The sequence below is a fragment of the Dasypus novemcinctus genome, chromosome 5 (genome assembly GCF_030445035.2).
Source record: "Dasypus novemcinctus isolate mDasNov1 chromosome 5, mDasNov1.1.hap2, whole genome shotgun sequence".
In the NCBI taxonomy this organism is placed as follows: Eukaryota; Metazoa; Chordata; class Mammalia; order Cingulata; family Dasypodidae; genus Dasypus; species Dasypus novemcinctus.
The window spans coordinates 10734284-10805636 of NC_080677.1; the positions used below are offsets into that span (position 1 = coordinate 10734284).

At 51.3% G+C, this 71353-nt stretch overlaps 1 protein-coding gene across 1 annotated transcript; it reads right to left on the reverse strand.

Annotated features, from left to right (window-relative positions):
• Positions 1–14584: 14584 nt before the first annotated feature.
• On the reverse strand, positions 14585–51342 carry RAMP3 (receptor activity modifying protein 3). Its single transcript, XM_058296661.2, has 3 exons — positions 51238–51342; positions 23131–23263; positions 14585–15579 (listed from the first exon to the last, which is right to left on the reverse strand). The coding sequence occupies exons 1-3, from the start codon at positions 51293–51295 to the stop codon at positions 15324–15326; spliced, it is 447 nt and encodes a 148-aa protein (XP_058152644.1). The 5' UTR covers positions 51296–51342; the 3' UTR covers positions 14585–15323.
• Positions 51343–71353: the final 20011 nt, after the last annotated feature.

Sequence of the window (71353 nt, forward strand, 5' to 3'; positions counted from 1 at the left end):
GATTTAAAACAAAAAACATTGCGCCTACGGGAAAGCAAAATCCTGTCATCGCAAAGAGGCTTCCAGGAACATACAGCAAGCAACTCCACTTGTGAAGCAGTGATCTGATTGTTTCATCTTGTCTCGGTTATTCCTCACCATGAATCAGTGCAGCTGTGCAACACAAAAGTCCCTTTCACATCCTTTAAAACAAGCAAAATATTTAGAAACAAAATTTATGGAGCATAAAAGCTGAAGCCAAAGGAACTCAGCTTCTGTGGCCAGTGCTATGTCTTTCTCCAGTTTCATCCATCCAACATGAACTAGGTAGGGTTCAGAGAGAGGCTGTGGGTGGGATGGGCGCAGAACTGAATCCAGCATGGTCCCAGCTTCAAGTAACGTGACGTGTGTGTAAGCTTACAAACGTTGGCAAGTGCCTAGCAGTGGCTGGCTCTTGGTGGGGGCTCAATAGATTGCTGTGGAACTAGCCTGGATAGGGACATGCGGCACTCACTGAGCAGGCCTGGGGAGCATCCTGGGTAGGAAGTGCAAAGAGCAAGGGCTCCAGTGACCTCAGCATGGTGGAGGGGGCCTCAGCACAGAGCAGGCTGCAGTTGTGTCTGTGCCCCTAGTCCTCCACCTCCATGACCCCGCACCTCAGTTCCCATCTACAGAATGACAGTTGCCCGGGGTTCTCTCCTGCTCTCTGGGGTTCTGGGATTTAGAGAATTCTCCCGACAGCTTCTGTGACCCAGTTGCCCTCCCAGAACTGACTGGAGGGTGTGGTGAGGAAGATGATTTTTTCAAAAAACAGGTGAAAAAAAATAGACAAGTGCTTCCCAAGGGGGAGATCCAGCCGCGGGACAGGAGGCTCAGCCTTGCGAAGTGGGGACAGAGGTTGGGAGGCCCCCAGTGAAGGCATGCAGGTGGGCCCGGGTTGACCAGATGGCCCTGAGAGCCCTCCAATCAGAGCTTTTCAGAAAAGGATTCACAAATGCCTGGAGTCTTGTAGTTCTGCTCTACGCAGCCTCCATAAAACACACACTGCAGGGCTCTGTAAAACACACACTGCAGAGAGCACCCCTCCCCGGCTTGCCTCGCTCTCCTAATACAAGTGTGAAAGGCCAGGTCATGATAACCAGCCTAGAGCTACTTGTGTCTCCCAACTTCACACTCACACACACATTCCCACAGGCACTTATTCCCCACAATAGTAACACCTGCTGCCGACTGACCCTCGGCTCCTGCTTACCACCAAGCAGACAGGTGTTCTGTCTTTGTCTCTGTGCAAAGTGGGAGTCAAGGAAGAGCAGGGCCTCGTTCTGGCCCAGGGCTGGGGAGGACCCCCAGGAGGAAGCGGTGCTTAAGCTGAGAACTGAAAGGTCAGCTGTAATTACCCAGACCAGGAGCCCAGGGGCAGAAGAGTTTCCACGGGGAAGGGGAATGGGGGGTGTGGGCCTGGAAGGAGAGGCTGTCACCACTGTCAGGAACCTACAGCTCCAACAGAGCTGAAGGGAGGCGGAGCGGGGGAGGCGGGGCCGGAGCAGGCGCAGGAGGGTGGGCCTGTTCTTCTGAGAGGGCGTTTCAGCAGGGACCCTCCCGACTTGAATTGCATCTTAGAAAGGAGACCCTCCTTAAAGTGGAGAGAGCTGGAGGGAGGAGAGGGTGGAGCTGGGAGACTGGGGACCTGGAAGACAGACTAAGGGTTGGGGTACAGAGAGAGCAATGCCCTAAAGGGGCAGGAAAGGGAAGCCTTGGGGAAATGTTGGAATGGTCCCGGGGGGACGCTGGTAGACTGAGGCAGGCCTCTCCTCCCTGGTGTCATGATTCCAGGTGAGAAGAATCGCTTCTTGGAGCACCCTCGGTCCCTCATTCTCTTCCTCCCTCCACTCTAGGTGGAAAGACCCATCAGACCTGCGAGTGAAGGAGAAGAACTGGGCACAGCCCGACCGTGCTTCCGCCTCCCAGAACCACCCGCCCTCGGCAACCCCTCCCGGCAGCGGCTTCATGCTCGCACAGCCTTGGAGGTGGCAGGCCGGGCGGCCACCGGAAGCGGTGGGGTCCTTCCAGGGAATTCACTGGGGCGGGTTTGGGGAGTAACTGGCCATGGCAATGGGGCGCCAGGTGCCCTGCAAGAGCTAGTCCTCGGGCACGCCGCGGGCCACAGGTAGACTGTGTTTACACTCCAAGGTGTGCCCTTGTCCAGAACCACCTCGTTAGACAGCATTGGGCGTTGACTTGGGATGGCTTGGGGGGCTGCCCTATCCACACTGAGCAGGAGTTTCCCGCCAGCCTGAGCCCGTCGCCGGTCCCTGGGTCGCAGGCTGCCCTGGACCTCCTGGGTGTGCCTGGGCCTGGGACAGCAGGCAAGGCTGGCTCAAGTGGGCAGCCCTTTTGGGCACTGGCAGGCGGGGGGCGGGGGGGGGGCAGGTACTATTTCTGGCCTCAGCCAGGTATCTCAGCCAGACTGGTACCTGGGGAGCTGCAGCAGCTGAGTTCCCGCGGTCAGGGAGTCCAGGTGAGGCCTCTTCAAGCAGCCGGCCCGAGGCTGGCTGTCCCAGTCCTGTTTCAAGGGCAGGATGGAGGCAGGAGCTCTTAGAGGACCCGCCTGCCTCGCCTTCCCCGGCACAGCCCTGGGCTCCAGGCTCCCCTCCCCGCTCCCGCGGCCTCAGATTGGCTCAGAACTGGCTGGTTTCGTAAACTCTGGTGGAATGTTTCTGAGATCCAAACTGCACCCCATCTTGAGGAGCATGAGGGGCCCCAAGCTTCAGAAGCAATAAAACAGCCTCATTTTGTGGATCCGCGGGGGAGGGCTCTCCATTGGAGAGAAGCACGGGGTCAGGCAGAAGCCCCTTCAGGAGGTGGGCTCTGAAGGCCTCGGCAATTCCGGGGCAAGAGGCGAGAGTGGTGCCAGGGGATGGCCAGGGTCCCTGCAGCAGGAGCTTCTGGACAGTCTCCGAAGTAAGTAAGCAGAAGAGGGCACAGAGAGGTCTCCCGAGTTGCCAGGACGCAGAAGTGAGGAGGGGCTGGGAGCCACCACGCCCTGGAGGAAGGACGCTGGTACTGGAAGGAGCTCCCCACCCGCTTGCCTTCACCTACCCACTGGCAGAGTCTAAAAGAGCCACTGGGGTGTTTTTGCTAAGGGCGGGATCAATGAAAAGCACACAGTCCCGTCCTCACGCGCAGTCAGGCAACCCACTCCCCTGTAGAAAACCTTTCGATGACTCCGTTGCCTTTTCCCACACGCCTGGCCTGGCTGCCCCTGGTGGTCCTGCTCCAGGACCCCTTGGCACCCTTGTCCCTGGCCCTCTGGTCCACTCCTGGCCACCTCAGCCCCCTCCCTCTGACCAGCCGTCTCCCACGGCCACAGCCTGGGTGGCACACCCTCCTGTGAGCCTGCTCCTGCCGCGGGGCCCCTGAGGGCTGGCAGCCTCCTTCCTGGGGAATGTGTGGCTCAGGGGCACCCATCCTCTCCCTGAACACACAGCTGGAGGGAGACGGGAAGCCGCTAGACCTGTGATGACTAACCTGCCAGCACAGGGCAGGGCGGGGCGGGGGTCAACAATGGTCACCAGCAATTCTCAAATTGCCAAATTCAGTGAATTCTTTTCCATCCTCACGGAGTTAGATCCCAGCAGCACCAGACACCTTCGACCACGCCTGCCTACCTGGAATGCATTTCTCTTGGCTCCCAGGAAACTTCCCTCTGCTTTTCTCCAGCCTCTCCAACCATCGACCATCTCTCTTCCTCACACATTAATGTCAGCGCCCTCTGGGGCTTTGTCTTTGCCCCCCTCCCTTTTTTTTTTTTTGTCTTTTATTGTCTATTTATTTTTTTTAGAGAAGTAGCAGGTTTACCAAAAAAACCATGCATAAACAACAGTTCCTATATACCACCCTATTATAAACACCTTGCATGAGTGTGGTACATTTGTTACAATTCATGAAAGAACATTTTCATACTTGTACTATTATTACCTACAGTCCATTGTCACAATAGAGCTCACTGTTTGTGTTGTACACTCCTGTGGTCCATTTCTGTGTTTCATTCTAGTATATACACCTTAACATTTCCTCCTTTTATCACATCCACATCTGTAATCCAGCACTATTGATCACATTCACTGCCCATCACCACCATCCATTACCGAAACTTTACAATCAGTCCAAATAGAAACTGTACAATTTAAGCAGAGCTCTCCTTCTATCCCCACCCTACCCCTGGTAAACTTTATTCTAGATTCTACGCTTTGAGATTGCACGTTCTAATTATTTCACATCATAGCAGTTGGGTCCAAGATCAAGACACAATTGGCTCCCCACGGAGCAGCATCTCCTGAATGAGCTCATCATCAACATCCACGGGGGGATAAGGAGAGGATCCTCCATCCAGACTTGATCCCAGGCTTTCCCCTGAACTGGAAACCACTCAACAATCACAGCGAGCCGTGAGCCCCTACTGGGGTCGAGTTACATGGACTCTCTCGTCCCATCTTCCCAATACCCCACCTTGAAGGACCGGAGCCTAGAGCGCGTGGAGATCACACAACTTGCCAAAGGTCTTCTGGGCAGTGGCGGAGCTGGATTCAAGCCCCCAGGGTGCCCGCAGCCCCCGACACCTTCTCCATGAAGCCCCCAGCTGCCCGCGAGCGTCCCCACCTCAGTGCCCACAACGCCAGCGTGCCTGGGGGCCCAGCGCCCACATCACTCTCGACCATCCTCCCCGAAGGCTCCGCGGGCTCAGGCCCCGGCTGGGCTCCTTCCTATGTTTGCTCATTCATCTTCCCTCTAACACGAGAGCTCGGATTTGTCCCTCACTGAGCGCACGTGTGTGCAGCCACTTTCCCAGGTCCTGACGCAGGGTAAGTAGTTCCATGCCCATCATCCTTCCTTCTTGTCCTGTATCATAGAAAGGAGGCGAGTGAGGCCAAAGAGGAGGGGCCAGCCAAGGTCCACTGCAGGCGAGTGGCAGGTTCTCAGGGAGATCCTCTGGCTAGACACTCCAGAGGGCCCTCACCTGGTGTCAGGTGAGGGGTGAGTGTGGGGGGACCCTCTCTGAGGGGACCCACAGACCTCCTCTTGGGCCTTGCCATGCTCACAGCTCTGCCCAGAAATCAGCGGAGAATGACTGAGCTGTGATGAGTAATCAGGGTGGCCGGTGAGCTCCTCGCCGGGCACTTAACCAGCATTAGCTCTGAGTGTGCTCCAGGCACTCTGGAAATGAGATGGGGGCCAGCGTGCAGGAGGAAGTGGGGAGTGTAAACAAACCCCAAACCCAGGTGTCACCCAGCTCTGCTTCCCTGCTGCAGCCCAAGGCTCTGGCTCAGCAAACACCTCTGGGCTCCCCACTCACAGCACACCAAGCCAAGCAGGTGCAGGGGCTATCAGAGAGCAAGGCCAGCTGCTGGCTTTGAGGAGCCCCCCGCGAGTGCCGGGCATCCACTGAACAGCCACGGCCACGCTTTCAGGTGGGAGGGCTACCTGAGCTGTCTCAGAAGGATGAGTAGTATCAGAGCTGGACCTGATACCAGAGCTCACATGGTGAGCCCCAAAGGACACTGGCAAAGCGACAGAACAAAAAAGAGCCCAAGACTCCAGCCAGGGCCATGTGGTAGCTGTCCAGCCCTCCCCCACCTTGGCCGCACCAGCTCCCAGGCCACCCCCTCCAGGGACTTCCACGTGTCTTTTGGAAAGACTGACTGGCTGTTCTTTAAATGAATGAATAGTTGGAAAGGTCTTATTTGCCTCCTTGCTAGAAGACAAAAATATATATATATCATAGATTTCAGGAAAATAACAAAATGACTAACAGGCATGTCTGCAGCAGAAGCTGTATCTTCCATGTGTCTGTGTTGGTCTATGAATTTGCTAGACCATGATGGACCAGGGAGATGAGAGAGCAAGCTCTCCAAGTTTCTTCACACACAAACAGGAGAGTTTGCAGGAGGCCTTGGAAACTTTGTTCATTTTCTTCTTTCAGCTAAAGCCCAACACCTTATCATGCGGACAAGTGCCACTTAATTATAACATTAACTTTATCTTTTTTAGGTTTTTAGTTATTTAATTGGTTTTTAAATTTATTTATTTATTTTTAAATGTTACATTAAAAAAATGAGGTCCCCATATACCCCCACCCCCCTCACCCCACTCCTCCCATAACCACAACCTCCTAACATTAACTTTAAAATGCACCCATTCCAGTACCTTCAGAGCAGGCAGTGTGGGAGGGGATGGGATGCAAAGAAGCATCGCAGGGTCAACCTTTTATTTAAAAAAACAAAAGAATATTGTTTTGATTTTTTAGCCAATTGAATAAATTTCCTCCTCAAAATAACAATAGCGCATTTATAAGCACCAAGGGTCAAGGCAAAGCTGTGGAACGAGCCCGCCGGTCTGTCTGCTGCTTGGTGCCAGTGGACTCGGCAGAGCCCCCTGGAGAGCGCAGACCTGGATCCTGGCTCTGGAAGGCCACTGAAGGAGACCCTCCCAGCTGCACTGCACATCACCGCTCCACGGCACAGAGCAGGTGCCGGCAGCGCAAAGGCCGTCTCCCATCGGCTTCAGCACTCGAGGACAAGCAGCGAGCAGGAACGACAGAGTTCCGTCAGGAGCCTGGGATGTCACATTGGAGAAGGAGAATTCTGGAGGAGACCCTTTGGCTTTTCCCGCCACCTCCCGCAGTGCCTAGATGTGCAATTGGAGAGACCGAGGCAGAGACGGGTGAGTGATGAACAGATGGATCACGCTGGGCTGAAGTCATGAGACCTGAGGCCGAGGGAGCCTTAAGCAGGGGTCAGGGTGAAGGCTGGTTTCCAGCAGCCTTGGCCCAGCTTTGATTTCAGCCAAAGTCCGGACACGGGTGACCGGGACTCGTGGGCTGTCTCCGGGATGTTGCCCAGCCACGTCTGCACCTTCCCCACCGAGCCACCACCCATCTCCTCTGCCCTGGCCCCAGCCCGTCTCCTGCCCTGGGTAACTGCATGGTCTCAGCGCTGCCTCCCTGCCGCCCTCCCCAGACCACACACTCCAGGTGCTACTGGAATGTTCCACTAAGGCACAGCTCCGCCGTCCCAGATACCATCTCAGGGAAAGCCAGGGCGGAGGAAAACCAGTGTTACAGGGAGGGAGTTTCTAAACGACCAGCACTGGGAATGGGTGCTCCTGACAGCATGGCAAGGAGTATCAGTCCCAGGGGTCGGCTACCCCGTTTCCCATAAGACACTAACACGGAAAATGCAAACACCAAGTCACGCTCAAAGTGCAAACACCAAGCCACGCTCGAAGGGCAAACACCAAGCCACACTCGAAGGGCAAACACCAAACCACATTCAAAGCACAAACTCAACACACAAACACCAAACCACACTCAAAGTGCAAACAACAAATCACAATGAAAGCGCAATGCACGCGGGCTTTGTGGTTTACAGAGATGCCACTTGGTCATCATAGGCAGCTGTTGCCATCCCTCCACACATCCAAGAGAACGCCAACTCCAAAAGCCAAGTGGTGCCCCCACGACCCCAGGGCAGTTACCAGCAGCGCCGGGCTGCACAACCTCCACCCCCACCACAGCTACCTTCCGCAGGATCCTTTTCCAGATTCTCAGGGTGGGGCGTGGGGGCATTCCATCATCAAAATCACCCCCAACCTGGCACCTGCCCACATTCTCCAGTCATCTCTTTCCACTTCCCAAAATGCCCTGGGCTCCACACCACTCAGGTGCCTCCTCCACTCTGGGTTTGCTCCTGATGTTTCTTCTCCTGAAATGGAAAGCCACGCCCCTTTAAAGACCCAACCATCACCTCTCCTGAAAGCCTCCCACTGGACCCACCTTTCAGTCTGCCACTCTCTCTGTGCACTTGGCACCTGGGGTTAGCATATCCATCTCCCCGATAACTGGAGAGATCCCTGGGGGCCAGGGCAGTGCCTTGTACATCTCGCTGTTCCCAGAGCCCTAAGTCCAACATTGGTTGAAAGACATCACTGAAAGATGCAGTCAACCGCAACTTTAAATTCTGGTTCATTCTGCATGAAATGCAGCTATTCACTTTCCCAAAGATGTCACTTACTACCAGCCAGAGTTTCTGTGTAACAAAGACCATGGAACAGTGATAAATTTGGAGTTTTATAAACACCCACTCAGCCACAGTCAACACCTGGCAGCTTCTGCCAACCTGGCTGCATGCTTCGTGTGAGTAATTGTTTTCCCATGAGGTCTAATTGTCATGGGAAAGGATGTTGCTTGGGTTCTGTCCATCAAAGAATGAAGTAACACCATCCTGGGTTCCAGAAGAGAACAGCCGACAGCCACCTCGGCTTTAGCCTGTGAGGTCCCAGGCAGAAAGCCCAGCAAACACAGAATGGAGAGCTACTAACTGGGCATTGTCTTAAGCCACTAAACTTGTGGTGGTGCTCTGTTGTGCAGCAGTAGAAAGCTACTGCTTTCTACTCTCCAACCATACTCACTGGCACCAGCACAAGCCCAGAGGAGGCAAAGAGTGGGGTTGACCATGTTGCTGTTTCGCCAAATGGGGAACCATGAAACAAGAGAGGGCAAGGTAGTGGGTGGGTGCAAAGGACTGTCTATGATGCCTGATGTGGGAATGTGGGCTGGGAAGGGAGGGAAGAGAAGGCAAGGCAGGAGAGAGGCAATGGAAACACAGTTAGATTGATGGATTGCAGATCCTGGTGGGGTCAAAAGATTGTTGAAGGTGGGGAGAAAGAGAAAGTGGGGTGGAAAGGTAAGAGGAGGTGGTCAGGTAGGAGGTCTCTGAACCTCAGATGATGGGAGTCATCACTGTTGGTAATGATGGGGTGCAGAAATTGCCATGGGGGTAGGTAGTCAAGGGGGGCAAGGTCACAGGGGGTGAGGTCACAGGATTGGGAGGGCAAGGAGCAGAAGGGTGCCTTTTATAAAGGTCCTAGATGGATGTTACTTGTGGCAGAGGTTCTAGGCAGAGGTTTCTCATGACAGAGGTTCTAGAGGGATGTTACCTGTGATAGAGGTTCTAGATGGATGTTACTCATGACAGAGGTTCTAGACGGAGGTTTCTTGTGACAGAGGTTCTACATGGATATTACTCAGGATAGAGGTTTTAGATGGGTGTTACTCATGACAGAAGTTTTAGATGATGTTACTCATGACAGAGGTTCTAGAAAGATGTTTCTCATGACAGAGGTTCTAGATGGATGTTACCCATGATAGAGGTTCTAGATAGATGTTACTGGTGACAGAGGTTCTAGAAGGATGTTTCTCATGGTAGAGTTTCTAGAAGAATGTTTCTCATGACAGAGTTACTCATGACAGAGGTACTAGATGAATGGTACCCGTGATAGAGGTTCTAGATGGATGTTACTCATGACAAAGGTTCTAGATGGATGTTACCCATGATAGAGGTTCTAGATGGATGTTACTCATGACAGATGTTCTAGGTGGATGTTGCCCGTGATAGAGGTTCTAGATGGATGTTACTCGTGACAGAGGTTCTAGGTGGATGTTGCCCATGATAGAGGTTCTAGATGGATGTTACCAGTGACAGGTTCTAGATGGGTGTTTCTCATGACAGAGTTTCCAGATGGACATTACTAATGACAGAAGGTCTAGATGTATGTTACCCATGATAGAGGTTCTAGATGGATGTTACTCATGACAGAGGTTCTAGATGGATGTTACCCATGATAGAGGTTCTAGATAGATGTTCCTGGTGACAGAGGTTCTAAATGGCTGTTTCCCATGATAGATGTTCCAAATGGATGTTACTCATAATAGCAGTGGAGTGGGAGAGAAAGGCAGTGAGCCAGAACAAAGAACCTCACAGGATGAGCCAGGCCCCTGGACATTATCAGATGACTCCAACAGGGAGTGGTGAGGGCATGGAATTCCAGACTGAGAGAGTGTGTAGGCTAAAGGGATCAAGTCTTAAATGAATTATCTGGAAGGAAAAAGTGGAGAAATTTATTATCTTATCCACATAGTGTCCAATCCTCACCATCACTTGAATTTTACAGAAAAGCCCCGTCCCTCTGAGGTGGCACTGCTGTCCAAGGACATCCCCCAGGCATGGAGGCCAAAGGTAGCACTTGGGGGTTATGCCTGAGAAGTCTGGACTCAAGACCAGCCTCCTGCTTGCTGCAGGTGGCTAAGAAAGTGGGGGTGTAGCAGCCCTGCATCCCCTGGTGGTTGAAGGGAGACCCCTGGCACAGTGTCTGCCTCTCAATTTATCCCTGGATCTTCCCCTGTGATAGCGTGAGAGAAATGTCCAGAAGGACAATTCTGCATGTGTCTGATCCAGGGCAGCCCACAGCCCAGGGAGGGCCACCACGGCAGGGGATCCTGTGACTCCTACCCAGCCTGCACCCTGCCCAGCTTGGGCCTCTGTGACAGCTCCACCTGAACCATGTCGCAGGGCAGCCATGGCCAGCAGCAGCCTCCCCTCACCATGGGGAGCCGCTTTGTGTTTCTAGGCCACATCTTCCCAGGCAGAACTCATCGCAGCAAACCCCTGGGGCCTGGCTGTGCCCCTGCCATGTGGAGCCAGCCCTCCTGGCCCCTCGGGGGCCTGTGTGGGGTGCCCTCCAGCACTGTCCTGGGAGGGGCCCATCTCCACCCCAGGTCCCCTCCTTGCTGACCTCACACTCCACGGTGGCTCCTGAACCCAACGCCAACCCCCCAACATGACCACCCCACGATCCCTTATCACCAGGATATGCTGGGCATGGGGGTGGGGAGCACACCCTCGAGATGAGGGTTCCCTACTGGCCACCTGGGTGTCTCTGTGTCCCATCACATTGGAGCCCCCAGCCCTCCAGCCCTGCCTGCCCACCCCCCACAGTGCCCCAGCCCTGCTGCTCTGGCCTCTCCTCCCCCTCCCACCTGGCCCCCTCCCTCCCTTCCTGCTTGGGGCAAACCGTCCCCATCACAGAAGGGGGCCCTCGACTCCTACTTGGACTGAGCCACCAGACTTCTCTCCCAGCTCCGTCCAGGGAAGTGGACGCCATGGAGCTGAAGGGGCTGAGTCACACAACAGCAGCACCAAGGAGGAGCAGGGGTCAGGCATCCCGCCCAGCTGACTCCATCCTGGCTCCCAGTCCTCGTCGCCCTGCTCCCTGCGAGTCTACCCCCTCACCCCGTCCCACCTTCCTGTATAGCCATTGGACAAATGCAGCCCAGGACACATTAGGGACCCTGCTCAGAAGGCAACAGCAGGCGTCCTGCGCAAGGATTCCGTTTCACACACGCGCAGGTGTGTAGGCAGGTAAGTCAGGGTGTAAAATGTGTCTTCCTGCAGGTCAAATGTGTAAAATGTCACCCTCCTGCTGAGCCCCTTAGGGGCTCCCCTCTATCTTCACAGGGTCCTCATGGCCTCACGCTGAGGACCCCCCCACACACCCCTGGGGAGTCCCACTCTGGGGCTTTGCTCAGCCCATTCCTGACCCCTGCAATTCCCTTTCCCACCTCCACCTGACGGCTCTCGGGAGGACCACAGGCAGGGCCCCTGCCCGCTCTGCGGGGGTGCCAGGGCGCAGGGGCACCCACTCCTCGATGGGGACTCTGGGTTTGCTGCCTCGGCGCCCAAGGTGCCCCAAAGCAACAGTGCTGGCCTCTTCTGGAACGCCAGCTTCCGGAGCTTTCCCAGACCTCCCTTCTTACACTGCTCCACTGTTTCCCTCACAATCGACACAGAAGGGGCTTAGCAGTCGCCTAAGAAACAGTCTTGAGAATTTAAAACCGGGGACCAGTGGGAAGTAAACGTAGACTAGCCAGGGCTACTGAAACGAAATGAAAGACAACGAAATCCATCTCTTCCTCCTGGGCTTCCTCCCCGTAAAGGGTAAAGGACACAAACGCCACCTTTCAGAGGCATTCCACCGCACATCCTCCTGATGCGAGGAAACGCACGTGGGGGCTGCGCGTGACCCCCTCCCCGCCTTCTAAGAAGCCGCCTTGGCTGCGCTGAGGCTGCGGGGGAGGAGGGGAGAGGATGGAGAGGAAGAGGTCCTTCATGCCCAGCTGGCGCTCTCCACCGGCGCGACCCCGCCCCCCAAGGGACACAGGACAGCGTCTGGAGACATTTTTGTTATCACGACTTAGGGTGGGTGCAGGCAGGGTGGCTGCCGCTGAGTCTCCTGACCGCGCCATGGAATTATTGCCCCCAAATGTCAATAGTGTGCCGAGCGTAAGACGCCCAGAGCTACCTGAAAAGGGTGCAGGGCTCGAGGAACACGGCGGATTTGGGGATTTGGCGGGCGAGGCCGCGGAGCACCAGCAAGGGGCCGGGCGTTTCTTTCTAACCCGGGGCGGGACCTCGGGGAACGGAGAACCCGGCCAGGTCAGCTTGGCAGGAGCCCGAGGCAGAGCCCGCCCAGGGCGACACGGTGCCCGGGGAGCCGCGCTGAGCCCCGGGCAGGAGGCCGGGCGGGGGAGGGCTCGGAGGAAGCCCCCTCCCCGCCCTGCTAGCAGCTCAGTCCAGACCTGGCTTCCAGTGACCAGCGGACAACCAGGGGGTCCTGAATTTATTCCATCACGTCACCCCGTAGCTCCACGTGGAGCCAGCAACTCCTTACGTAGAGCTGAACCTGCTAAAGTGAAGGCAGCCCAGCAAGAACGAGACCAAATGAAAGTGCAGGGGGCCCAGCGGTGCCCAGAGCGCACGCCCACCGCCCACCCCCCAGGGTGATCCGCCGCCTGCTACGCTGCAGCCGAGACTTCCTAAGCGCAGGGGACGCCACACCTGGCCTGCTCTTGGGCTGCCCCCTGCCCCCCTCCCCACCGCGCCCAGCCTCTAGCCCCCAGCCTCACTTCCTTCTGCCAGGTGAGGACCCTGAGGCTCTCGCCAGCCTGCCCGTGGCTGCCCTGACCCACTCACCCCCCCGTGACCCTTCCTGCCGGCACCCCCATCCAGAGGGAATCCCGGGGTGCCTCCACCCTGCAGCCCCGCCCCCATCCTGTTCTCCTGATTTACCTGGGCCGATGCTGGCCCCCCCCCCCCCCAGGAAGGGCCCTCGCCTCGAAGACCCCCCTAGCCTGTGGACTTCCCGGAAGCGGAGCCCTCCCGGCTCTGTTTCTTCTTGTTTCCTCCCAGAGCTGTTCCCGTGAACGTCCTCTTCTCTGCTCTAGCTTCCTGGCTAACAGGCAGGCTAAGGGCTCCACCTGCTCCAGGCGCCCCTCTCGGGCTGAGACCCCTCCTCACCAGCGCCCTCCTCCTCGCGGTCCTCACGCTGGGGGGGGGGGGGTGGCCTGGGGAGGTGCTCTTCCACCCAGACCTGCTCACACTCCCAGCAGCAGAGGTCCCCTGACACCCCCCCCACAGCCAGCCCCCCAAAACGCATGACCACTGACCGCTGCTCAGGCTGGTTTCCTACATCTCTGTGGCGCTCTCCTCGGCCTCACTCCCTCCTGGCCTCCTTGAGCCAAAGCCTCTCACTCACCCAGCAAGGCCCTGGCTGGCACAGGTGGGTGCCGGGCCTTGCTCAGCCTCAGATGCAGCACCACCCACAGCAGTGCCCAGCGAGGCGTGGAAAGTGGCCAGGAGGCAAGGAGAAGGGGGTCCAGGGTTCTCCTGGCCCCGGGGGGCCGGGGAAGGGGGAGCAGCTGTGACAGGGCCAGGCCCAGCCACCTGGGTGCTGGTTTATGACGATGAGGAGCCTGCCTCTCTGGGGAGGGGGCCCAGAGAGGTCACAGCAGCACTCAGTCTGCGCCCTGGGGGCACTCGGGCAGGGTGTGCCCCCAGCCCAGCAGCTCTGCCTTCCCACTCTGCCTGGGGTCCTGAGACCACCCCTTGAGAGGAAAGGCCCAATCCCAAGAGGGGCAGGGGCTCGGACACCTGGGAGGGCTTTGCTGTCCGCGTGACCCCGCACCGAGCAGCTCAGGGGCCGACCTGTTCCCTGTACAGGTGACAGGTGAGCTCCGAGTTTGCACAGCAGGGTGCCCAGAGTCACAGCTGGCTCATGTCAGTGACAGCCTCCCACCCCTGGCCCAGGAAGGTGGAGGAGACAGTCCCCCTGCCTGGCCGCCGCGCCCTGGCCCAGCCCCCGACCCGCGCGCCTGCCTGCCTGCCTGGCCATCAAAGGGCCACAAACCCCCAAGCTCAGGGGGCTTCGCTTCAGCCCCCTCACAGCCAAGGCTCCCTGGAGCTGACATCTCACTCCCAGAGGCTGCAGGGACCACAGAACTAGGAAATGCACAAGGGGACCTCTGGAGAGGAAGCTCCCCCCGCTGGCTCCGGCAGGGCCTCCGAGACCTGTGTCCACCCCATCAGGACCTGGTTAGGGCACCCCCCCCTCCAGAAGACCACCAGGTGGGGGCCTGACAATCCCAAGGAACCCCTCGGAAGGGCTGAAGGAGCTGGGTCCAGACCCAAAGCCTCCCCTCCATGCACAGAGCCCCAGGGCGGGGAGTGGGGGGAGGCTGGGAAGGGCTGTGAGCTGGATTTGGGGGCCCTCTCCTCTCTGGCCCACGGCACTCCTGCTGAGGGCCTCTTCCTCTCTGCCCAACACTCTGGGACTCTGACTTCAAATGCTCCGCATCCTTAAAACGGGCGGGGAGGTCTTGGCAGTGCCACGAGACCCACTGTCTCGTTGAACACCCTGGAAATAAAACAGGATGTCCAGGAAACAAGGATGACTCTTTACTCAGGAAAGCAGACAACACAGACAGAGCGGCCCACAGGGCACAGGCACATGGGATGTCACAGGGGCTGGGGGAGGGGGGTGTTCCCCACACCTGGAGGCTCCTTCAAGGACACAGACACCAGACTGGGGCTGGGCTCCCGCAAACCCCACCCACCGCCACAGTGAGCCCCAGCCATCAGGCCCTCGGCCTCCCACCGAGGGGCTCTGGCCCACCACCCAGCTCCTATCCAAGGGCAAGCCTGCAGCCTCTACACAGGGCTCCTGCGGAAGCTCCGGAGCCCAATTCCTCCGTCTCCTCAGACCTTCCGGCTGGGGATGGGTCTCCGGTGCCCTCCGCAGCAAGAAGGCTCGGGAATTCCATCTCCACGGCCAGGGGCACACCCTGGGGTCTTCACAGGCGCTGGGGGGGCTGGGCCCGGGGGCAGGGCTGGGGTGGGCTGGGCCTGGGGGGCGCCGCCCAGCCCTAGGGAGCTCAGGGTGGGGGCAGGTGGCTGCTGTGCCCAGAACACAGCTCTGGCCCTGGCCCCGTTTTCTTCCACTGGCTAGAAAAGGAGCATGAAGGGCTAGCGAGGGCACAAAGCTCGAGTCCCACCGTGCGGCCGACCGGTCATCGGGAACCCCGACGGCCCTGGGGCTCTGGGCACCATCTGCCCAGGAGCTTCCCTCCGGCTGGCAAGGCGTGGCTCCCGCTGTCCTGCCAAGGGCCTGCGCCCTCACCCCAGCTGGTCCCCGCGCTGGCTGCACCACACCACCAAGCCGGCCATGGCGACGGTCAGCAGGACGGGGAGGGCCACCAGGGGGATGAGGATCGCGTCGGGGGGGTCTTCCCAGTGGGTCTGGTCCATGGTGCAGTTGGAGAAGAACCGCCTGTGGACGCTGGTGATGAAGCCCTCGGCCAGGGGGTTGGGCCAGTAGCACCCCACCACGTTGGTCTCCGCCTCCGTGCAGGTGGTGAAGGTCTCATAGTATCTGCAAAGCAGAGAGGGCTCCTGAGGCCGGCTCCCCAGCACCCCCTCCAGGCTGATGGGAACAAGAAAAGGGCTCGAGAGGGCAACGGGATGGGGGTAGGGGGTCTGGCCTGGACGCCCACTGGTGGGAAAGTCACTTCGCCCTCTCTGGGCCGCGTGCGAGGAGGCTGCTGGCGCACGGGTCGGGAGCTGCCCTCACGCACTGTCATCCCTTGGGGTCCACCCGCCTACCGAGGTCTCCTGGCCGGGGAGAACACTGGGCAGGGCTCAATGCCCCGCTCGCTGCCCCTTCCCTGCATACAGCTGCCCACGCCCCCGCCTCTGCCTTGACCTCCTCCCCTCACCCCTGCAACAACCCTGTTCTACTCGGCCTTCCAATGATGACTTGCTCCCAGAACTTCGGCTTTCCCGTGTGCCCCCAATTTGGGCTGACAAGGGTCTCGCACAGAGCCGCACACCCTCTGCCACGTCACTTAGTCCGTGACTCGCTCAGGTGCCCAGGGTCTGCCCAGCGGGGACCCCCACCCCTCCCCCAGCTGACTGCTCAGGGGCATGCGAAGTCACCGCTGCCGGGGGATGCCAGAGAAGCAGCCTTCCGCGCTCAGAGGTCTCCCCGCCTGTCCTTGGAGAAGTCAAGTCAGTCCACCTCGTGCACCAGCAGCTGGCAGAGGGGGCTGGGAGCCCCTGCTGTTTGGAAGTCGCCCTCCCCAGCCCCACTTTTGGCTGCACACACACTTAACCAGCACAGAGCCTAGTCCTTGTCCTCCAGGGGTCTCCCTGTCCACACGAAACAAATGCCGACCATGCTGCGTCCAGGCTTCGACCAAGAGCCAAAACACAGGGATGCAGACCTCAGCGCAACGTGAAGAACTTAAGAGCCCACTGTCCTGGGGAGCAGAGCTGCTGCAGGACGGGGAGCCCTCGCCACCAGTGGGGTCTGCAAGGCAGAAACTGGCAACCACCTGCCAGGGTGCTCTGCAGAGAGGCTGAGGGACAGCCGCCAGGACCTTCCAGCCACCTAGCTGGCGGTACCACCCCACCCAGCCGCTATCCATGGACACAGCCCACAGCCTGCCAGGCAGGCAAGTCTGCAGCCCCCCGGGCTCCTTGGGGGGCTCCAAGACGCTCCTGGGGTACCTGTTTCCTTCCTCTCCCCTAACTTTCTGGCTGCAGGATGGGACTCCAGCGGCCTCCTCACCAGGTCCTGCCCTGCCCTCTTCTGCAGCCAGAAGCGTGCCATCCAGGCCTTCACAGGTGGCCGGCCCTTCCTGCCTCGGTGTCCCCTCCTCCTCCTTCCTGAGCTTTGGCCGTCCAGGAAGGGAGTGACCTGGCCTGACCACACACAGGAAGGAGGCCCTTCCTCCAACAAGCTTCCTGCGCAGAACACTGTCTCTGTCTGGCTATTACCCAGAAATGTCAGAAGGGATGCAGGAAGCAGGGAGTGGCTGATCCCATGGCCAGGGCCCTGCGGAGGCTCTTCCCTCTCTTGGGAGGACCTGGGCAGAGCACGGGCTGAGCCTCCCAGCCTCTGAGGTTGGGAAGGCAGGGTGGACGTTCCCCTCTGCTTTTCCAGCTCACCTGAGAAGGAAGAGCCAAGGTGGGCGGAAAGGAGCAGGAGGGCAAGGTGGTGGCCCTAAGCCTGTGTCCACAGCAATTGGGTTGCCCACGCCCTAAACATGAGCCCAGCCTGTGGATGTTGCCCAGGCTCCTGAGGCACCTCGACACCATGTGTCCCCAGACAAACCCTCATCTTCCCCAAACTTGATCCTCCTATAGGGCCCCCAGCTCTGGAATCCACAGTCCACAGCCAGCTGGCCTGGAGGCAGGGCGCCATCTAACCCACCATTGTGCCTCGATAGCCACTGGCCTCAGAAAGTCTTCAACATCCTCTTGTGTCCTGGCAATCACCAGTGACTCCTGTATAATTCCCATGCTGCCCGCAAAGCTCTTTCAAAAACCCAGGAACACCACCGATGACAATCACCCCCAGGTCTCAGGTATGGCTGAGACAAGCCAGGGCAACTCCAAGTTCAGAGGCAGGCAGACCCGTGAATCTAGGGAGGGAAGTGGGAGAGGGTGCAGCCCGTGAGGCCTCACCACCCAAGAACTGCCAATGACTGAGGGCAGGGCTGGAGGTCACCTCTGTTCCCCACACCCGACTCCCAGCCAGAGCTGGGGAAACCCGAGGCAGGGCTTATCCAAGGCTTTGGGGCACCCACCAGAGAAGGTAGTGTGGACCACGGTTTAGGGCTTGGGGGGCAGAGCCAGTGTGACTGGGTCCTCCAAGCCCAGCCTGGCCATTTGCCACCCTTGTGACTAGGTATGTTCCTTGACTCTGGAGCCTCCGTTTCTTCATCTGTGAATGGAGCTGATAATACCTGCCCAATGAGGTGGTTAGAGAGCCAATGAGTTTACATATATACATATATATATGTATACACCTAGCAAGCACCTGGCACGGGGTAGGTGCTCATTGAGGGCTCAGAGACCCCCACCTTCCCTGCTGGGTGTTTAGGGTGGTGCTAGCACAAGCACCTGGTCAGGGAGTGGCTGCACTCCCTGGGGCTACATGTAAGCATCCACATAGCTGGTGCTTCTTGAGAAGGGTGGGCACAGGATATATTAATATATTATAATAGCAGATGCTCTGGTGAGTAGACACCAAAAATTCAGGCTATTACATACATGACCAAAGAGTTGCAGAAGGCCAGAACTGAAAAAAAGGTCTTCGATTGACTCTTCATAAAAGTACATTGCAGATTTCCCATATACCAGGGCATTCTGCAATGTCCTGGGCTGGCAGGGCTGAGGGGTGCAGTTTAAAATGTATTAAAACTGCCTGGTACTCACAAAAAACTCACAAACTAGTAGTAGATTATTCATCCCAACTCCTACTACCCTTCCATTTTAAGGAGGCAACTGAGGCCCAGGAAGGAAAAGCTTGAGGTGGCAGGCCACCGATGGCTCCCTGGTCTACCCCTCATGGCTCCTGGTCCAGCCGTAACAGCTTTCTGGTCTACCCATCATGGCTTTCCAGTCTACACCTCATGGCTTTCTGGCTTCCCCAGGGAGCTGCAGAGCAGAAGGATGGAATTCCAATCCCTATTGACTCATCAACTCATTTCAGTCCTGAAGAAAAAATTAAGGCATTAATAAGGACACACTGCTACTTGCATCAAGGAAAATGATTCTGATAGGTAGTGTTTTCCATTCTCTGTTTTTCCCAAATGTCCCCTGGATTATCCAGGGCCTCCCCATGGGTTCCCATGTCCTCAGTCTGGATCCCCAGAGCCACATATATACACAAACACCCTCAGCTCCTGGGATGCTCGACACACCATTTAAACAATATGTACCCACAACTCAGGCTTGGAAATGGACAAGTATCAGCAGTCTCTTGGAAGCTGGACCAACCCCGTCCAACTGGATGCCCTCTCTCTCCAACCCACGTAAACACTTACCTGATTTTTACGTTAATCATCCCCTTGCTTTTCTTTAAGTTTTACCACCTGTGTATGTATCCCTAGGCAATATCATGTCTCATTGGGAAACCCAGTAGCAACCACCCCCTTAACTGGACAAAGAAGTCGGGCTGCAGCAGTTGGGTGAAACTCCCAGGGAAGAACACACTGGGCTGCCCAACAGGTGATGGGAGCTTCTCCGGGAAGCTCTAGGGCCAGGCCATGGATGAGCTTGGGCAAGAGGGGTCTTCCCAGCCACTGCCCTGGTAGGGCTGTGTGTGCACTGCTCATGGGCAATCAGGCAGGATGCAGTCGGGGAAAGTAAGCCACTTCTGAGCTTATGAAGGCCCAGTCCAGACCAGCGGGGTCACATCAGTGGAGTAACGAATGGATGTCCCGAGCTGATCCAGGTCACTGGGCACCGGGAGAGAACAGCAACCTCAGCAGACAGAATCTGAAGTCAGACAACGACAGGGCTCAGCCACCACCTAGGTGGGGCAGGTTTCCCTAGGCCAACCCTAGGCCTGCTGCCACCCAGGTGCCCCCTCCATCCTCCTAGGGAGCCCTTCACCTCTCTCCCACCTCGGACCTCCCCTTTCTGGTATTTCATGTCTTCCTCTGTCTTGACTTCCTCATTTTGGTGAAACACGGCCAACCAGTTGCTTCCTAAGAAAGGGTGCCTGGGAAAGAAAATTCTGGAAGCTCTGCATTTTGACAGCATTCTTCTTTCTCTCTTATTTGACTGACAGATTCTCCAGAAACAGCATTCTAGCCAAGAACACACAATCTTCCAAAATTCTGAAGTCCTTGTTCTGTTTTCATCTGGTTTCCAGCACTGCCTTTGGGGGATCTGAAGGCATCCTGAGCCCCAAGCTTTTGTAGAAAGCCTGTGCCTTGCATCTGTGTGGACACACATAGGTTTTCTGTTTCGAGAGCTGTGACAGCTCATGGGCTGGGCCTTGCTGAGGGACTGTCTCCATCTACCACGCTAGGAGAGGGCCCTCTCAGTCTGAAACTCCACATCCCCTTGGCTCTGTGAGATTTCCTTGCTCCAGTGATGACAAGATCCCTCCAACCTCCCTGTTCTCTCTTTCCAGAACTCTACTATGGATAGGCGTCTTGGGCTGTCACTGTCTTCTTTCTCCCATTCTCAAGCTTCAGTTTCTCCACTTTAAATGGGATGAATTCTCTTACCCCAATAAAGTGGTTGAGAGGAACGAATGAGTTTTGCTCTCCTTTCTGGAGGATTTCCTCAAATGTATCTGCCAACTCTTCCCTTCAGGTTCTATTCTGGAACATGCTTTTCAGTTCCAAGGGCCCTTTCTTTGCTCTCTGAATGCTCCCCTTTCATCATAGCCTTTTCTCAGGTTGTGGATGGGGTATCTTGTCTCCCAGCCAATATTAATTGTGGTCTTGTTGGGAAGAGTCCCTCCTGCTGCACATCCTGGGCTGCTCTGCTTGGCTTGTTCTAGTCTCTATCTTGGGGCTCCAAGGCTTTTGCCAGATGTCCTAAAACCCAGTGGATGCCCATGGTCAGGTGTGGGCTCAAGAGCCAATGGAAAACTCTGAGCCTGCCAGAGGAGACCGTTCCAGGGACATGGGGCCTGCCGGGCGCTCGGTGGAGCCCACAGCGTCGCCACCTTCTACTCGCCCCTGCGCCTGCCCCGGGTCCTCAGGAGAGGTTGTCCAGTCTCCGGCCCTGCAGTTCCAGCCAGCTGCCAGCATCTGCAGCCAGTGGAAGAGGGGAGGGCGTCACATTTCCTGCGGCCTCCCTCCTGGGGTCATGGTGCCCGTGCCCCCAATTGGGTGGGGAGGCCCAGAGATCCTCTGTCTTAGCAGCTCCAGAGAATAACCCCCTGGTCTCTGGCCAGGGCGAAGGAGGAGGTCAACAGCCAGTAGCTTCTTGCAGGGGAGGCTTCACTGGTTCTCCATGGCACCTGGGGCAGCAGGCCCAAATCCCTGCAGGACAACCCAGATGGGTCCCGGCTCCCCCACTGCTAGCTCAAGTTCTGGCTCCATCAAGACTACTGAGTCAGCTTCCTCCTCCCACCTGTCTCTGGCCCTCAGACCCCTTCCCTGCTGCCCCCTGTCCTGTCTACCCCAGCCGTGGAACGAGACTGCTCTCTTTCCTCTCTCGCTGACACTTTCATGTGGGTGCCGAAAGGAGCAAGCGGGATGCAAGGTTCAGCCCCCTGGGGGAACCCGAGCTCCCATCTCACCCTCACTGACCCCACCCCACCCCGTGGGTCACCCCAGGCCTGCTGTCCAGGCTGCCTTTGCCAGGGGCCCTCGAGGACAGGAAGGGGCCTGGTTGAACCCACATCTGCACCCCCACAGCACACACTTAGGAACTTGGCTCCGTTTGGGTCAGCAGTCACTCTGCCTCCACTGTGAGAGGCCCCACGCTGTGGCTGTGGGCGCGGTCCCCACCCCCCAGGAGCTTACTGTCTATGGGGCCACGGCAAGGCCAGGAGAATACAGGGGCCGGTGGGCTCAAGGAGAAGGGGCTGCGCCCGAGCACACCTGGAGGGGAGACCATGGCAGCATCTGCAGGGCTGAGCAGGGCTCATCAGGTGAATGCCTGGCGGGGACAGCATGGGCCGCCAGCGGCAGCCAGGGGGCCCCAAGGCTGAGGTGGGAGAAGTAGGCTGCGGAAGAGTGAGTTATGTGCCCAGCAAAGAAACGTGCTCTTATCTTAACCTGCCTTCCCGTGACAGTGAGCCCTCTTATAAGCAGGGCCTTTTGAAGACAGCATTTAGGGACGGCGTGGTCCGGTGGAATCCGGGTGGGTCTGGAGGCCTTCTGGGAAGCCAGAAGTTAGAATGAACTCAGGAGATCAAGCAGCTCCATGCAACAGGGGCAGAGGTGCCAGAAGGCATGCAGCAAGCTAGCACTGGGACGCTACAGAATCTGGGGAGAATTTACCAACCCCTTGATTTTGGACTTCTAGTCTCCAAAACCATATGTTTTTAGAAATGTCTGTTCCTAAAGTTAGCCCATCCCTGTGGATGTGGACCCACTGTAAGCAGGACCTTTTGGTGAGTAGGATCTTCAGTTACGATATGACCCACTTCATTCAGGAGGGATCTTAATCCTCATATTAGAGTCCTTTATAAGAGAATGAATTCAAAGAGGAAAAGCCAAGGAAACAAGAAGCCGTAAGCACCGACATTCGGAAGAGAAGAGAGAGCCCGGCAGGCGCCACCACATGCCTCGCCACGTGGCAGGAGTCAGGATCGTCGGCAGCCGGTCTTTGGGAAGAAAGCGTTGCCTTGATGATGCCTTGATTTGGACATGTCTCTCAGCCTCAGAGAGAGAGGCAAGCTAATAAATTCTCACTGTAGAAGTCAGCCCATTTTTGGTAGATTACTTTCGGCAGCCGAGCAAATGAGAACACGGTGAGGGAGTACATTCCTAGTGTTAAGCCAGCCAGCCTGTGCTATTTGTCACAGCGGCCCTCGTAAACCGAGACATGGGAGGAGAGGCCAGGGCAGGGAGGGTTCCACCAGCGATTCCCAAGGAACCTCCAGGCAGCAAGTAAAGACGGTGAACTGTGATCACAAGGAGATCAAAATCTTGGGCCGCTGTTAGAACTTGGACCCTCCTTGGCAAGATGTATCCCACTCCAGCTGTAACTGGTGGAACTCAATTTCTCTAGGATTTTTGGACCCCACCTTGACTGATGCCCTGAGAAAGATATACCACAGGACTGCTTCCAGCCACAGGAGGGAAAGCGGGTCACCCCAGGGCGGCCAGCAGTGCAGGACGAGAAGTGGGCATCAGAGAGGCTTCCCAGAGGAGCAGACACACAGAGCAGGGGGCCGCGGGAGCACAGGCTGCTGTGGGAGGAGAGGGGTGGGGGCTGTGTGCCTCCGAGGGGGACCACACGGGAGGGTCTGGGGCCCTGGGAAGGAGCTGGAAGCACAAAACGCCACGTGGGCAGGGCCACATAAGGCCACGGGCAGGGCCAGGAAAGCTGGGCCTTGTTGGGAGAGCTATGTTAGCAGGGCCGTGGGCGGGACCATGAGGGCTTGGTCCTGTGGGCGGGGCCGTGGGCGGGGCCGTGAGGGCGGGCCGCAGCTGTCACTCACACAATGAACTCGGACAGGTTGCACCACTTCCAGACGTCCACCTTCCGCATCCTGTCGGCGAAGGCCTCCCCGCACCGCGGCAGCTTCTCCAGCATGCGTGTCTCGTTGCAGCCGCCCACTCGGGGACACGCACCTATGAGGAGGGCACAGTGTGAGGAGGCCCTGCGTCTCACTCCGAAACAAAAGGACCCGCTCAGGATGGAAGGCGCCCGGGGCTAGCCCATGCGAGGTCGTTGTGTGCTAGCAGGGGAACCACTGCTGGACACTGGCAGGCAGCTCCCTCAACCCTGACTCCACCTGAGGCCACCGAGGAGAGACTATGATATCAAGACGGGAAAGGGGGTCAGTGTGCCTCTTTCAGCCCTAAGGAAACACGGGAGGGAGAAAACAAGGGAGGGGGAAGGTGGGGGGAGGAGGGAGAGAGAGAGGAGGAGGAGGGGGAAGGAGGGGGGAAGGAGGACGGGAAGGAGGGGGAAAGGAGGGAGAGGAGGGGGAAGGAGGAGGGAGGGGAGAAGGAAGGAGAAGGAAGAGGGAGGAGGGAAGGAAGGGGGAGGCGGAGGAAGGGGAAGGAGGAGAGGGAAAGGAGAAGGGAGGAGGAGGAGGGAGGACGAGGGAGGACGAGGGAGGAGGAGGGGGAAGGAGGGGGAAGGAGGGGGAAGGAGGGAGAGTAGGGGGAAGGAGGAGGGAGGGGAGAAGGAAGGAGAAGGAAGAGGGAGGAGGGAAGGAAGGGGGAGGCGGAGGAAGGGGAAGGAGGAGAGGGGAAGGAGAAGGGAGGAGGAGGAGGGAGGACGAGGGAGGACGAGGGAGGAGGAGGGGGAAGGAGGGGGAAGGAGGGAGAGTAGGGGGAAGGAGGAGGGAGGGGGAAAAGGGAGGAGTAGGAGGGAGGAGGGAGGGAAGGGGGAAGGGAAAGAGGAGCAGGGGAAGGAGGGCAGCAGGCAAGGGAAGCCAGGAGTCGATGGGCTCTCGCAGGGGCAGGAGGAGCGTGGAGAGGGGTCTTGGACAAGTCAGGCTAGCCATGGGCACCCGGAACCTTGTCCCAAGAAGGAATCTAAGGCTTTGGGAAAGACACCAGGGACAATTCCACATAAAAGAGGCAGCCGAGGAGGCCGTGGGGCTGCTGAGGACCGCCTGGGCTGTACAATCCAGGCCCTCTGGAGCTGTCACCCTTGGATTTGGGGGTGCCGGGGCCCGGGTTGCTGGAGGATCCCGTGCCCCCAGCAGGGAAGCGCCCTGGGGAGTCTCTGAACGTCACTGGGCATGGAGGCGCTGGGAGCAAGCGCTCCACTCCCCCAGGTACACAACGTCTCTGTCACCCCTCCGGGTCTCTCCCACCTAAGCACCGCCCCACCCCACTGCATCACGCCTTCACTCAGCAGCCCTCCCTGGGCAAGTGCTCTTTCCCGCCAGGCCCTGCCCCCCCCGGCCTTCAGCCCACCCACCCCCTCCAAAGCCACAATTTCCACCAGGCCAGGGGACCTCCTCCACTTTGGCTCCTCTCTTAATAATCAAAAGAGAGAGAGAAAAAAAACTCACAGAAGGCCAGCCCTGGGCTCAAACCCCAAGCTTTGCTATGCACCAGCTCAGTCTCAGTTTCATCAAGTGTAAAAGGAAGAGAGCAAGCCCCCTCCTCCCTAGGAAGTTGTGATGATGAAATTAAGCCATGTGCTCACAGAGGTTTGCATCACTGTTACAACTGTGGTAGGTATTTAATAAACCTTCTCAGAGGGGCAATGCATTAAACCATCCATCACCTGGAGGCAGAGCCCAGGCACACCATGGAGAATGTCAAGGCCAAAATTCAGGTCAAGGGGGCATTCCTCCCAACCAGCAGAAGTTGATCTTCCAGGGAAAGCAGCTGGAAGATGGATGCACACTGTCTGACCACAACATCCAGACAGAGGCCACTCTGCACCTGGTCCTACGCTTAAGGGGAGCGGTCGAAATCCTCCTTTTGAGTGTGCAAGAAATCTCATTGCACTTTTCTTTTGATAAAGCCGTTTCCTCTGCCACCCTGCCAGTGCTTTAGAAAGGCTTAGTCAACGTTTGCTTAGAGAATGACCCCTAAGTTCCCCACCGCATCTCACTCTGCAGAGCACATGCCGTGGACACAGCGAGCGCTGAGTAAATATAGCTGTTAATAAGGAAACTGTGGGTTCAGACCCACCTCAGATTGAAGCAGCTTCTCTCTGCAGCTGCCAGATGGCATCTGCAGGACATTCCAGAGGAAACCATAGGCTCATCCAGTGAAGTGCCAGAAAAGGCCCCGGCAGTCCCCTGGTTCCCTCACAAGGAACCGGAAGCCGGGGACCAAGGAGTGATTTGCCCCAGGCCACGAGAGAGTTGAGACAGAAGTAGGATGACCCAGAACAGGTTTTGTGTTGGACTCAAAAGCCCCCAGAATGACCAGCCCACCCCGCACTGATGGATGGGAAAATGAGGCCAATCAGCTGAAAACAGGACCTCTGTGGCTTCGTGATGGCCACGGCACTGCGAGCAGACAGGAAGGATGGCGACGCTGAGCCAGCAGGGATGAGACGGGATACATGGAGTAAAGTCAGTGCTTGGGGGAAGGCTGGGTGCCCACAGGGGTTCCGTGGGGGTGTGCCTTTACCTGGACCGCCTGCCCACAGGTAGCAGAGATGTTCTCCCCCTTGCCAGCCTGGGAGTGAACACAGAAGATGCCCACCTCAGGGCAGGGGCAAGCTGTGAACTGGAAGCCCAAGAAACAGAAAAGGGAGCAAAAAGGCATCTCAGCTGTCCCTGGACGTGGGTCCCCAGACTCTGGCATTTTCTTTGTGACGGTCCATTCGAGTTTGCTAAAGCTGCTCAGGAGGCTACCATAAAATGGGTTGGCTTATTAACTATGGAATTTATTAGCTTACAAGCTCACAGTCTTGAGGCTGAGAAAAATGTCCAAATCAAGGCATCACCAGACAGTGCTTTCTCCCTGAGGACGGGCTGTGGTCCTGGGCTCCTCCATCACATGGCGAGGCACATGGCGGCTCTGCTGGGCTCTCCCTTCTCTTCTGAGTTTTGCTGCTTCCAGCTCTTACTTCCGTGGCTTTCTCCTCCTTTGTCACTCACTTATAAAGGACTCCAGTAAGAGGATTAAGACCCACCCAGGGCCACACCTTAACAGAAGTCACTGAATCAAAAGGTCCTACTGACAATAGGTTTATACCCACAGGATTGGATTAACTTTAAGAACACATTTCTGAGGTCCATACAGCTTCAAACCATCACCCTGTCCAAACTTAGAACCTCAGAACCCAGTCTGAACACTTCCTTAAAGAGCCCTTGGGAGTCATCTAGACCACCCTCTTCTCTCGCTGGGTGGGCAGGAGCAAGGGGCTCCCCAGGTCCTGGCAGGAACTCCCGGGAAGTCTGCCTGGCACCCCCCTGCACCCCAGTGCCCAGCTCCAGGGCTGGGGTGTGAGCCAGAGCACAAGCATCCCCGCCTTCCTTCCTGTGCACACGTCCTGGAACCCAGTGCATCCTCCAGCCTCCTAGGACCCACTGGAGGGCAGGTACCTGGGCTCAGGCGTACACACCCCACCCTGGGGGTCAACGTGGTGAGGCCATAGTGCCCAGGTACTCAGACAGTAATCAGGGTGTTGCCAGCTCTGCAGCTGTGCTTAGCAGCTGCCATCAGTTGACTCTGAGTAAACGAGCTCACCCTCGATGCTGGGCGTAGGCTCGTGCAGGCACTCGAAGGCCTTAAGAGCAAAAGTGAGGTTTCCCTGAGGAAGGAGACATCTGCCTCAAGGCTGCACATTGGCACCTGCCCGAGAGTTTCCAGCCTGCCAGCCGGACCAGCAAATCTCAGACTTGCCAGCCCCCACAATCCAGGAGACACCCCCTGTAAGAAGCTGGAACTATAGCTGGCCCTCTTGTGGACTCAATCCAAATTAAAACTGCCTGGATCATCCCCCAAAAATCCTCCAGGTATATTTAAGGTAAAACTAGGCCTGAACCGGCCCCTTGGTAGAAGCAAACACAAATTCTCTCTGGAAGAAAACACCCTCATTATAATCCTTAAAAAAAAAGATTTCCAAGAAATGAGCAACTCAGTCAAAATCAAAGTAAGTACAGCCTTGATGCAAAAAGCTGACAAGGGGAGGCAGGCGTCTGGAATGGTTATGTGAGAGCCTGGTGGACATGTTCCCCAGAAGAATAAAAACAAATATTTCACTGATGAAAATTATTTTAAAAGAAAAGAAAAACATTTAAAGTCTCTCTAAATTAGCCTAAGAGCATACAGAAAATGGAGAAATGTTTATTCAAAAAAATTTAAATCTCAGTAAGAACAGCAGGAGTCTGTGGCATTTGAGTGAGATTACTTCCTAACCCATTCTATGAAGCCAGCATTTCCCTGACAGCAAATACACCACAAGAAAAAAAATACAGACCAACATCTCTTATGAATATAGATGCAAAATCCTCAACAAAATCCTGGAAAACCTAATCTAACAGTGTATTGAGAGGACTACACATCATGGCCAAGTGTGATTTATTCCACTAATGTAAGGATGATTCGCCCTAAGATAATAAATCAATGTAATACACTACATTAATAGAAGGAAGGAAAACAATCACATGCTCCTCTCAACTGATGCAGAAAAGCCATTTGACAAAATCTAACATCCTTTTATGATTTAAAAAAAAAAAAAAACAGGGAACTAGGAATAGAAGGAAACTTTCTCAACATGATAAATGACATTGATGAAAAACCCATAGCAAATATCAAACTCAGTGGTGAAAGACTAAAACCTATCCCCCTAAGATCAGAAACAAGACAATGATGTATTGTTTAACAGTGATGTTTAACAGTGGTGTTTAACAGTGATGTTTAACAGTGGTGACCACTGTTATTCAACATTTACTGGAAGTTCTAGCCAGAGCCATCAGAGAATAAAAAGAAATAAAAGACATCCAAATTGCAAAGGAAGATGTCAACACATCCCTATCCTACAGATTGCATGAACCTATATATAGAAAATCTCAAAAATACCACAATAAAGCTACTAGAACCAATAAACAAATTCAGTAAATTGCAGGATACAAGATAAACGTGCAGAGGTCAGCTGTGTTTGTATACACCAATAATGAACAATCCTAAAGGAAATCAAGAAAACAACTTCCTTTACAATAGCATCTGTAGCAGTTTAAAATTATTGATGAATTCCATAAGAAAATATTGGATTATGTTGTAAACTGGTCTTTTCCTCTGGGCATATTAGAGTGTACTGGATTCAGAAGTTATACTTTTACTTGATTAAATAATGATTAAGGCTTTGATTGGACCACATCAGTAGGATGTTGCATCCCCTCCCACCAAGGGGAGAAACCGAATGGCAGAGAAGGGAGGTTGGAGTTCTGAGTTAGAGTCTGGGACAAGAACACAGAGGAATAGAGATGGCTCCTTAGACACAGCAAAAGCCCCAGTGAGAGAGACAGAGCTGTTAGCCTGACAGTCTACAACTGGCCTTGTGGAGAAAGTATACCAGCTGAGGCCAGAGAAAAATGGTGCCCTGGGAAGCGAGGAACCCAGGAAGCCTGAACCCTCACAGACATCGGCAGCCATCTTGCTCCAACATGTGGAAATAGACTTCGGTGAGAGAAGTAACTTACGCTTTATGGCCTGGTAACCATAAGCTTCTACCCCAAATAAATACCCTTTATAAAAGCCAACAGATTTCTGGTATTTTGTATCAGCACTTCTTTGGCTGACTAATACAGCATCTAAAAAATAAAATACCTAGGAATAAATTTCACCAATGAGGTTAAAGACTTGTACACTGAAAACATTGCTGAAAGAAATTAAAGAAGACCTAAATAAATGGAAAGACACCCTGTGTTCATGGATTGGAAGACAATATTGTTAAGATGCCAATGCTGTCTAAAGCAATCTATAAATTCACTGCAATCCCTATCAAAATTCCAACAGCCTTTTTTGAAGAAATCAAAAAGCTGATCCTCAAATTCATATGGAATTGCAAGGAGCAGAAAAAGCCAAAACAATCTTGAAAAAACAAAGTTGGAGAACTCGCATTTTCTGGTTTCAAAACTACTACAAGTCGACAGTAATTAAAGCAATGTGGTCCTGGCATAAGGAGAGATATGTAGATCAGTGGAAAAGTATTGAGATTCTAAAGATAAATTCACACCTATAGCTAGCTGATTTTTTTACACAGGTACCATGTCCATTCAATGGAGAAAATCTAGTCTCTTTAGAAATGGTGCTGGGACAACTGGAAATCACATGCAAAAGAATGAATGTGGGTCCCTATCTCTCCCCATATACAAAAATTAATTCAAAATGGATAAACAACATAAATATAAGTGCCAATACTACAAAGTACTTATAAGAAAACATAGAGAAGTATCTTCAGATAATTTGTAGCAAGCATTGTGTTTTTAGATTTTTACACCAAAAGCACAAGCAACAAAATTGATAAAATTGACTCCATTTAAATTTAAAACTTTTGTGCATTTAAGGACATTATCAAGAGAATGAAAAAACCTATGGAATGGGAGAAAATATTTGAAAACCACTTATCTGATAAAGGCTTAATATCCAGAGTATATAAACAACTCCTACAACTCAACAACAACAAAAAAATCCAATTAAAAGATGGGCCAATAATTTGAATAGGCATTTCTCCTAAGAAGACATAATATTAAAATGGCCCATATATATTTGAAAACATGCTCAACCATTAAAGAAATGCAAAGTAAAAGTACAATGAGATATCACTTCACACACAATAGGATGGCTATTACTTTAAAAAAAATGGAACATAACAAGTGTTGGCAAGGATGCAGAGAAATTGGAACCATTGTACACTGTTGGTGGGGAGTTAAAATGGGGGCAGCTACTGTGGAAAATAGTTTGGCAGTTCCTCAAAATGTTAAACAGAATTACTATATGACCTGGCAATTCCACTTCTAGGTATACACCTAAAAGAAATGAAAGCAGGGACTCAGATGGATAGTTGTATACCAATGTTTACTGCAGCATTAGTCATAATAGCCAAAAGATAGAAGCAATCCAAGTGTCCATCAGCGGATGAATGGATAAACAAAATTTGGTACATCTGAAAAATAAGTTAAGTACTGGTACATACTACAGCATGGAGGAACCCTTAAGTCATTGTGATAGTTTAAGTTCTTTTTTGAATCCCCAAAGACTACATTCTTAAACTAATCCATTCCTGTGGGTGTGGTACCCTTTGATTGCATTAGATTCACTTTGATTAGACCACTTATATTAGAATGCTTTAGGACATTTGATTGGACCACATCAATGAGGCATAATTCAGGTTAGGTCTTCACCCTCTTGCTTGGTCTTATATGAACTGAGAACACAAGAGAAGGAGACAGAAAGAAGAGGGAGTTCTGCCATTTTGCCTCATCCATGTGGGAGAGGGGATATGAGAACTGCTAGCAGCCAAAGCTGAAGCATGAAGCCCCCAAAGGGCTGGGCCCATGGAGCAGCTCAAGGCTGAAAACACAAGCCATATGCCTGATCACCCACAGTTGAGCTCTAGGAGATGGTGGAATATGGAAGGGAGAGTGGGGACCTCTGCAGAGACCAACCACCATCTTGCTTCACCACATGGCAAGACACCAGGATCACCAGAAGCTGGCTTTGGTGAGAAATTATCTGTAATGGTACCAGAAATGGGTTAGCTTTTTAAATGGGAATTTTATTATGGGAAAATCTTATAGTTCTGAGGTCATGAAATGTCCAAATCAAGGCACCATTACAGATGAAAATAGTCTGGAAATAGATATTGGTGAAAGTTACATAGTATTGTCCAATGTACTTAATGTCAAATAATTGTTCACTTAAAATGGTTAAAATGATTTTTATATTATGTATATCTTACCACAATGAAAAAGTAATTTATTTTTAAAAACATTGAGCTCTATACATTAAATGAGTGAATTGTATGGAGTGTGAATTATATACCAATAAAGCTAGAAAGAAATTATCACCAGCACAAGCACACCACAAGAAATGTATTCTCCAGGCAGAAAAAAATATGATAAATATAAATATGAATCTATAAAAAGGAATAAAGAGCAACTGAAATAGCAACTGTCAGTAAGTATATAAAAGTATTTCTCAATGTTTAAATCTCTTTAAAACTGACTGTGAAAACAATAATGGCAACATATTGTGAGATTTGTTTATAAATTTTTTAAATTTTTTATGTCTTTTTTTAAAGATATATAGATCAAAAAATGTTATATTAAAAATATAAGAGATTCCCACATACCCCACACCCCATCCCCACCACTCCTCCCACATCAACAACCTCTTTCATCAGTGTGGCACATTCATTGCATTTGGTGAATACATTTTGGAGCACTGCTGCACCGCATGGATTATAGTTTACATTATAGTTTACACTCTCCTCCAGTATAGTCAGTGGGTTATGGCAGGATATATAATGTCCAGCATCTGTCCCTGCAATATCATTTAAGACAACTCCAAGTCCCAAAAATGCCTCCACATCACATCTCTTCTTCCCTCCCCCTGCCCTCAGCAACTACTGTGGCCACTGTCTCCATATCAATGATACTACTTCTTCAATTGCTAGAACCACAATAGTTCTATGGTAGAATACCAGTAAGTCCACTCTAATCCATATTTTATTCCTCCATCCTGTGGACCCTGGGATGGTGAGGTCCACTCCACCTCTAAATCAAGAGGGGGCTTAGGCCCCACCTGGTTGATGGATGCAATTCTCTTGCTTGCAGTTACAGGCACTCTTAATTCCCATGGGTGGTGGTTGACCATCTTCACCTCCCTGTTAGCCAACCTGGGCAAATCCAATGAACCAGAGAGTAGGAGTTGCAACTCTGCTGAGGCTCAGGGCCCAGCTGGCACATGGACAGTCCAGAGATTCAAGTCTCCTGAGTATACACCAACCCCAGTGCCAACCACAGGTTCAGTAAAATTAACAGAAGAGGCATGTGTAGAAAGATCGCATCTGAGTCCAACTCAATCACAGTCAGGAACACAAATTCCAAAGTAGGGCCCACTGACTCCAGACCCATCTTTCATGACCATAGAACCTGTGTGTCTCTGTAGCCCTCAGGAGCACCAGTACCTGGGATTGTATCTACTTTGGCTATCTCTAGGATCTTGCTGAGATGTGCATAAGTGCAACTCCTCTGATGACCTCCCAAATCTTTTTTGAAGACTCTTAGCCATATAAACTCATTTGTCTTTACCATTATTCCACCTTTATTCAAGGTTTTTCCTAGTTGCATCACCAGCTAGTGATTGGTAGTAATCCCTCGGTGCCAGGGAGGCTCATCACTGGAAGTCATGTCCCACATGGGGGGTGGGGGAAGTAATGCATTTATATGCTGAGTATGGATTAGAGAGTGGCCACGTTTGAGAAACATGGAGGCTCTCAGGAGGTAACTCTTAGGCACCCTGCAGCTCTAGGCCTAGTTGAAAATTCAAGCACACAGGCTCATAAGCATAGTCACCAGTATCAAAGGCTCATCATTGGACCATCCTTCTTCACTGGTCTGTGCCCTTGCACTTGTCCATTGGGGAATGTGACAGAGCTCCCCTGGATAGGAACTCAGCACTAGCTCAGTTGTCATTTGTAAGTGTAACTACTATGAAAATACCCAACGAATATCCGAGCATTTTTATATACCCTATATACATGCCCTGGAAAACTCCCTCCCAACCATGTGCCCCCCATCAATAACACCCCACACCAATGTTCCTCCCCTGCCATAGTTGAACCCCTCTGTGGTCCAAAACTTCTTCAAAACTGAAGCCTAATATATTGCCAAATTCAATTAGTAGGAAAATGAAATAGTAATGATAGGTTTAAAGATTAGAAATAGAATACATACTGATTTAGAAAAACTAAAATAAAGTAATTTGGGGTATTAAGAAATGAAGAGGGAAACGGACTTTGGCCCAGTGGTTAGGGCGTCCGTCTACCATATGGGAGGTCCCTGGTTCAAACCCCGGGCCTCCTTGACCCGTGTGGAGCTGGCCCATGCGCAGTGCTGATGCGTGCAAGGAGTGCCGTGCCACACAAGGGTGTCCCCCACGTGGGGGAGCCCCACGCGCAAGGAGTGCGCCCGTGAGGAAAGCCGCCCAGCGTGAAAAGAAAGAGCAGCCTGCCCAGGAATGGTGCCGCCCACACTTCCCGTGCTGCTGACGACAACAGAAGCGGACAAAGAAACAAGACGCAGCAAATAGACACCAAGAACAGACAACTAGGGGAGGGGGGGAAATTAAATAAATAAATAAATCTTTGAAAAAAAAAAAAAGAAATGAAGAATATCATAAAACTTTGTTTCTGATGTTTTGCCTTTCATCACTGTATTAGGTGCTACCCTGTATGTACAGTGGCAAGGCAATTTCTTTCATTCCTTACTGAGTGTCTACATCCTTTTTTTTTTAATTTTTAATTTTGTCTTCAAAAAAGTTTTAGATCACACTAAAGTCACCTATACAATATAGGGGACTCCCATCTATCCAACATCAAACGCTCTTTCCCCTTCCCCAGCAAGGATTTTTTTACATGTCCATGTTATATTTGCTGCAGCTGATGTACAGATATTAAAACATAGCTACCAAACATGATTCCATTTTGATTTACACTATGGTTTATATTTTAGACTATACAATTTTCTAAATTTTTAGTTCCATTATGGTTTACATTATGGTTTATATTTTAGCCTATAGATTTTTATACATTTTTGGCGAAATTTAACATGTCCTATATCCATCATTGCACAATCTTGTGGAACACTTCCATTGCCCCCTAGTTACCCTAATTTCATCTGTTCTATTCCTCCTCCCCCCCCCTCCCCTCAGGGCCCACAGTGACAATGAAGCTTCACTGCTTGAAGGACCAGATTCACTTGCAAAAATGCTGAGGGCTTAACACACTAGACTGTCCTCCCCCATTGGGAGCCACCAATTCTCTCGAGAGACAACTCCCTATGTTTGAGAACATCAGGCCACCCCGTACACCTTCCCACTCATTGTTTGGGTCTCCACCAATGATATAACACACTGTCACAAGTTGAGCACTTACACACTCCCTAGAAGTTTAAGTAAAAATGTATGACAGCAATAGCATAAAGTTCAGGAGAGGAGAAATGTAAGGTTTTTATACTATACATGAATTGGTATAGTATCACTTGATGATAGACTATGATAAGTTAAAGATGTAGGCTATAAACACTAAAGCAGCCATTAAAGTAACAAAAAGAAAGAGTCACAGCCAATCAGCAAAGAAAGATGATAAAACTGAATCATTAAAAAAAAATACAAAATCCAAAAGAAGGCAGCAAAAGAGAGAAGGGGGGGGAAGAAATGATGATGGTACAATGGTAGATTTAAACCTATCCACATTAATAATCAGATTAAAAGTAAATTATCTAGGAGTGGGTGTAGCTCAGTGGTTGAGCACACACTCCACATGTACAAGGACCCAGGTTTAACCTCTGGTATCTAAACTAAATGATCTAAACACCTCAATTAAGAGGCAAAGATTGGCAGATAAGATTAAAAGGCCGCACAAGACTCCTACTTTAAATAAAAGGATTTAAATAGTTAAAAGAAAAAAATTTTAAGATACACTGTGGTAACCCTAGTTAAAAGAAAGGTGGAATTCCTCCATTAATATCAGAAGTAGATGCCAGAGCAAAGAATCTAATCAGACATAAAGAGGGTCTTTTCATAATTATGAGTGGTCAATTCATCAAGAGAACATAACAATCCTAAATGTTTATGTCCCTAATAACAAAGCATCAAAATATATGAAGCAAAAATTGATAGAACTGCAAGGAGAAAATAACAAATCCACAATTGTAGTTGGAGATTTCAATAATCCTCTCTCAATAATTTACAGAACAAGTAGACAAAAATCAATAAGGATACAGAACCCTCAACAGGAAAGGAAGTGTCCAACTGGACATGCTGTGTGCACAGAAAGGTGGGCTGTGTGTGTTTCAGGGGTGAGGGAAAGGTGAGGTCTGAAAAGGTGGCTCCAGAGCCAGGTGAAGGCAGGACACACAGGCCTTTGGACATTCTTTATAGCTAAACAGAAGGGCTGGGGGTGGACTTCCAACCCCAGCACTCTCCCAGTGGCCTCAGACAGGGCCTCATACCCTTTCCATGACAGAGTTCCTGCCACCATGAGCAAGACCTCAGCCGGCGTCCACCTGCAGGCAGGAGGTCCACATGCCTCTGAGGCTCAAGCACACCCCCAGCAGAAGCCCAGCTGATCAGGAGCTGGAAGGCCAGGCCTCATCCTGCTTTAGGCACTAAGTTACCCTGTGACCCTGGGCCCCCTCTTCAGCTTTCTGGACCTTTGTTTCCCCATTTGTAGAACAGACTGAGCCTGATTCTGCGTGTTCTCTTTGGTTAATGATTGTGCAACTATGAAATCTCCCTCAAGACTAGTCACCGCCTGGCCCCAAACTGCCATTCCCACTCTCCATTGGGAGCCCCAATGGACACCAGGCCTCTGTGTGTGCTGACCCCTCCCAGGTGCTCTGCTGATTCTTCTGCACATATCACACTGTCCCCACCACCACATGCCCCCTGCTCAGCTTGCATACCTGGGCTCCAGCGGCTCCTGCTTCTGGGCTGCCCAGGCTGTTTATTCCTGGTTCCGTTTTAACACAGGTCCAGGCTGGGAAGTGCTTTGAAGGACATAAGAGTTACCATAACTGCCTTCTGGAGGCAGCACCAAGCCATTCTGCTCTGAGGCTGCAGCAGGCAGCAGGCCACAGGCCGAGCCACCACCCCTCCCTCCCACCTGAGCCAACCCAGAAACCTAAGAAACCTAAGGCTACGCTCTGGCCACTGCCAGCTCTGCACCGCCCATTTCTCAGGGACATATGAGGTAGAGCAGAGGGCTCCAGCTGGGCTACACGTGAGAATCACACAAGTCACACTCCAGACCAACTACATGATGGGCTGGGATGGAGACTCAAGAATGCTCTTTGTTAAAACCCACCAAGTGATTCCCATGTGCCACCAAGTTTGAGAACAAATGCTGGAAACCAGTGCTTCTCCGATTTCAGTGTGCACGCAACCCCCTTGGAGAGCTCATCGATGCAGGAGATCTGGGGTGGGACCAGATTCTGAGCTCTCACAAGCTCCCAGGACAGGCCAGCACTCAGGCCCGAGACCCACTCTCTGGGTTGTCTGGAGTAAGAGACCAAACAAGAATCAGCCTGGGGTGCACCTAGCTCTGCCCACACCCGTATCTCTCTGAGCCTCAACTGCTCTTCTGGAAACGGAACAAATGACCCCTACTTGGGAGTGCCCTCCCCCCTTTCCCTCCCCCTCGGGTCTTAACTCTCCACCTCCCCCAGTTCTGGTTCACTGAGCGCCCCGGTCTAAGCAGGTCCACCTCGCCAATCCCCTCACCCTCCTTAGAAGACAGGTACACGGGGGCAGGGGAGTCTATCCACCTGCTCCATACGCTGCAGTGGGAGAGTCGAGAGCCCACAACCCGAGCAGGGAGCTGCCCTGTGCCCTGTACACGCGCACAGGCACACACCCCAGTTTGCCAAGCCTGAGCCCCTGCCCACCTCCTGCAGACCCAGGCTTTGTTTGTCAGCTGTGGCCCAGGCTCACCTCCTTGCTAGGATGCTCCCCCTGGGGTCCTCACCTGCCCCCCACCTTCCTTTCCAGCCCTTCCAGCAGGATTTCCTCAAACCCACCAAGGACCAGGCCAGCCTCCATCCAGGGACATGCCCTTAAGAACATCGTCCCCCCACCCCACTTCAGAGATGGGGAGACTGAGGCCCAGAGGAAAAATGACTTTCCTAAGGCCAGACTCAGAGTTGGTGTGTGAGCCAGCGGGAGCCCTGGGCAGGCTCCCTGCCACCACCCTGGTCAGCCCCACTGCCAGTGCTGCGGGTTCCAGGCTGCGGGGGCCTGGTGTTAACACTGAGAAGTGAGGTTCCTGGGGAGCAGAGAGGGTCTGGGGAAGGGGTAGGGTCCTGGGGGGGCAGGGAGGGTCCTGGAGAGAGGTGGAGGGCCCTGGGGATCGAGGAGGGTCGTGGGGAGCAGGGAGGGTTTTGGATATCGGAGGTCATCCTGGGGGAGGGTTCTGGGGTCCAGGGAGGTTCCTAGGAGGAGGAGAGGTCCTGGGGGGGCCAGGAGGGTCCTGGGGAGAAGGAAGGATCTTGGGGAGGGGAGAGGTTTCTGGGGAACCTGTAGGGTCCTTGGAAATTGGGAGGGTCTCCTGGGAGAAGGAAGAGTCCTGGGGAGCACAGAGGCAGGGATGGTATCCTAAGGCACTGTCTCCCCAAACGGGCTCCCCGCCCCCCCTGGCTGCCTCACACCCAGCCTTTCCCTCCCTCCCCAGTCCATCAGCACCTGGACCATCTTGGCCACGCTGCTGGATGGCCCGCGCTCCACCTGCCACCCACAGATGTGCACAAAGCCAGCGATGCCCTCTAGCCAGCTGCTCCATGCACCTCAGCATTCTGGCCCTGCCCCCGCAGGCCCCCATTACCCTCCTGCACCCCATGTGCTGCACCCCACCCACCTGCCGACCTGGACAGGCGTGTGCTCCACCTCCACCTGCCTTCCCGCAGGAGCCTGGGCACCAGCGTTCTGGCCACTGCCTCTGCTGGGCACACCCTCCCCCGGCCTCCACCTTCCAAAACTCCCTTACTCATGGAGACCCCCTGGAAAGGCTGCCCCACCTTCTCCTGCCCCGAAGCCTGAAGGAACTGCTGCCTCTCACCTCCCCAGGTGGGTCCTGGGAGGTATTTGCCGCAGCCCTCAGTTATGGCCTTCCCTGTCAACCCGTCTGCCCCACTGGGCAAAAAAGAGCATGCTCAAGTCATGCAGGTGTGTAAACAGGACCTGGGAAGATGTGATGATTAGTTAAGGTGAGGCCAAAGTGAATGAGGGCAGGCTGTAATCCAACACAGCTGAAGTCCTTAAGAGCAAAGTTAATTGGACATGAAAGGAGAAGCCACGGACAGAGGATCTGCCAGCACACAACACTACAGATTTTGGAGAAAGGCCAGCCTTGCCGACACCTTGATATTGGACTTCAAGCCTCCAAAACTTTAAGCCAATAAAGCCTTGTTGTTTAAGCAACCCATCACGTGGCGTTTGTCATAGCAGCTCTGGCAAACTAAGACGGTGCCTCAAACAGAGCCTTGTCTAGGACCAGGGCCTGCCAGCTACAAGTTCAGCTAAGGTGAATGTAGTTTCCTCTGAGCCCCTGTTCTTCGCACACAAGGCAAAGATGGCATCTATTTCCTTCTACCTCCAGGGCCAATGCAGGTCTGGTTGGAACAGGAATTGGGAGGTGGCTCTCAAGTATTTCCCCTTGACCGTGCTGTTCCACGATCTGCCAAGCAGACTCCAACTACCCACAGAGAAGGAGGAGAGTCTCCCTGAGATTCTGCTTTCAGCAGGACACCAGTCCGTGGGCCCCCACCCACCTAGTAGAACAGGGGACCATCTGTGACAGTGCAGATGAGGACCATGTGACCCTCCCATCCGGTTCCCGGGGCATGTCCCCACTCCAGCACCCCTCTTGGGCCTGCACATGGCCAGCCCATGGATCACCTGTTGGATCAGAACCAAGGGCTCTCCACAGTGAGGTCCAGTTTAACCCATCTCCACTGCACCTCGAGAGCCAAGGGCTCACAGCAAACAACTGGTGTTCTAGTCTACCAGGATGCTGAAAACAATACACCAGAAATGGGTTGGCTTTTACGATGGGAATATATTAGCATCCAAGTTTACAGTTCTGAGGCCGTGAAAATGTCCAAATCAAGGCATTATCAAGATGACACTTTCTTCCTGAAGACAGGCTGCCAGTGATCCTGGACTCCCCTGCCACATGGCAAGGCACATGGCAGCATCTGCTGGGCTTTACTTTCTTTTCCTGGTTTCACTGCTTCTACCTTCTTCCATGGCTTGCTTTCTCTCTCTCTCTCTGAATTACAGTCTCTTATAAATTTTCTCTCAGAATATACAGTCCTCTCTACTCATGCCTCTTCTGTCACCTTTACTGAACCTGCAGTTGGTGCTGGGTTGGTGTATGCTCAGAAGACCTGAATTTCTAGACTGGCCATGTGCCAGCTGGGCCCTGAGCCTCAGCAGAGTTGCAACACCTACTCTCCAGTTTGTTGGACTTACCCAGGTCAGTTAACAGGGAGATGAGGATGGTCACCATCACACCAGGGAACCAAGAGAGTCTACAGCTACAAGCTGGAGAATCCCATCCATCAGCCACATGGTATCTAAGCCCCTTCTCAATTTAGAGGTGGAATGGACATTGCCATCCCAGGGTCCACAGGATGGAGGAATTAAACATTGATTAGAGTGGACTTACTGGTATTCTACTATAGAATTATTGTGACTCTAGCAATGGAAGAAATTGTATCTTTGATGTGGAGACAGTGGCCACGGGAGTTGCCGAGGGCAGGGAGAGGGAATAAGAGGTGTGATATGGGGGCATTTTTGGAACTTGGAGTTGTCCTGAATGATATTGCAGGGATAGATGCAGGACATTATATATCCTGCCATAACCCACTGAATGGACTAGGAAAGAGTATAAACAACAATGTAAACTATAACCCACACTGTATAGCAGTGCCCCAAAATGTATTCATCAAATGCAATGAATGTGCCACACTGATGAAAGAGGTTGTTGATATGGGAGGAGTGTGGGGGGGGAGTGGGGAATATGGGAACCTCTTTTATTTTTTAATGTAACATTTTGTTACATTAAAGATCTATGTATCTTTAAAAAAAAAGATAACAAAAAAGGAGAAAAATTAAAAATAAATTATAAAAACAAAGAAAAAAAAAAGACTCCAGTAAGAGGATTAAGACCTACCCGAAGTCACACACTAACTGAGGCATCCTCATCAAAAGGTCCTACTTATGATATGTTTACACCCACAGGAATGGATTACCTTTAAGAATATACTTTTCACTTCTGGGAAGATGGAGGATTAGAGAGACACAAGACTCACTTCTCTCCCAGAAAAATAGCTAGAGGACAAGCAGAAACAGCCTGAAAAAAATAATGTTCTAGGGTTGAGGATACCAGGGGAAGGCTGGACACTGCCCAGAAGAGAGAGGAGCAAAGGAAAAGAATCTCAATGAGAAAACTCTGTGAATAAAAGCTGCAGCTGTAGCTGCTGGCACCCATCCCCCCACCCTCAGAAAAGACAGCTTTGAATTATCCAGCCTATGGTTGGTGTTACAGCCAGAGGGAACCACAGGGACCCACTCCCCAGGGAAGGCAAAAGAGAGGGACACAGCCTGAAGGCTAATTCAGGCTTTGGCCAAAAAATTTGGTCTGCTGTGTCCCAGGAGCCCTTCCAGGCCAGGTGGGGTTGTGCCATTGTTTGCCTTGGGAGCTGGCAAGGGACTAAAGATGTACCCTAAATACTGACCAGGACTCGTTGTTGAGGACATAGAGTGGAATGGAACTATTTTCTACCCAAGAAAAGGGAGGAGGCTTTCTGCAAAGGCTGGAGAAGAGCCTCTGAGAAAGTTTGATTTGTGAGGTCTCAGAGGCTCTTGTTCACACTGTTGCAGTCAAGTTGCAGCAAACACAGTCAAACAGGGTTTGAAATGAGAGGTCTACAGAAGTATGCCATCTGCTGCAGGACCAAGGAAGAGCATGGAAGAAAGTTAAAAAGTTTTATAAATAAATGAAAGGGGTGTTTTCAGGCCTTTACAGCCTCCCTCCCCAAGGCCCTTGGAAGCTTGTCTGGGACCCATTACTGGGTCCATGGTCTGGATTTGAGCAACTAAACAGGGATAATCCTAAGAAGCTAGAACAGGTTGAACCAAGAATCAAAGAATGGCAGCAACACACAGACTTCTGTGACTATTCCTACTCAAAAGAAACTGAACATCAGAGAAAACTCACCATCATAACCAGATGCCTAGATACCAGCAAAAATACTAAGAAAATGGAAGATAAGGTCCAAGTAAAGGAATATATCAAAGCCCCAGAAGAGACACAGGATTTGAGACAACTAATCAACGAGGTTCATACATATCTGCTAAATCAAATCAACAACTTGAAAAGCAATATGACTAAAGAGATAAAAGACATTAAGAGGACACTGGGAGAGCACAAAGAAGAATTTGAAAACCTGAACAGAAAAATAACAGAGCTTATGGAATCAAAGACACAATAGGTGAGATAAAAAACACATTAGAGGCATACAAGAGCAGACTTGAAATGACAGAAGAAAGAATAACTGATGCAGAAGACAGAACAGCTGACATTGAAGAGAGAGAAGAACAGAGAAAGAAAAGAATGGAAAAAATTGAGCAGAAGCTTAGGGAGTTGAATAATAATACAAAATACAACAACATACATGTCATGGGGGTTCCAGAAGAAAAGGAAAAAGGGGTAGAAATAATGGCTGAAAACCTCCCAACTCTCATGAAAGAAATGAATTTATATGGCCAAGTACAGCATATCCCAATCAGAATAAATCAGAATAGACTTACTCTGGACACACACTACTCAGAATGTTAAATACCAAAGATAGAAAATTCAGAGAGCAGCATGGGAGAAGCAAGCCATGACATACGAGGGATGCTCAGTAAGACTTAGTAAGGATTTCTCATCAGAAACCATGGAGGCGAGCAGACAGTGGTATGATATAATTAGAATACAAAAGAGAAAAATTACCAGCCGAGAATTCTTTATCCAGCAAAACTGTCCTTTCAAATATGAAGGTGAGCTTAAAATATTCACAAACAAACAGAAACTAAGAGAATTCATAAGAAAGAATCCAGTTTTGCAGGAAGCATTAAAGGGAGCCTTAGAACCTGAAAAAAAGGACAGGAGAGAGAGGCTTGGAGGAGAGGGTAGAAGGGAAGACTATCAGGGAGGATAACCAAAAGAGTAAAAAGACAGACAAAAACAACATGACATATGAAAGCCAAAGAATAAAATGGTGGAAGTAAATAATGTATTTACAGAGGAATGGGTGTAGCTTGATGGCTGAGCATCTGCTTCCCACACACAAGGTCCCAGGTTCAAACCCTAGTACCTCCTGAAAAAAAAAAAAGAAAATGCAATAACGCATTTACTGTAATATGATTGAATGTAAATGATATAGGCTGACAGAATGGATAAAAAATACAAGCCATCCACATATGCTGCATGCAAGGGACTCATCTTAGACCCAGGAATACAAAACTGCTGAAAGTAAAAGGTTAGAAAAGATACTCCATACAATCAGTTACCAAAAAAAGAACAGGGGTAGCTATACTAATATCGGACAGAATAGACTTTAAATGCAAAAAAGTTATGAGATACAGAAGGCCATTATATTTAATAATGGACAATCCAACAGGAAGAAATAACAGTCATAAATATCTATGTATCTAACCAGGGTGCCCCAAAATTCATGAGACAAATTCTGGCAAAACTAAAGGGATAAATAGACATCTCTACAATAATACTTGGAGACTTTCAACACACCACTCACATCATTAGATAGAACAACTAGATAGAAGATGAACAAGGAAGCAGAGAACTTGAACGATATGATAAATGAGTTAGACCTAACAGACATATACAGAACACTGCGTCCAAATTCAGCGGGTTATACATTCTTCTCAAGTGCCCATGGATCTTTCTCCAGAATAGACCACATGTTAGGTCAAAATGCAGCTCTCAACAAATATAAAAAGATTGAAATTATACAAAGCATCTTCTCAGATCATTATGGAATGAAATGGGAAAATAATAATAGGAAAGGGGTAAATTCACAAATGTGTAGAGGCAGAACAACACACTCCTAATAATCAGTTAAAGAAGAAATTGTAAGTGAAATTAGTAAATATATTGAGATGAATAAAAACAAGAACACAACTTACCAAAACTTATAGGCTATAGTGAAGGCAGTGCAGCCTGCCCAGGAATGGCACCGCACACACGGAGAGCTGACACAGCAAGATGATGCAACAAAACGAGACACAGATTCCAGGTGCCGCTAACAAGAATATAAGCAGACACAGAAGAACACACAACAAATGAACACAGAGAGCAGACAACTGGCGGGGGGGGGGGCAGGGAAGGGGAGAGAAAAAATAAAAAATCTTTTAAAAATAAATAAATAAAAAGAAAGAGCTAAAATCAAAGATCTAGCTGAACAGCTGGAGACACTAAAAACAGAACAGCAAACCACTGCCAAAGCAAGCAGGAGGAAAGAAGTAATAAAATTAGAGCAGATATAAATGAAACTGAGAACAAAAAAAAAATAGAGAAAATCAACAAAACCAAAAGCAGTTTCTTTGAGATCAATAAAATTGACAAAACACTAGCTAGACTAACAAAGAAAAAAAGAGAGAAGATGCAAATAAATAAAATAGAGAAATGAAAGGGGTGAGGTTATGACTGACCCCACGGAAATAAAAAGGATCACAAGAGGATATTATGAAACTGTATGCCAAAAGAAGGCAGCCTAGATGACATGGGCAAATTCCTAGAAATGCACAAACTACCTACACTGATGCTACAAGAAATACAAGAACTTAACAAACCAATCACATTTAAAGAGATTGAACCCATTATCAAAAATCTCCCAAGAAAGAAAAGTCCAGAACCAGGTGGCTTTACAGGTGAATTCTACCAAGCATTTCAAAAAGAATTCACACCAATCTTGTTTGAACTCTTCCAAAAAACTAAAGAGAAGGAAAAATTACCCAACACATTCTATGAAGCCAATATCATCCTAATACCAAAGGCAGATAAAGACACTACAAGAAAAGAAAATTACAGAGCAATCTCCCTAATGAACATAGATGCAAAATTCCTCAACAAAGTACTTACAAATAGAATCCAACGTCATATCAAAATACTTACACATCATGGCCAAGTGGAAATATTCCTGGTATGAAAGGCTGGTGCAACATAAGAAAGTCAATCAATGTAATACACCACATTAACAAATTGAAGGCGGAAAAAACACATGATCCTCTCAATCAATGCAGAAAAGGCATGCAACAAAATCAAGCATCCTTTCTTGATAAAAACAATTTGAAAAATAGGGATAGAAGGAAAATTCCTCAATGTGATAAAAGGCATATAAGAAAAACCCATAGCCAACATCATATTCAATAGGGAAAAATTGAAAGCTTTCCCTCTAAGATCCAGAACAAGTCAAGGATGCCTACTGTCACCACTGTTATTCAACATTTGGTGAATTACAAGAAAAAAAAAAATTATTTGTAATAGTCTGCCAAAGGCGTGCTAATGCAAAGTACCAAAAATCTGTGGGCTTTCATAAAGGATAATTATTTGGAATAAAAGCTTACAATCACAATGCCCTAGAGAGTCCAACTCAAGGCTCTTCCTCACCAAAGTCAGTTGCCATGTGCTGAAGCAAGATGGCCGCCGACCTCTGCCTGGTCCTTCCCCCTGGGCTTCCTCTTCCTCTTGAGGCTCCTTGGGCCCCACGTCTTCCCCATCTCAGCTGCAGGCTGGCACAGGGCTCGTCTCTCAGGGCTTCCTATATCAGTCTCTGCCATAGGGCTCATTTCTTTCCAGGCCTTCTCAGCTGCTCACTGCTCTGGTCTCTTCACAAGGTCAGCTGCAAACTATCAGGAAAATGGCTCCTCTCTCCCCAGGGACCCAGGAAAAAACATGTCAGAGCTCTCTCCTCCCATGTGTCTTCTTGAGAGAGTGCCTGTTTATATCAGCCTACCAAGGGGCAGGGACTCCACCTGAGTCCTGCCTGTTTGAAGTGGTCGAATCAAAGCCCAAATCTTAGGTAATTTTATCAAGGTCCCCTCAACTGAATACAATAGAATCAAAGGATATCACACCCAGAAGAATAGATTAGTTTACAAACATAACCTTTCTCTTTTTGGGATTCATTAAGTAATCTCAAACTGCCACCACATCCAAATAGGAAGTAAAACTCTAACTATTTGCAGATGACGTGATCCTCTATTTAGAAAATTCTAAATGTCTATGACAAAGCTATTTGAGCTAACAAATGAGTTCAGCAAAGTGGCAAGAAACAAGATCAACATGTAAAAATCAGTAATGTTTCTGTACACTAGTACTGGACAATCTGAAGAGGAAATCAGGAAAAAGAATTCCATTTACAATAGCAACAAAAAGACTCAAATACCTAAGGCTCAATTTAACCAAAGATTGGGAAGCAGACTTGGCCCAATGGATAGGGTGTCTGCCTACCACATGGGAGGTCTGCGGTTCAAACCCCGGGCCTCCTTGACCCGTGTGGAGCTGGCCCATGCGCAGTGCTGATGCACGCAAGGAGTGCCCTGCCACAAAGGGGTGTCCCCCGTGTAGGGGAGCCCCACACACAAGGAGAGCCGCCCAGAGTGAAAGAAAGTGCAGCCTGCCCAAGAATGGCTCCACACACACGGAGAGCTGACACAACAAGATGACACACACAAAAAAAACACAGATTCCCAGTGCTGCTTATAAGGATAGAAGCAGTCACAGAAGAATATAGCAAATGGACACAGAGAGCAGACAACTGGAGGGGGGAAGCGGAAAGAAATAAATCTTAAAAAAAAAAAAATTAACCAAAGATGCACAGAACCTATATGCAGAAATCTACAAAACAATGCTAAAAGAAATCAAGTAAACTCTAAACAAATGGAAAGACACTCTGTGTTCATAGATTGGAAGACTACATATCATGAAGATGTCAATCCTACCCAAACTGATTTATAGATTTGTGCAATACCAATCAAAATTCCAACAGCCTACTTTACAGAAACAGAAAAGGCAATTGCCAAATTAACTTGCAAGGGAAAGTGCATTTAAATGGCCATAAGCATTGTAAAAAACAAGAGCAACATGGGAGGGATTTCACTGCCTGACCTTGAAATACATTACAAAGCTACAGTGGTCAAAACAGCATGGTATTGGCATAAAGACAGACACATCAATCAGTGGAATAATTGAGAGTCCAGAAATAAACCCTCACCTCTATGGCCAACTGATTTTTTGACAAACGTACCAAGGTCATGTTAATGGGACAAAACAGTCTCTTCAACAAATGATGCTGGGAGACCTGGATATCTATAGACAAAAGAATGAAAGAGGACCACTATCTCAGTAGCTACACAAGAATCAACTCAAAATGGATCAAAGACCTAAATATAAAAGTTAGAACCAAAATATATATACATATAAAGAGGGGAAAAAAAGAAAAGCTAGGACCATAAAATTACCAGAAGAAAATCTAGGGAAACATCTTAAAGACTTTGTGGTAGGTGATGGTTTCTTGGACCTTATACAGGAAGCATTAGCAACAAAGAAAAAATAGATAAATGGGACCTCCTCAAAATTAAACACTTTTGCACCTCACAAGACTTTGTCAAAAGGGTGAAAAGGCAGCCTATTCAATGGGAGAAAATATTTGGAAATCACACATCCGATAAGGGTTTAACATACATGATATACAGGGAGCTGCTACATCTCAACAATAAAAAGACAAACGAGCCAATTAAAAAATGGGCAAAAGGGAGCGGGTGTGGCTCAAGCGGTTGAGTGTCTGTTTCCCACATGGGAGGTCCCAGATTCGATCTCTGGTGCCTTCTAAAAAAGAAAATAAAACAAGCAAACAAACAAAAAAGCAACTCAGGGAAGCCAATGTGGCTCCGTGGTTGTGCACTAGCTTCCCACATGAGGTCCCAGGTTCAATCCCCAGCCCTGGTACTTCAAAAAAAAAAAATGCACAAGACTTGAATGACTTTGGTCCAAAGAAAAAAATACAAGTAGTGAAAAACAAAAGAAAAAATGTTCAACATGTCTAGGGATAGGGAAATGCAAATCAAAGCTACAATGAGATATCATTTCATTAGAATGGCCTATTATTAGGCCTATTAGAATGGCCACTATTAAAAAATTGGAAAACTGTAAATGTTGGTGAGGATGTGGAGAGACAGAAATGTTTATTCAGTGTTAGTGGGACTGTAGAAGGGTGCAGCCACTGTGAAGGACTGTTTGGCAGTTCCCAAAGAAGCTGAACACAGACTTGCCTTGTGACCCTGCAATACCACTACTGGGTGTATACCCAGAAGTACTGAGAGCAGTGACATGAACAGACATCTGCACACCGATATCCATAGCGGCATTATTCATGATTGCTAAAAGTTGGAAGCAACCCAGGTGTCTATCAGCTGATGAATGGATACACAAACTGTGGTGTATTCACATGAAGGAATATTATGCAGCTGTAAGAAGAAATGAAGTCGTGAAACATATGACAACATGGATGAACCTGGAGGACTTTATGTTGAGTAAAGCATGCCAGACATAAAAGGACAAATAACTGTATGACTGTGCTGTTATTGTGTAGACTCATGGAGTTAAAAACTGGAATATGGTCATCAGAAAATAGAAGAAGGTTAGAGAATGGAAAGCTGAGAGTTAATCTGTGCAGAATTAGTTTTTTTTTAAAAGGGTTGCTCATAAATCTTTAGAAATGGTGAAAGCACATCATTGAATTTGTTACTAGCAGGATGAGTATGACAGTGGTTGAAAGGAAAAGCCTAAGATCATGTATGTTACTAGAAGGAAAGCTAAAAAATGTAACAAGGGACTGTACAGCATAGAGAAACCTCATGCGGAATATGAATATGGGTAATATTGCATAGATAAGATTGCTTTTCTTTGAAACTGAATAAATGTATGTTAATGTTACAAGATGTTAATATCAGGCAAAAAAAATGCAACCAAAGCAACATATGGATGGTAGTGTCCAGTAACATATTAACAATTTTCCACTAAGGGTAAAATATGAAATATACTACGTGAAAGAAACTAGATAAAAGGTATATATTGCTCGACTCCATCTATACAAAATAAAAATACAAATAAACTAGAGAGACAGAAACAGAACAGCAGGTATGTACAGCAGGGAAAGCATAGAGAGATTGAAAGGTAATTAATAAAGGATTAAGCTTTTTTTGTTTGTTTTGTGTTTATTATTATTATTGGAATAGTGAAAATGCTCTAATAATAATCGAATTGACAGATGCACAACTAAGTGATTATACCAAACACCAGCGATTGTACACTTTGGATGGATTATATACACTTGGGATGGAGTGTATGCTTTATCAATACGTATCAATAAAATGGATTTTTTTAAAAAGAACCTACTTTTCTTGGGGTCCACATAGCTTCAAACCATCACAACCAGCAAATCCACACAGCATTATGCCGGCGTAAAGGTGGAGATTTCTGACAGTGCCAAGAAAAGTGGGTCACGGCCAGGCAAGCTGCTGACTGCATCGGCAAACGTGTAATGAAGTATGTCAAAATAGGAGATGGATGTGCCGGCTCCACCAAGGAACAGAGAATTCCCTGGCCTGGGTGTGCTGCTTCAGGCTCCGTGACTCCCAGACACCGGGAGACGACAGACAGCCAAACTGCTGCATCTCTGAGAGAAAGGTCTTCCGTGACTGGTCATATGAAAATGAATGAGTGAGCTGCCATCCCCACGACAGAAAAGCGACCCCGGCATTGGGGGCAGCTTCGCGGGCGATGGCCAGGCAGCCTGGGGCGGCCCGCCAGCCACTAAGCTCTGGGGCAGCTCCCTTCCCTGCACTGGCCCTCGGTTTCCTGATCTATAAAACGATGTCTGGGACCCGGTGACCTCCAGAGCACCTCGTGGTCCTCAACTCACAGTCCTGTTGTCCACAGCCATTGTCTCTAGAGACGCTTGCCACTCCAGCCATGCATTCCGCCTTGCCCCTCGGGGCTGCTCGAGCCAACAGAATCCCAGTGTGACCCCGTGACCCCAGGAGCAGGGCATGGGTGTTCAACTGACGGAAGCAGCAGTACGGGGGCAACGCTGACACCCTCACACCAGGAGAGCTTCACCTTTGGGTGCTTTGAAGCGAGCACAGGCCAATGGGATGCTGAACTGAATCAAACTGACAGTCACGACAGCTCGCTCTGGCTGCACCCACGCTGCCTGGTGGAAACTGAGGCCAAGGGACCAAGGAGGCTGGGAAGGGAGATGCGGGGCCTCACGCCCGGGCCAGGGAGGACCTGTCCTCCAGGGGTTGGCCAAGGCCGAGCGTCCCGCAGGGCGGACCCATGCCGGGTTGTACAACTCCGAGGCCCTGCCCCGTGCCACTGACTTTCTCAGCGAAGGCTGGAGTTCACAGAGAATCTCCCAGCTGAGACCCGCTGCACACGCTGCCGTCCACAGAGCCAGCCCCACTCCACCCCCGGTGCCTCTCTCACCACGGCCGGCCAGGCCCTCCCCCCCCCCCCCCGCCCCGCTCTCCACAAGCCAAGCACGCAGCTCTGGGGACAGGAGGCGGTCAGAGCAGGGACCCCAGGAGTCGAGACCGCCCACCCTCCTCCCCAGGCAGCAGCCTCCAGGCCAAGCATGGGCTCCGGCCCCAGCTCCGATAAGCCCGTGTGCGACCGCAGGCAGGCTTTGCCTCTCCCTGAATCGCACTCGTTCAGCAATTCCCGAGACCCTCACTCGGGCCCAGCCAGCCCTGGGCAGGCACTGCTGAGAGCTCCAGGCCGCACCCCGCCCAGCAGGGCAGGGAAAGCCCATGCTTCAACAGGGCCCACTGGATGGAACGTGGGAGAGTGTGGGCTATGATGTGGACCATTGACTATGGGGTGCAGTGATACTCAGAGATGTACTTACCAGGTGCAATGGATGTGTCACGATGATGGGAGAGAGTGTTGCTGTGGGGGGTGGGGGCGGGGGGGTTGAATGGGACCTCATATTTTTTGAATGTAATTTAAAAAAAAAAAAAACAGAGGCAGCAGCGGGAGCAAGTAAAAGGGGCAAGAAGGTGGGGGGGGGGCAGGGCGGGGCGGCAGTTATTCAGACAAAAGATAACCACAGCAGTCCTTCTCAGCTGGGTACCTCAGCTCCCCTTACAGGAACTAGGGGGCTCTCCTTTCCACTATTCAGCTCAAAGCACCCATCCGAGGGCCCTCACATGGGGAGGCTGCTGTCATCCCAGATGGGTGCACTCCTGGCTTCTGGAAGTCAGCGGGCGCCCTTTCCAGGGAATTCTCCATGTCTGGGGCCAGTTAGGCTCTTCCCCCACAAAGCAAAGGCGCGCTGAACCCACACCAAGACACCTCCACTGAAGAGCATCCTGAGGCTTGGGGTGTGCCGGCTCCCCACCTCCCTTACAGAATTCTAAATCCCCAAAACTGGCGAAGATCCTGGCAAATGGGACATTCAATTCACAGCCCAGGAAACTGAGGCCAGCAAGCGGGAGGCAGCCTCCCAAAGACACCTAGAAGGCCACAGCCTGGGTCAGGTGGAACAGAGGTGGGGTCCTCGGACTCCAGGCCACAGGACCCCCCCGCAGGCACCGTCAGCCTCGCCTGGAAGCACACACCTTCTGTCTTATTCCTGGATCATTTCTTCCACGGGAGTTTTCAAAGCAAGCTTTTAATTTCATCCATTTACGTTTTGTGAGCGATGTGCCCTCTGTGGTATCCCGTTTCCTTGGGGATTTGGGGCATGGGGGAGACCCCTCCCAGCCAGCTACGCAGACCCCCCCACGCCCCCGCCATGAGCGGAAAGCACCCGATTCGGGATTCCTCTTATCCACAGCCCTTGCACGTGGGCCTCAAGTCACCTTGTACACGAGGTCCGACAGGAGGCTCACTACCTGACAGGTGGCGGTCCCAGATGGGCCAGACCCCGGGGCAGCGACGACAGGGAAACCACACCTAGGGGAGGAAAGGGCCTGCCCGAGGGGCCCCGCCGGCCGCGCTGAACCCGCAGGAGACCCCGCGCCTTTTTTCTGAGCCCCGGGTCCTGGTAGTCAGCCACCCCCCCGGGTGCCCTCTTCCCGAAAAGAAGGGGACAGGTCGAGGACCCCCCGCAGAGCCTGGGGACGCGCGGTGATCAGGCGCGCTGCTCCTCGGCCCACCGAGGGCTACGCCGGGCGCCGCGGGAAGGGCACGTCTCGGCAAAGCCGGGCGCCGCGCGGGGCACCCAGAGGCTCCGGGAGCGCACCGGCGCCGCCGTACGCGGGGAAGGCCTGCGCGCGTCCTCCTCGCCGCGGGAGGCGGTCCCCGGCCCGCGCCCCCTTACCGCAGAGCAGCAGCAGCGACAGCAGCGGGACAAGCTGCGGGCGCCGCGGCGCCTCCATCGCCCTGCTGGCTGCAGGACCGCGCGTCTGGGCTCGGCCCCGCTGGGCGCCTGGGGGCGCGGCGGAGGAGGGCGCCCCGGGGAGGGGAGGGGCGGGGCCCGCGGCGAGCCCGCCCCCAGCGCCCCCTCCCCCCGGCCCCCTCCTGCTCCCGGGGCGCAGGAGGGGGCTGGGGCTTCGCAGCGGGTAGGCAGGCGTGGGCCGGGGTCTTTGAGGAGGGGCGCGCGTGGCAGCGGGGGTCGCCGAGGCACAGAGAAGTGCCTGGGGACACTGTGCGCGCGCGTCCGAGTGTGCGAGGACAAGGGTGAGTGTGAGAGTTTGCGGTGTGTGCGGGACTCGGGCAGTGCCGCCGCGAACCAGAAAACGCCGTGCGTGGGTCGGTGGGTCTCGGCCGGATGCTGCCGCGACCCGGTTGTCCCTTACGGTCCCATCTGGCAGGGTCTGGCTTGATCACCCCTTCCCCCCCGCCCCTGTGACAGGCCTCACCTTGGTGGGCCCTGGGTTAGGGCTGGCGAGTTGTCAGTGGTCAGGATCACCGTCGACCCCCGGCCAGAGGGGCTCCTCTCCTGCCCCATCCTTGGGAGCAGGTCCACGTGTTGATGGAAGATTCTGGAAGCACAGGGATGGCCCCTGGCTGTGCTGGCATGGAATGCAGCAGGGCCCCACCCAGAGCCAGCTGACTCCCCACCCATCTGCCTGTTGCCTCGAGCAGGTCCCTTCACCTCTCTGAGCCTGGGTCTCCTTCCCTGTGGCTTCCAAGCTCCCTGGCAGAAGGTGGGACGCTTCCCAGGGCGCTCCAGTTCTGGGGTTGCTGTTGACTTGCCGTAAGCTGAGTTGACCTTTTCCTTGTTCTGCCCGTTGAATAAGGGATGAAAACTTTCTGGGTTTTCTCACTGAAGAAATTCTGGTGAAGGTGAGAATCATTACCACGGAGACTTTAATGTAAATTCATCAGCCTCCCTGCCTGCCTTCTGCCCAAGGAGAGGGGCAGGTGAGCGGCCGCAGAGCCTTCTGGGAGGCCCCTCCTGCCAGCGCTTAGCCCTTGCGCCAGGTCCCTAAGCCGTGCCGCTGAGGGGCTGCCAGCTGCCCCTCCCTCTGAGACCCGGCACGACCAAGCCAAGGGGACTGTGCCAGCTGTCCCTCCCGCCTCCCAGGAGGTGTGCCACCTCACAAGCAGGCGGACCCCACACCTCAGCAGGTGAGAGCAGGGCGCTGGGGCCACGCTGGTGGGCAGGCCCGTCTGAGGCGCTACCTCCAGCTCTGACCCGCCTTCGGGAACCAGCCGCCTGGGCCAGGCAGGAAGGGCAGGTGACTCACCACCACTGCTCACACACCTGCACCCTGGGAAGTCGGTCCCTCTGCCTGGGACCCCCGCTTCCCTACCCCAGCTTGGTGGAAGGCCCCATCCATTCTTCAAAGTCCAGTCCCTACACACCTCCTCCATGAAGCCTTCCTCCATGCTCTCCTTCCCCCAACGAATCACCTGGGCCTCCATGACCCCACGAGCTACAGCCTGCTCTCTGGCAGCTTCTCCTGCAGCCCTGGCCCCCTGGTTGGCGGGAGGCCCCAGGGCAGGGCCCTTGTCCCAGCTCTCCGTGCGCTGTGTGCACAGCTGGAGAAGAGTGGGCCTTACTAGCTGTTGCAGGTTGGTCTTTACCCGCTAGCAGGAATGTAGCCATGGCCGGAGCCCACCTGGCCCCTTCCACCGGGCGTACCCCACGGCCAGGGGCCTTTCTCCACCAGGCCTGGCCCTGGTGCACCCACTGCCCCCACCATGCCCAACTGCTGTCAGCCCTGGGGAGCCTCCGAGCCTCTCTCCCTCCTTTGTCCAGCTCCTCCCCTCTGCAGAGCTTCCAGAAGCTGTCCTAGCTCCTCTGCCTCGTAGACACAGAGCTTGAGGGTGGGCCCTGTCCACGTCCCAAGGCCGGCACGCATTCGTGTGAGGGACAAATCAGAGCCAGCACCCACCTGCCGGAGAAGCCATCGTGCAGGCAGAGCGAGGCAGGCTGGCTGGGGGCTAAGGCTGGCGTGACGGGCTGGGAGGGGGCATTGGGACTCAGGGAGACAGAGCCTCCTGGAGGAGACGGGATTTTCTAAGACCTTCAGGAAACCTCGTTGGGGGATAATTGCCTGGTCACCTACCTAGGTCAGTGTGAGGCTGAAGGTCGAGGGCTGCCACTTAGGACTGTGATTCCTCGGCACTAGCCAATAGACGTGCCCAGGGAAGGGGCCCAAGGCCAGACCAGAGAGGACATGGACACCCGGCAGGCTCGCCCCTGGAGCCGTGTGGTCCTGAGCTGGTGCTCCGGAACCCGTGAGAAGAGGTCCTGAGACTCCGTCACGTCTCCCCAGCAGCCCACACCCCTGGCTCTCCGACGTTCCTTCCTATTCCTCTCAGCCCCTGCCTGTGCCATGGGACCCACCCTTCTCTCCCCACCCAGGAGATAATGTGAACATAAAGAGGTGTTCCTCTGGTTTCTGAAGTCTCTTGCACCAGATTCCCCAGTGTTTTAAGTCTGCTGGGCTGCCAAAAGCATCTACCAGAAGTGGGTCGGCTTTCACAATGGGACTTACTGGTTTGCAAGTTTACAGTTCTGAGGCTGAAAACAATGGACAAATCAAGGCACCACCGGGCAGTACTTTCTTCCTGAAGACCAGCCGCCAGCGATCCCGGACTCCTCTGGCATATGGCAAGGCATGTGGCGGCGTCCGCTGGGCTCTTCCTTCTCCTCTGGGCTTCCTTGCCTTCAGCCTCCTGCTTCTGTGGCTCTTTCTCTCTCTCCCTATCCATCCCATTTGTTAAGGTAAGAGGATCAAGCCCCACCCTGGGCCACGCCCTAACTGAAGTCACCTAATCCAAAGGTCCTGCCCACAATAAGTTCACAGCCAGGGGAGTGGATTAGCTCAAAGGACAGCATTTTTCTGGGGTACATCGCAGCTTCCAGCTCCCACATCCAGATAGCCGACGGGCACCCTGTGAGTTCCTTCCCAGAGGGTCATGAGCCCCTCCCTCCGTGAGGACCCTGGGGCCAACCCAAGTGGCCTTGCTTCCCAATGCCACCCACAGACCACTCTGGAGGGGTCGAGAGAAGGCTTGCCCTGGTAAGGAAGGACTCTGTGCCGCCCCCGGGGAGACTGGGGGGACTGAGCCCCCAAGGAGGCTGCAGTAGGGCTCTTATATGCTCCCCACATCCCCAAGAGCTGAGACCCTAGAGAGAAGTTCAGCTGCCCCGTCCAGACCCCCGTTTCTCATCTGTGACGTGGGAATCCTGCACGCCTGCCCCCAGCATGACTGCAGTGCGGAATGAGATTGACCACAGAATGTCTGCCACCCCAGACCTGCCCCACTGGGGGCCCAGCGCCAGCCTAGGGGCGGGGGCTGCCCCAGGTCTGCTGTCCCCCATGCTTTAGAGTTAACCATTCCTTGTATGAAACCTCTCCTATTCAGATTACTTTCTGCATGGCTTCTATCTCCTGGCTGAACCCTGACACGCAATAATTCTGAGGTTGATTCAGTAATTTCTTCCCAAGTTTTAAATGGTTTTTGAAACTAAAGAAGCCTCTTTTCCAAGGGGAGGATTTGGGATCAAATAACCTCATCCATCATCAATGTCTTCCATCCAAGAGACCCACAAACCCTTGGCCTTCACCTCCCTCTCTTGACCCAGATGCCTTGGCCAGGCTCCCAGGATCCTGAGCACCCATTTGGGACTGTGGAGCAGGCATATTTGCTCTGGGAGACAGAGCAAATTTAAAATTTAAGAGACAGGCTGGGGAACCCGGCTGGCGGGAGCGCATTTGTGCGTGCTTGGCGCCCCCTGCTGGACAAGCATCTTTTAAATCATCGTAGATTCAACTTCCCGTCTTCAAATAAGAAATGCTGGAGGGTCTCCCACGCAGCCCTGTGACCTGACGCCGACAGAGACATCTGTCTCAGAAGGAGGTGGCAGTAGACTCCCTTTACACCTCGTGGCCCTGGGGAGAGAACTTCTGACCCTCCGCTGTTCCCACCAACCCACAGGTCTCAAGAAACTTAACTCTCCATTTCCTTCTTACGGGGGGAAAAAGGCAAGTTTAGAAAAGCTAAATCAAAGTGATGATTTTATTTTTATAGAATCTATCGGAAAATACACAAAATGTGATCAGTAGTCACGTGGGATGATTTTCCATTTGTTTCTTTCTGTCTCTGCTGGCTCATTTCTCTGCAGTGATGTATATAGAGGAAGTCAGTGTGAGTGTGTCTATGTACATGTGTAAACGTGTGTGGACGTACTGGGTGGTTGCTGAACGTGGGATGTGTATGTGGTATGTGTGTGCACATATTAGGATTTTGTGGGGTGTGTGCACATGCGTGTTACATGTTTGCATCTGTGTATATATGGTGTATGTATGTACATGTGTTTGGTGTATGTGATACCTGTGCAAGGGTGTGTGCGGTGTGTGTGTATGGTGTAGTGAGAGTGGTGTGGGTTGTGTGCATGTACGGATTGTGTGATATTCGTACATAAGCATGTGCAGTGCTTGTGGTGTAGGGGGAGTGGTGTGTGTCATACTACATCTAAGTATACACACAATTATGCATGAGTGTGTGTGTGCAAGTGTGGGTTAGTGCAGAGGGTGTCCATCAACACATGAGGGTGGCATGTGTATGGGTCGTGTGTAAGTGTGTGTGTAATGTATGTGTGCAGGTAGAATCTTATGGGGCCCCAGCTGGAAAACACACAAAAAAGTCACTCCTGGCCTTTGACCTCAGTGCCACACACATCCTGACCTTTAGCCTCTGACCCACTCCCTCCTCTGCCCTACTGTCAGTGGTCCCGTGGAAAGGATCCAAGCTGGGGGTCAGGGGCCAGTTTGGGACCCTGAGCAAATGTCTCCACTTCTTTGATCCTCAGTGAACTCATTTGTTAAATGGAATGACAAAAACACCTGCCCTGCTGTGGTTACCAGAGCAAATATGAGAACGCGCTCTCACCACCTGTAACAAGTATATGATGCTCATATAGGGTGTTAAGAATAGGGTGGGTTGGGAGGAAAAAATACTGACTGTAAGATATGGGCTGGAGTTAGTAGTAATGTTTTGATGACACTTTTCATAGTTTGTAGCAAATGTTTTGCAGCAATGCAAGGTATTGGTGGTGGGTGATGTGTGGGAGCCCTGCATAATGCTATGCATATTTGTAAGTCACAACTTTTGCTAGACACTTATTGTTTATGTATGTTCGTGTATGAATGATATCCTTCTATAAAATTTTATTTTTGAGAAGTATATTTATACCAAAAAAAACCTTCCCTGCCTCCCCACAGGCTAGTAGGAGGTGATGGTGTTTTGGAAACCGAAAGCACAACACAAGTTTAAGGGATCATTTTCAAGGAACACATTCATATATTCATTTCCGATTTTTTTTTAAGTTACTGGGGCTGGGAATTGAAACTGGGACCCCATATTTGGGAAGCTGGCACTTAACCACAGAGTCACATGGGGTCCCCCAATTTCTTGTAAAAGTTTGCTGTTCCTGTATGACACGGAAAGCAAGAGGTAACCATCTTACAGAGGAGGCTATGGGACACCTGCCGGGGCAGCTCTGGTGCCACACAGTCTCTATTCGACATGTTTTCTATTGTGAACCCCCGAGAAGATGAACCTCTGGTTTTTAATAAAAGCAAGAGAGTAGAAAGCCAGTGTGGCCCCCAAAGATGTCCACCCCCTAACCCCTAGAACCTTCCATGGCAAAAGGAACTTTGCAGATGGGATTAAGGGCACAGACCTTGAGAGGGGGAAATTATCCTGAATTATCTGGATGTAATGTAATCTAATCACGAGTCCTTAAAATCAGAGAAACTTCCCCATCTGTGTTAGAGATGAAATGGAAAGAGACGGAAAGATTAGAAGCACAAGAGGTACTTGTGCACCAGAGGCTGACTGTGAAGCAGCAGGAAGGGGGCTGCAGGCCTAGGAGGCCCGGTGGCCTCAAGAAGCAGGAAACAGCTTTATTTGATGGCCAGCAAGGAGATGGGAGCTCAGTCCCACAACCGCAAGGAACCGAATTCTGCCAACAACCTAAATGAGCATGGAAACATTCTCCGTGGAGCCTGAAAGGAACACAGCCTGCTGACACCTTCATTTTAGCCTGGTGAGTCCCAGAATGGCAAGCTGATGGTTCCGTGTTGTTTCAGCCACTTAGTCTATGGTGATCTGCTACGGCAGCCATAGGAAATTGCTCCAATAGCAGATGTGTGGTCCAGGCTCCCCGCAAAGCAAACCCTGACTCAAGGAACAGAGTAAACGTAGTTTCTTGGGAGGCACAGGGAAATGGAGATGTGCTTCAGATGGGAGGCAGGGAGCCCCATAGGCTGTTGTTGGATGGGAGCAGGGGGTGCAGGGAGGAAGGAGAAAGTCAAAGAGGGAGTACTGCATAAAAGGGCTCTAAAGCCAGAAAGAGTATGAGAAAGCAGGCAAAGGTAGCCAGGATGGAGCAAGCCAGAGGAGGAGTGTGAAAATGTAATAAGGGACAGGGCGAGAAGTTTAAAATCTATTTTAAGTTAGGAAGGAATGCTCTGCCAGGATGTGACTGGCTGTGCGCAGAACGGTCAGCAGGGGCCCAGGTCAAGTTCAGAGGCTCAGGGAGGGCACAGTGGCTTGCACCAGGGCAGCAGCAGCAGGCAGGCAACACAGTGGACAGGTGGAGATGCATTTTGGAGGCAGAGCTGACAGGACCTGATGAATCGCCGTTGGAGCGGTGGGAGCGAGGCATCAAGGGTGGTGTCTGGGGAAGTGAATTTGGCTCAATGGATAGAGTGTCCACCTCCCACACAGGAGGTCCAAGGTTCAAACCCAGGGCCTCCTGACCTATGTGGTGACACGTGCGATGCTGATGTGCGCAAGGAGTGCCCTGCCATACAGAGATGTCCCTGTGTAGGGGGAACCCCATGTGCAAGGAGTATGCCCCATAAGAAGAGCCACCCTGCATGAAAAAAAGTGCAGCCTGCCCAGGAGTGGCGCTGCATACACCGAGAGCTGACGCAGCAAGATGATGCAACAAAAAGAGACACAGATTCCCAGTGCCACTGACAAGAATACAAGCAGACCCAGAAGAACACACAGTGAATGGACACAGAGAGCAGACAACTGAGGGGGTGAGGGGAGAGAAATAAATTTAAAAAATAAAATCTGGAAAAAAAAAAGGATGGTGTCTGTTCAAACCACTTGCTGAGCAGGTAAAGAAAGGAGAAGGGGGAAAGTTCTGCTTTGAGCAGGTTGTGTTGGGGATGCCTGTGGAGCCGTCGGTGCCTGTGCCAGGACTTAGGGAGAGGTCTGGGCTGGAGATGTGAGCCTGGGAGCCTTTGGCATCCAGACAGTATTTGAACCCAAAGGAAAGCAGGCGATTCCTAGAGGAGAGGACCCAGCAGAGCCCTGCACCCCTTTGATATCGAGGATCACACTGTCCAGTTGTTCCCGGGCCATTTCCAACCACCCACTTTTCCACAGTTCCGGAAGAGCAGGCTTCGGAGCCTGGCCATCTGGGGTTGAACCCTGCCTCTGCCCCTTCCACGTGTCCTTGAATGAGTCACTTAAACTCTGAACTTTGGTGCCCTTACCTTTAAAATGGCATCCTGCAGCCCCCATTGAAGAGTTGCAATAAGGATTAAATGAGATGGTCATGGACTCCACATTCCATATAGCCGTACCCATTGTTCACGCCACACCACACCAAAACCCACAGTAAAGCTGCAGCAGAGTACTAGTGAAGGAAGACACAAGAGCATACAGTGGAATAAAAATAAAAGGGCCATAAGCAAACCCATGAAATAGAGGTTTACCATGTGATACAGGCAGCATTTCCAATCAGAGAGGAAATAATGGGCTATTTTCTAAATGGGCCTGGAGTAATTTGTGACCTTTTGGGGAAAATAATTCAGTTCATTCCTGACCTCACATCTTATGCATATAAATTTCCGATGGACCAAATGATCTAAATTATTTAAAAATCTATTAAAATATTACTAAGAATATAGGAGTATGTGCTTATAATCTTGGGGTGGGTTAGTCCTTCTTATAGCAAGAAGCCATGAAGTAGTTGATAATTTTGACAACATACAATTTTAAGACTTCTATATAACAAAAAATGTCATGGAATGGAAAGAGAAACAACAGAATGAAAGAAAGTATTTGTAACACATAGATTCATATCCAAAAGGTACAAGGAACTCCTACAAATCAAGAACAACCTAATAGAAAAGTGGACCAAGAAAATACACAAGCAAGTTACAGAAGAGGAGATAAAAATGGCCAATGAACACATAAAATGATGGTAAACCCAGTAGTAATTAGGTAAACTTAAAACTACAAAACAGCACTGAGATCATTTTTCATTAATAAGATTAGTAAAAATTTTAAATGATGATATCCAGCATTGCTGGGGAAAGCAGCTGATATCCACAGAACAATTATTAAGTGGCTGCCCTTTGTTAAGTATTACCATGAGACACAAATGTCCTCAAATTCTGCCCATTTCAAGATGTCCATCAAATACTCCCTTCCCAGACCTCCTTATCACAAACCCTCTAACCTTATTCTTTACAAGTTTTGACCTTCCAGTCAAACTGTCTGCCAGTGCCCATGAATTAGTGTAGATACACACTTCTGGCCATCTCCTGGTCAAAGTGGACAACTAAATGTCCTGCTTGCCTTTCTATCCATTAGTAGAACTTCCCTACCCTGCAGTCTTTGGGATAGTGTTCCTCAAGGTGGGATGTAGTGCTGCAACTGCCCAGTCCCAAATGGTGCCATTTGTAAACTGGGTTCGAGTTTTTTCTCCCTTCATCAACTGATCACAAGGAACTCTGCATGAAACCAAGCATGTGGAATGAGGGAGAGTAGACCATCTGCTCATGCCACTTACCTGTGCATCCCTCAACCCTGTACATATTGAGACTTGGTGAGTCAGTTCATGGTGAGAAAGCCAGGTTGCCTGGTCAGTTTATACCCCTGTTCAAGCATTCATTATCAAGTCCCAGTAGCAAGCTAGATAATACTTCTCAAAAGAAGAAGAGTTTGCTGCAGAAGAGGACAAGAGTTTGCTCCAAAAGTGTGGAGGTCTGCATTGTTATTCTCCTAACTATACTTGCAAGAGGCTCCATGTAGCATCCACACGGCCACAGACACTTCAACTATCATTGGATCTACAGGGTCAGGGCCCAAGAAGAGCAGCTTGCACCACAGCCTGGCCTTGCTGCAGAGCCCCCTCTAGGTCTGCTCCCCATTCAGAAATGGCAGCCATTCAGGTGACATGGTAAATATGAAGCAGAAAACTCACAGGTGATATATATTGCCTCAAAAACCACAAAAACTTCTGTCCCCTTTTCTAGTGGAAAGCTCTTCCTCACAGATTCAGGAAGAGGGCTATTTCTGCAGGGCATGGAGGCTCTGACAGACCTGGGAAGTCAAAATTCATAGCTTCCCATGAGTCCACCCAGATATCCTCACTTAAGGTTTGGGGATCCCACTCTGCAACTTTTGTGGAATTCATTGTGCAGGTGTTAAAGAAATGCAAAAGTAAATAAGGAACATGAGTTCCCCTCCCAGGGCAAGGGGACCAGAAAGGAAGATGTGTCGTTATCAGACCCAGGAGCTCAGAGGGATCCTGATGAGGTGACGTCCAGACCTCTGAGGAGGGGTGCTCCCCCAGTTGTTGGGACTTTGGGGTATTGAAGAGGAGCCCTTGGACCTGGTGGTCACCTCTGAGGAAGGTGCCACCAGCCACCATATGCACCTCGTGGACCTGGCAGGCCTGGTGCCCGGACCTCAGAGAGGAGCACCACCTGCCTGCTGCGGGTACTTCTGATACCAGCCTCTAAGGCTGACTCTGGGAGTGCTGAGAGAGGTGGATCTGGTGCCGGGTGCTGCTGTTGAAGGGTCTCTGTCAGACACAGGAAAAGAAAGGAAGGCTATCCTTTTTTCCCCCTCCTTCTACCTTCCAGTCTCCCTCTAATGCAGAATCTAACAGGAAGCCATCTGGCAACAAAGTCTGGGAAACATGTTTCCACATCCCTAGCTACATCTGCCTATTTACATCTTCATTAAGTTAAAATAAATTAAAAATTCAGTTGCTTAGTTGCTCCAGTCAGGCACTAGTGGCCAATAGCTATATGTGGCTACTGCTTATCATACTGGACAATGCAGATTTAGAACACTTCCCTCATTGCAGAAGGTCCCATTGGAGAGTGCTATACCAAGTCTTCAGGTTAAGAAAGCCCAGAAGCAACCATTATAAAATGAAAATGGTACATCTGGGATCAAGAAGGCACAGGCAAGCAGGTTGTCCAGACCCTTATGTCATCCACCGTGGTGTCAGCATCTCTTCCTCAGTTCATACCTATGACCAGTTGATGGAGGAGCTAATACTCTAATCTGGTTCACAGGTGAGTCAGCTCAGTATGTTACTGTAAGAAAAAAAAAAAAGGTAGCTGCACTACATCCCCTCTACATGTGGAAGAGGCCCAAAAGGTCCTGTGATGATTAGGCTAATATGTCAACTTAGCCTGGTAATGGTCCCCAGTTGTTGGGTCAAGCAAGCACTGGCTTAACTGTACTGTGAGGATATTTCAAGGACTTAAATCATCAGTGAGTTGATTGCTGATTACGTCTACAATCAACTGAGGAGATTCTTCAGCAATGAGTGATGTCTCATCCAATTAGTTGAAGGCCTTAAAGGAAGAAGTGATTTCAGTATTCAGAGAGAGAATTCCCATCTCTACTTCAGCTAGCCAGTTTCTCCTGGGGAAATCATCGAGGACCTTTATCAGAGTTCCCAGCTTGCAGCCTGCCCTGCAGCATTTGGCCTTGTGCATCCCCAGGGTCACGTGAGACAATTTTATAAAACCTCATACTACTGACAGATCTCTCCTGCTGCTTCTGTTTCCCTAGATAGCCCTGACTAACACAGGCCCTGCTATGGGAATCCACTGTAACAGGTACCTCTCATCCATTTTGTATGGAAAGAAGAGTGGCCTGAGACTGGGATATATACAGTTCTATGCTCAGCAACAGATGACTTTGACCAACTAGTCGGAGCCTGGAAGGAGAAAAATTGAGACTAGGAACAAGGAGATCTGAGTTTGGAGACATGGGGATTCGCACGTGGGGATAGACACAAGTGTGAAAAACTTCTATCACATGTTCATGCCCATCAAAGGACATTCACCAAGGAAGGGACATCAAACAACCAAGGAAGGGGTGTTCAACAAAATGACTGAAGTTGACTTCAGCCAGTCTCTGTCATGGGCCACCCTACTGATGACACAAGGGCACATGAACAAAGTAGTCACTGTCCCGAAGATACAGGTTCTGCACCATCAGCTCCCACTTACCAAGGCTGCTCTAACCTCTACTGCTGCTGAAAGTCCAGCCTGACACAGCAGAAAATACCGTCTTCAAAATCACCACCATCCCTCAAGGAGACCAATTGACCATGTGCTTCAAGCTGATAAATTGGAACACTCCCATCCTGGTGGCCTCAACAGATTTATTGGAACCACTGGCATAAGATCTCACCTAACATCCTATCAGGCTAAGGAACCCAGTTTATGGCAAAGGAGGTGTGGGATGTCCCAGCCATATCACATGCCACATGACCCAGAGGCTGTCGGCCCGCTAGAGCATCAGACCAGTCTGCTGAGAGCACAGCCAAAGCACCAACTAGGGGTGATAATTTGTGAGGATGGGGTGCTACTCTCCAGCACTCAGTATATACTTTAAATCAATGACTTTTTAAGATACTGTCTTCAATAAGCAGACTCCATGGGCCCAGGTATCAGAAAGGAAGCAAGATACCATTCACCATTACTCACAGTGACACACTGGGAATATTATGATGGGCATCCCCATAAGTCTGAGATCTGTGGGTTTGGATGTACTGGTTCTATTTCCAAAGGGAGAACTCTTCCACCAAGAGGCACGGCAGGAGTCCCATGACCTATAAGCTATGGCTGACCTTGGCCATCCCAGGCTCCTGATGCCAAAGAACCAGCCAGTGTCCTAGGAAGGAAGAGGAGTCACTGTTTTGTAGGGGCTAATTGCCTGACCACCAGGAGATGGGGGTACTTTTAGGAACCAGAGGCAGGTGTTTCTCTTGGTCCTCTCTTGTGATATTTTGATAGAAAATAGATAAGTCTTTCTGGTTCTCATAATGGCCATGAAACTTGAGAATTTACTGAAAAGAGTATAGAGATATTTTACAGCTTCATACAATTAACTCCTTGGAGCAAAATGTATTTTTGGGAGACAAAGGTGGCTCATGTGATTGGGCTCCCATCTACCATATGGGAGGCCCTAGGTTTGATTCCCAGGGCCTCCTGGTGAAGGCAAGGTGGCCAGCACCACTGCGGAGAGCTGACGGCAGACAGCGAGCACAAACAATAAGGGGGCTGGGAGGATACATTCTAAAAATGAAGTAAATAAACGGTTTTTAAAAGTGTATTTTCAGGCAAACACTAAATGCTACATATTCATCATCTTAGCTCCCATGAAGATATGTAATAGGCCTCCAAGGTCTGGGTTTTAATGCCACAGAATTGGGACAGCTGCAATTTTGCATGCAAAGTTCTTCCAAGGGCTCTTCTTGCAAAGCAAAAGTCCCCATCTGCTGTCTGATGCCCTGTATCAAAAGAAGTGTGTGGGAAAGAGCAAGAACGGCGTGGGTTCCCTGTGGGTGTGCACCCATTGTAAGGATCTTCGGGTGAGCAGGATCTTAAGATGTGACCCACCTCATTCAGGGTGGGTCTTAATCCTCTTCCTGGAGTCCTTTATAAGGGAATGAAATTCAGAGAGAGAAAGCCATGGAAGAAGCTGAAATTTAACAGAACCCAGAAGTGAGAGACCAGGAGACACTACTACATGCCTTGCCACGTGACAAGCCAAGGACTGTAAACCACCTGCAGTTGACCACCCGCAGCGGGCCCCAGAACAGCAGTCTCCCAGGAGAAATCATCGCCCTGACACCTTGACTTAAACTTTCTTTTAGCTCAAAACCATAAGCTAATAAATTCCCACTCTTTACCCAACACATTTCATGGTATTTGAGCAGCCCAGGAAACTAAAACACTTGAAGTATGCATATTTCTAAAGGTCTATTTATTGCAGTGAATGTATTACCCCATCGTCTTAGCATTCTTTAGCTAATGCAGCAAAGACAAATTGAGAAGTAAAAAGAAATAATTATCCAAAATCCTCCTCCATCCATCCTGCCACTGACTACAGTCTAAGTGTATATCCCTGTCCTTGGGGCAATTCCTGAAGGGCACCTGTCAGGCAGGTTCTCAGGTCTGGAGGCTGTTCAGAGGGCAGGAACCAAGTTTGCAGGTGGGGTTCACCATTCCTGGCAACCCAAGCCCTGGCTAGCAGAATGACTTTCTACTTCACAGCACTTGGGCAGGAGTGCTCTGGAGAAGGCTCAGCCTTGCCACTGTCCTGCCCCATCATCCCACCCCACAGGCATCAGCCTGATAAAATATTTACACGGGGGAGCAGAGCGCACTCTCCTCTTGCACTGGTTCTCAAATACCAACGGAGAAAGGCAGAAACTGGCCACAAATGCGTGAAATAAGCAAGTTAGCCCGGATGTACAGAAAATGGCAGGGAAAAGGCTTAAGGTAGACAATAAGTGCATTGGGGAGAAGAAAACTGAAATAGGGTAATGAATCAGAGTAAGCCAGGCATTTGAGCCATGTTAAAGATTATCCGTAAACAGATTTTATAACTACCCTCGCCGATGCATTTTATAAATCACAACGATTCACAGCCTTGGCACAGATCCCCCGCTCTCGCTCTGAGAAAAGCACAGCCACATCCTCAGACGTCAGGGGCACCTGGGGCCTCAGGTAACAACACGCTGTCCCTCGGCCACGCCTGCTCTCACCCCTAACTGGGGAGCGGTACTCCCCATTCCACTTCGCTCTCGGTGTGCCCTCTGCCCATTACTTCTGCCCGGAGAGAGCTCGGGGCACCCGCGACCCAGAGAAGCGTGCGGACAGGGCGGGGTAGGAGACGGGAGAAGGCGGCCAGGAGGGCGGCGTCCTCGCCCCGCCCCAGCTCCCCGCCCGGCCCTGCCCCCTTCGTGCCTCGGCCCCGCGCACGGCCTGTCCGGGAGTCCGCCGGGGCCCCGGAGCGTCCCCCCACAGGCCGCGGGCGCTTGGCGGAGAGACACGTCCCCGGGACAGGTCGGAGCGCGAGCCTGGCCAGGACAACGCGAACCTCGACCCACGAGCGCCCGGAGCATGCCGGGAGCACCAGCTTCGGCCCGCCCCGGCTTCCCTCGGGACCTTCCGCCGCCGGCGCCCGGACCCGCCCCGTTCCCGGCGTGCACCGCACGGGGCCCCGCCCCCAGGCTTGAGCCGCCGAGGGGTGCGGGCGGCGGTGAGTGGTCCAGGGGGTCTCCGGCAGCGGGCCGGGGACGTGGGAGCGGGAGTTCGGGGACTGGGGCGCTGGGGAGTGGTGGCGATGGCCGCGGGTGCGGGGAGACTGAGAAGGCCCGGACCAGGCGCCGCGGGGGGCGAGGCCGGGTTTCCTGGCCCGTCCACGCGAGCTCGGGCTCCGTCCCGATGTCTGCGTTTACCGTGTCCCCCGCTGGGAAAAAAAGTAAAGTAAGACATGCTTCTGTGGGGGAAATGAAGTGAAGCAAAAGAAGATAAATGCATACGTGTCTTGGAAAAAGAGGAGCCTGTTACTCTGCAGCCTCCTTTTTTTTTTACGTTTTAAAGTAAATATACGTAAAATAGTGTAACCTGGAAGATGCTTTTTTTTAACTTATTATAATTATTTTACCACTTGGTAATTGGAAGACTTTTTTAAGTTAAAGTACAGCATTGTGTTTCCAACAAAGAACACAGAAAAGTATGAAGTGAAAATCCCCTGCAATACAGTACTATGTACAGTGAAATTTCCGCCTCTCTTTTCAGTTCCACTCTCCAGTATTGTTCTGGATGTCACAGTGAATTTCATCCATCTGCTGTTAGGTTTTCCCTACAATAAGGAGCAGTGGGGTTTCTATTTGTTGTCAAGTCTGTGCACTCCTATATTAATGAGCATCCCTAGGATACAATGGCTGGGAGGAATCGAGGCAGTCACTCATCTTATGGACCGCTACCCTGTTGGCTGGGAAGCAGCAGTGAGGTGCTGAGTCACCACTCCTCCTACACGTTAGGAAACAGAAAATGGGGCCCCCCGGAAGTCATGCAGCAGCACACGCGAGTTGGGACTCCCGTCAGATTGGGTCTACTGTTCTTTGCATTCTGCAGCACTGCCTTTGCAGACTTCTCTTGGACCATGTTTCCCCTTTCATCAAAGTAGCACCCAAAATGGCTGGAAAGTCGCCTGTGCACAATCAGTAGACAGAAATAAGACCAGGAGGGTGTTTCATATTGGAAAGAAATGGAGGGCAGGTGAGGTGCGGGACGTGGGAGGAAGGGAGGGATTTACATCTTGTTCCAGGTGCCCTGGCGTTTGAGGAGGTGGCCGGGCATTTCTCAGACGGGAGTGGGGCTCTTGGAGGAGTGGCAGAGCGAACTGTACAAGCATGTGGTGCTGGCCACTTTTGAGCCCCTGGTCTCCCTGGGTAAGAAGCAAGGTTGGGAGCTTTGAGGACACTCAGAATCAGGTCCTAGCTGCTTTGTTTTGTTTCTTTGCACACAATCTTATGTCCACTTCCTAGGGAACCTGTTAAGTGACTGATCATTGTGCCACACCATTTTCTGACTTCCCTTTCGATCCCATGGAAGTGGGTTTAGGCCTCAGTAGAATCCCCAGAGTGTAGCTCAGCTTCTGAAGACCCTAAGAAGGTATTTCACCATAGACCCCGACACAGGAGGACCCAGCTGTGGTATGCACCTCCTGCCCACCTCCTCTCTGTCCCTGCTCTCCTCTGCACCCACTCCAGGAGGATCCCATCTAGAGGAGGCTGGCTGCCCAACAGAAAGAGAATGTGGGTTGCAAGTGTAATTTTAAATCTCATGGCCATATTTTAAAAAGTAAGACACAGGTGAATTTTGTTTTAACAATATATCTTATTTAATGCAATATACCCAAAGCATTATTTTTTAAAGATGCAACCAATATAAAGAAGTATTGTGATATTTTACATTCTTCCTTGGTACTAAGTCCTCAAAATTCGGTACATATTTTACACTTACAACATACCTCAGTTCCAATGCTAAATTTCCATTGAAAAATGCTTGATCTGTCTTGAGATTTTATAAAATTTATAGTTGCAAAAGTAGGGTCCCAGGTTCATTTCCTAATGCCTCCTAAAAACAAAAAACAAAAAAAAAACCAAAAAAAACACACACAAACCTGAAAAAAACAACTCAGGGGAACCAAGGTGGCTCAGTGGTTTAGCACCAGCTTCCCACATCCGAGGTCCTGGGTTCAGTCCCCTGCCCTGTTACCTTAAAAAATTTAATTAATTAAAAATCAGTCCCTTGGTCCCACTGACCTCCTTTCAAGTGCACCACAGCACATGCGCTCTTGCCTGCAGTGGTGACCAGCCCAGCTGTGGGGAGATAAGAACAGTGGGGTGGATCATTCCAGAACATTCCAGATCAGTCCACTGAGCTGAGGCCCAACACCCCAAATCCCTCACCATCTCTGAAGCAGTAGCTCCTGAATAGTGAGCCCTTTGGTCAGATGGGATCTACACTAAAGAGCCCCTCTCTTTAGAATTAAAGGAAATGATATTTCCCTCTGAGAATTAAACTTTAATGTTAACACTTAGACAGATGAAAGCTGTGCAGAGTCAACTTAAAAAGAATGAAGGGTTCCCAGGAAAATAAACACATCACTGTAACTTAGAAAAGGTATATCCTCTAAAAGAAAGGAAAAGGAAGGGCATATTGTAAGGGGAAGTGATTTAAAAAGAAAGAGTGCCACCATGAGCTGTTGGCAGTGTCTGCCCAAGCGGTGCTGGGAGAGGAGGACTTTTAACCCACGCTCCCTTTGGTAAACCCTGCTCAACGGCAAGAATCAGAACTGGGTTGCTTTAACTCTTCGACCTCTAAGAACTACCTCTGTGTGCAAACTTCTGGCTGCCCAAGCACAGTTCTGCCTTTAATTTGATGTCCCATGTGGCTCTATCTATGGGGGAAAACTGCTAGAATTATTCTGTTCTCTGCCAGTTACTCTGATTGGGTGTTGGTCTGTGCTGGTTATTACACATCTGCCAATTGAGTTTGTGAATCCTTTGAGAAATGAGGTTATTATAACTTCACAAAATCACATCTGAAATCTAACCTCGGCCCTGTGGCACTGTGGAGGATAGCTACAGCATTACCACCTTATGATGCTTCTTCAAAGGTAGCCTGCTCACCTTGTAGCACCCAACCCTACTGGCCTTCTCCCTTTTGGCTCACAATTTTTACAAGGACTTCGAGGTAACTATTACGCCTAACATTTGGGTCTTGTGTCACAGCTCACAGAATATTCCACATGCTCTTTTTTTTTTTTCTTTTTTTCTTTTCTTTTTTTCACATGCTCTCTTTTGAGCCTCACCATAACATGCAACCAAGGCAGGGCCAGAATGATTGAAGTCGAAGAGACCTTGATTCCGACCCTAAATAAGTATGTCCTTTACCTCTCTATCTGTTTCCCTGTCAGGTGTAGGTAATCAGCCATCGTAAGGCTGCTGTAAAGGTTAAATGACGCCGTGCTCCTTTATTCCCTGAGCACAAGGCTGGGCTGAGAGTAAGCAGCTGCTGCCCCTGCTCTCCTCACACACGCCCCCGTGTAGCAGGGCGGACACGGGGCATCCCACATTGTTGCAGCTCTCGGGCAGCTTCCCATGCTTCTGAGAAGACACACCTGGACCAGCAGAAGACAGTGGGAGGTGGCATGTAAGAAAGCCCAGAATGCAGTGGGGTCAGAATTCAGACAGAGAGGAGAGGTGGACTTCAAGAAAACGGGGGTCCTTGCGTTTGTCTTTTGGCGTTGCGCATGCCCCGGGGAGCTTCAGCCAGAGGGCTCTCATGAGCTGGGTACCTGGACAGGCTTGGCCGAGGCATCGAATCGGGACAGGGCAGTGGGACACGGTGTCGGTTAGAACTCAGCCCTTCACGACCATCAGAATTACACAGGAGAGGGCAAAGCTTCTACTTTCCCAATTTGGTAAAAATTAAGCCTAAGAAGCCCCAAAGCATGTGCTGGAAGGCAATTCTGTAAACAACTCTAGTGAATAATCAGTTCAGCCACCCCTTCTTAGCTGGGATGGATGTCACTTTCAGAGAGGTGGATTTATGGAGCGTTTTCTGATGCAACCTAGTTTGTGTACAGCTGAGCAGCGGTGAGGAGGCTCTAGAGTGCTAAAGCTACATCTGGGGAAGGTGCCCTTCTGGACAGCTTCCTTGAAGACTAGAATCAGGGCAGGAATATGAATGAGGCACAAGAGGATAAAAGCAAGAACCTGGCCATGCAGCTGGAGAGGAGGGGGCCGGTAGAAGGAGTGGGTAGTTGAGAAGAATGAGGGATGTGGAGGGAACCCAGTGGACACAAGCATGCGGGCATGGGGACGGGCTCACAAAGGTGTCCATAATCAACGTACACCAAGCGGGTTCTTAGAGACCTCGGAGAAACAGAGATGCGCGGCGAGCAGGGAGCAGGGGCGTGCAGGGAGCAGGTGGGAAGCCACTGCGCCGCCACCCGGATGCCCGTTTCCCTTCCTAGTCATCGGTTTCCCATATTCATCGTTTATTGAATTGGTGAGCATGAGACCCTGTACTAGAGGTCAGACAAATGAAGGTAAGAACATATTCCCTGTTCCCAAGAAGTTGATCGTTGGGAAAACAAAGCACTTGTCGTGGCATGGCGTGATGAAGGCTGCGAGGGACTCAGGCCCGGGCACAGCGCAGCTGGCAAGAGCACTGATCAGAGCTGAGGAGGTCTCCAGCCCCCGTGGGGTGGGAGGAAGGGGCGGGCAGAGGGGCGAGGAGGCAGGTGCTGAAGCGGCGAGGGCTCCGAGGAGGTGCTCTGACATCCATGCCCACGCTACAGGTCGAGGGGCGTTTGGCAGCGGTAGACGGCTTTCCCACTCGGCTCAAGGCCTGACTTCCGCCGGGTGGGCTCTGTGCACACCCTGCCCTTCCCATGCCAGCTTTGACATCCCAGCTTGAACAGGTGTTGGCTCCTTCCTCAGAGAGGCGACGGACTTGGCGGAAGCAGGCAGCGACCTTGAATCATGCGGACGTTGGGTCCCAACGAGCTCCATGGAGCAGCTCTCGTGGGCTATGGAGAAAGCGGGCCCTAAGGTCACCTCTCCTGTCTGTTTTGTCTGTTATGCAGATTCAGAAGTTGGTGCTCCCTCTTTTCTCCTGGCCTGGCCTAGCCCATGTCCAGCTAAGGCCAAGTTTGGTACTGGCTCAGCTGAGGAGCTGGTTCGTCAAGGAGGGTCCTTACTCTGGCCATCTCAGCAGGCAAGTCACACCGGTCTGTGGCCTGGTAACGGATGACCTCCAGCTTCTTTCTGTTGCCTGCCATGGAGGGCACAAGTACATAAGCTACAGTCACCTTGAGAAGAGGTCGAGCCCTGGTGTAATCCCATGTCTATGCCACTCAGAGCCTTTTTAAACTAAAAGGCTCAGAAACCACCGGGAACAAGTCTAAGCAGAAAGTCTGCTTTGTTGGCATGTTCACTGAAACAGCGGCCGGGGCTAGGGGCAGCCGTCCCCAGGGCTCCAGGGATGGAAACGCTGTCGGCATGCCTCTCTGTCCCTCCTCCTTGCTCTCCTCCATGGGTAGCCCTGTTCTCTCCTCCCGCAGAGGAAAATGGCCACCCAGATGCCATTCTTCCAGCCCACCACCCAAATGGAACTCTCCAGGTTAAATTGGACCACACCTTGCTGAGCTCCCCAGCACAGGTGCTCCTGGGCTGTGCCTTTTTGCTTTGAGTTCTCAAGGGATTATTTTTTCTTACCCTATTCTCTGCTGGAGTTTTCCTTGCAGTCCTCTGTGGAGATGGGATAAAGTGATTTTGGGATCTTTTTTTTTTTTTTAAAGATTTATTTATTTATTTAATATCCTTC

Excerpts from the sequence above, each read along its gene's own strand:
- RAMP3 (XM_058296661.2), bottom strand. The coding sequence starts at position 51,295 with ATGGAGGCGCCGCGGCGCCCGCAGCTTGTCCCGCTGCTGTCGCTGCTG. Across the intron at positions 23,264-51,237 it reads GTCGCTGCTGCTGCTCTGCG|GTGCGTGTCCCCGAGTGGGC; the intron begins GTAAGGGGGCGC and ends CCCTCCTCATAG. Across the intron at positions 15,580-23,130 it reads AACCTGTCCGAGTTCATTGT|ATACTATGAGACCTTCACCA; the intron begins GTGAGTGACAGC and ends TCTGCTTTGCAG.